Below are 72,089 nucleotides of genomic sequence, written 5' to 3' on the forward strand. Positions count from 1 at the left end.
CATGGCTGCAAGGAACAGCTCCTATGGTTGCAACAGGATTGTACAGCCTTTGTTATTTGTTTACAGAAAAAAAATGTTCAGTTTCCACAGTTCCAGTATCTAGTGGCAGAAGTGGATTAAAGCTCAAGTAGCAAGAAAACAGTGAGGGCTACTGGCAATTAGTGCCATAAGCCCTGGACACAGCCTTCGCTCTGGCTGGCCTAGGACCAGGTGTGCAGCAAGATGACCCCTCAGCTGTTCATTTGTGTGGTTAAACTGAATTTGCACCTGTGATACAGAATCCCAGGAACCACAAGACTCCCAGTTAAGCACATTTGTTCCTTTGTACACAAAGGGACACTGTCAAGAGGCAAGCAGTGTTCAAAGCTCTTAGTCTGGGCAGGGCTGAACAACTTCAGGCCTGCACTCAGCACCTGGCATATCAGTTCAAACAACAAGTGCTCACTTTGAACATAAACCACAGGCCAGCCGGACTGCAGGGTGGGCTGGCAGGTCAGAAATTGAACAGGAACTTACAACTAAAAATACTTTCTATTTTCTTTGTACACTACTAAGCATCATGTAGTTACCAGGAATTCAACTAAAGTGAGTCCTCATGCTTCTCAGCTGCTTTGTCATTATGTCACATTCACAGAAGCAGAGACATCACCAAGAATCAGGGAGGCTGTGCCCAGGATGGGATTAACCCTTTTGTGATCAGTTTGGAAATACTCTGCAGCAGTTGTGTGAAACTTGGAACAGCTTCTCTGCAACTGTTTATATTCTGGGTGCAAGCACCCACACCACAGCTCCGTACAACTACTAGAGCACTCCAGAGATCAGGAATTGTCCAGAAAAAGAGCATTTTAGCAAGCTTGTGACAAAACCCACAAGTATGAAGCTCACTCCACCATGCCATAGACTGCATTCCAGTTCTCAGCATGTACAACAGTACGTGCATGTCACATTGCAGTCATACCCACAAGATGGTGTTTTTGGAAAACAGTTTATTTGAGAATTACACAATAGTTTAAATTCTCCAAAATACATCTTACTAGATCCCTACAAAAGAAATCTAAATAGGTACAACGATACCAAATTAAATTTGTTGCAACAGTTATTAAATATTTACTTCCACTAATATATACATACAAAATGCCACACAATGAGCTGTTTACCCTTGGAATGTGTGCTGCCTTCCAGCAGTTATGCTCCATCTCCTCCAGTTCCACAACACGAAGACCCAATATTAACACTTTGTACATCCTTTATTATAGGCAAAAAATAAAGAGTTTGTTTTTGTTGGGGCTTTTGGGGGAGGGGTTAACAGAAATTAACCCTCTGCCATCTCACAGCTGTGGTAGTTTGTCTACTGGGGTATCAAACTTGAAGTCTGCTGGGAAAAGATCTGGAGCTCGAGGATAGATCAGCCTGTATGACTGTCTAATCGTAACATCAGCCACACCAGCAATATCACCAATTTCTACAACAGAAAGTAGAGAAGTGATTAGTTTGTACTTTTGCCATTTGTATTCAAGAAACCAGCAAGCATAACTTATCAAGAGGCACTGGGCAATTGCAACTGTCCCAAAAGCCTGGCAGAAATAGTTTTAACTGTGGTGACTAATATTTTGGACATCTATGTCTTTCTTATGTGCCACAGTTCAACTTAACCAATAAATCATGGAATAACAAATTTCAATTTGGCAGAGGGCTAAGAGTATAAAAGTGATGAGAAAAATCTACTGCAAACTCTACAAATCATCATCTGGATCTTAATTTTTATGCTTTGATTAAATATAAGCAAAAGCAAGCAAAAAACACTCATAAACCCGTATCTCTGGTTAAAAATTAAATACATTCACCTTAAAATGCACCAACAACGCAGAGGCACAGAGCACTGTCTAACAAGCTGGGGGAACACTTGTTTGAGATGCACAAGAAGTTAAATTTATTCAAGAGCTAGTCAAGGGAGGAATTTAAACCTCAAACTGCAGAGAGCCTTCAGCATTGTCTGAAAACACTGGAGCAGTGTGGAGCCATGGTGCCCATGGCAGGTAACTGTATTTTAACAATCACTCTTCAGAGATGCAATCCAGGAGCTCCTAACCAGCAAGGATGAAGGTACTGAGTGTCCTGGGCTCCAGGTCACTCACAGGCCCAGCAAAGCCCCACCAGGATGGAAGCTCCAGGAACATAAGCAGTTACAAATACAGAACAAAACACTGCAACCTGACAGATAAAGCTTCTCTTTATCCAAAAGGGACTGACCATTAAGAAATAGTTACATTTCAACACTTCTGATCTGGACTGGACAACCCAGTGGAGCACTCGGATCCATTTCTCACATCAAGTTCTAAACCCCCGGCAGCCTTTGCAAACTTCTTCACCCAAGCGCTGCTGACCTGGAGGCCTCATTCCCTTGAGCCCCAGGGGCTGATCCATGCTGCTCTGCGGCAGAATCTGAACCCTCAACTTACTGCCTCCTCAACCTAGCAGCAGGGGATCTGCCCCAGCTGATCCACAACAAACCTTGCCATCCCACACCTTCCATCTTTACCACAGGCTCATGGTAAATCAAGGACCATGTACTTATACTAATGCAGGTGATTCCCTGGCTGCAGAAATTATTGAAGATTCAATGTAATCCAAAAGCCCAAGTGCTCTCTGCAACTGCCCCAAAGTTTGTGTTGGGAGTATTTTAGAGCAGCAAAATGAACACACAAAAATACTAGCATAGGTGAACTTAATTATTATGCCCATTTGAATGCACTGGTGCACTGCATTAAAGAATCCAGCTCCTAACGCCAAAAAATGAACTCAGTTTACACTGAGTGTAGCCAATTAGTCCATGTTCATTTTGGGGACTGGGAGATTCTGGTTTGGTTCCTGCAGCACGCAGTTAGAATGGGGCTTATCACTGTTTGCACAGACCTCACCCAAGTTTTACAGTAACACTGATTTTTCTTTCAATAAGAAAGACATAGCAAACTAAAAACAAACCAAAAAAAACACCAAAACAAGTCAAGTTTTACCTTTTTGTGTCCTTTTCTCTGAAGAAGCCTGTGATGCCATGTAAATAGCTGCAGCTGCTACAGAGATAGGGCTTCTCCCAGGAACCAAATCTAATTCCACAGCTTTACGGGCAATATGTGTTGCTGCCATTTGCACTTGTTTGGGAAGACCCAGATTAGAACAGAATCGTGACATGAAGTCTCCAGTTGTAATCAAATCAACACTGGTTTCCAGAGCTTTCAAAATCAGTTTAAAACACCGGCCTATTTCTTTCTTTGAAATCCTGGATACTGCACATATTTCTGAAAAAAAGTGTACATTAAATATTAGGCTTCACAGTATTTGCTGCCCCCAAAATAATCAAACTTGATTCTCAATATATTAAGTCCCACAGAGAAGCCCACTTTTCTGAAGGCCACCATCACTAAATAAGCTCCAACCATTTGTGATACTTCTGTCTGTGCACACTTATCATAAGGTACTAATTAATAGCTCACTCAGTAAGGGAAATTTGGTATTCAATGCTAGAGCTGCATCTCTGTTTAGAAAAAGTTGCACAAATTTATTACAGAACTGCTGGTTCAAATTCAGTTAAATTCAGTTACAACACTCTCCACCATCCTCTGATCAAAGAAATGCCTTTTAAGTTTCATCAGCACTCAAAATAACTTTTGAATGCTTAAACCTCCATGCCCAAGAGCCTACTACACAGATAAAACAAATTTCCACAGACCCTTCTACCCTCCCCTCAAAGGTGAGCTACAGCTGAGAACAACCAATTTGACAAAATCCAGGAATAAGAAAACCAACCTCCTACAGTGACAAAAACTAAACCTTTCCTTGATAGCAAAATTGAATCTGTATCACTGAAAACTTACCTTTAAATGTTCTTGGAACGCCCTCTTGCCTACAGGCTATGTAGAGACAAGCAGAAGCAATAGCATCATTACTTCTCCCCTTCAGGCTCTTTTGCTCATACACTTGCTTGAATAAATTATTTGTTCGATCCTTCAACGCAAGAAGATGAAATTTAATTAACTCTAGGCCATTTAATTAGCAGCAATATCAAAAATTCATGTGCTCATTATATTATGCTAACTAAGTCAATGCCAGAACAATTTAAGGAAGAGAGACATGAACTTACAACTATATTTCTGGGGAGGTTGATTCTGTCTGCCATGTTTGTAATTTCTTTAAAAGCATTCATCATCGCACGATCAGAGCTGCTCATAGTTCTGCGATTTTGGTACTTTGAATTCCCAAATTCATCAAAACTTGCTGCACCTGTGCCCTGAAAAGAAAAATTTGCATCATCAATAACACAAGCAACTTCCTGCTCACTGCCAGAATAAACATCTTCCAGCTCTATACATTTTAATTCAAGGCATCAGTTCCAACAGTTGTCCAAATAAACATCACCAAAACTCATTCAATCCAGCATTGTTCCACACAACAGGTTCTACACTTTGCACCGGTCTCAAATCCTGACTTGCTTCCCAGAGACCACAGATTACACAGGGCCTTTTCTTCCCTCATGTAACAACAGTTACAGAGTCAAAAAGAAAAAGATAACATTAGCCAACATGTGCGTGTCAATACTCCCGTCCCCAGTGCTGAGGTCCAGGATGATAGCCTATGCAAGTCTTGTGCATCCTTTGGGCTGCATCTGTGGCAGACAGCTGAGTCAGAAAAACAGTTTTATGGTCAGCTGGAGACCAGTGGTTACAGTGATAACCATCATAGTGAAGGCATGGGCAAAGAGAACACAGAAACCAATGAGCCAGTCAAACCCAACTTGACCCTGTGCCTGTTAGAGGCTGCAAGCCTTAATCACAAAATGGAAATATCTGTGTATTTTAACTTTGTGGGAAAATCATAGGCCTCTTAAAAGAAAAGCTTGAGGTTTACAGAGATTTACAAGCCTTGAACCCAACCTGGCAACTTCAAAACAAGCTTCCAAGGTACAATTTTGTTTTACCTTAAAACTGATACTTTTATGAAGTATGCAAATTTGCCCAACCAAGACCATCTAAAATATTAAAGGTTTCCAATTTGCCAGGAGTCCAAAACAACTCTTAACTAAATAATGCCATGTCAGTTAGTGATAGCTGATGACATGTCATGTAAGTTCAGAAGAACATCTGTAATTTATATTGTCTACATACATGTTTGCTGTCACAGTATGCAAGGGGCCCCAAGTTCTTTCAAGCAGAAACTACTACTTCACAATTCCATCATGTGTAGAAACCTGGATTTCCTGAATTTCTGAGCCTTTATTCCTTGCTGGTACCTTCAAACAATTTACCTGGGATGCAGAATCCAACTTCCACTACAGACAGATTTGGTCATCTGAACGAGCCACTACAGACACCAAGTACCCACTGTCATTTTGCCAAAACCAGTGAACAACATAAAGCAGGCCTTGATCTGTGACTGACTGATAACCTGGCAAAGCTCTTGCACACAGAGGTCTCAAATTGAATACCCAGCAATGGATCAAGATGTCCAGGCTGTACAAAGTGGGGTAAAGACACAGTGAACAAAGGACAGAACACGCCCTGGCATCAACAACTTCTTCTGAGCTGCCCAGTTTCTTCATTCCTGACTCATGTTTTTTGGGAATTGCCCTTCTATTTTAACACGGGCTCTATAATCTCTCAGGTGCACTTCTGCATGTAATACATGTTCTCTGACTGACAGTTGTAACACTCACTTGTGACCATTCACTTACTCTGTTCCCCTTCCCATGGCCAAGGCCTCAATGACACCCCACTTGCAGCAGCCCCAGTGGATTCCTCCCTGCTGAGACACCATCAGTGGTGCTCACAAACCTTGTTCACTGTGGCAACTGAGGACTTGGCACAGAACCCTGCTCACAAGTCTCCTTAGCTCCAACAGGTCTCTGCAACAGATTCCAGAACCATTCCTGGTTTTTTCCTACTACTTCAAACATACTTTAATACAAAATAAGCACCCAGAAGTGATACTGGCACCAACACAGCAGAGAGCTGCTGCAAAGACAATATTACTTCCTTGGCTGGATGAACACCTCCAACTATTCAAAGGTTCCCAGTAAGATGAAAAGGTAAACAAAGAGCAAGAGCAAAGCACAACAAACTTCAGGCCACACAGAGCAATACTAGGCCTTCCATTCAAAAATTATGCCAGAACTTCCCTTGGCCCAAAGCATACAGGAGTCTCAGGTCAAAAGGCTCCTTGCTGACCACCAGTCATACCTGTTCTCTGCAGTGTTACATTTGTGTTTATCACAGCCTCCTAGACCAGTGCTATGCACAAATGCATACAGGAACTGCAAGAGCTCAAACTCTCGTAAATGCCAGAAGAGTGAGCACAAACAACAGCAACCCCCAGGTCCCTGTCTAGTCAGGCCTCATATCAGAGGCTACTCTGTCCTGGAGCCAGCAAGGATTCCTCTTCACCACAGGGATTCTCCCTCATCCACTGGTTAAGGAGAACCAAAAAAAAAAAAAACACACCACCCCACATCTATTAGGTGCTGTGGAGATAAAATAGACAAGAATTTACCCTGCTGATGTGAGCCCTCTTCCAGAGCCATGCCAAATACAAAACTCACAACTATAAAAGGGGTGGAAAACACTCTTCCACCTCAATTGCTTGCTTACATAAACCACAGAAATTCTCCCTGCATTAGTTATTTAAATGCACCATTTACTTCCCTTCTGGAGCTTTGAGGGACAATGCTTTGTTGATTCCAGCCCTTGACAACCATGTTAGGAGTCCCTTTCCTTTCATGGAAAAGGACAGAAGCCACACAGTTTTAACTGAAATGAAATCGACTTTATGAATCATGTGGTTTACTGTTATGGCTTTTGAGTTAGTAGTTCTACCTGTCTGGCTTTCAAACAGAAAAGAAGCCTCATGGATACAATCCCGGAAACAGCCTTCAACGTAGCTAAAGTGAAAAAATGCAGCCAAGTAAACGCTGACAATCTCTGCAGGGGCTCAGTGGAAATCATGTTTACAGTGTGGCATTCAAGAGCTTTGTACCCCAGTATTTCCCCACAGTAGCAGAAAGTGTAAGAATGACCATTATCATTCACATCACTAATCTGTGGTTAACACAGCACCAAGGCGTGCCCCTAGATCCAGCAGTCTTCTTGTCCAGTACAACCTCTCATATGAATCAGTCTGATGGATCCTTTCTGCTTTTTCAATCATCAGCCTGATATCCTCTCATTGCTTATCAATATAGCACTTCCAGACTCAGGCCATGCAGTTTAACAACAGCCAGCTTCCTTTCACACATATCTGATCAAAGGATAGGAATTCTATGCCAAGAGACCGCATTAGATCTTTGTTCAACCAATATATATTCTCTTGGAGTTGCAGTTACTACAAAAAAGGAATCAATTAACTAGTGAAGGTGACAAAAGACATTTTCCACAAGACAGGAAACAAAATTTTGTTTGCTTTTTTTACTGATAGAAAAGAGTTCCCTGCATCAAATCAAAACTAAAACCTGCTCAGTTATTTTTCTTTCATTTTATGTTAGAATTTTAGAGATAACTATAACATTCTGGCAATCAAGTCACAATTAACGTGACACTTCACCATGCCTCCAATTGATCTGCACTGTAATCAGATCAACTGCAGCACATGGCATCTAATTTCAGAGTTACAGTTCTGTGCCAGTATCCTGAAGATCTGCCTGTGGAATTCAAACCACTTCCACCACTGCCAACTATGCTATTCACCCTCCTCTTCACAGGCAAATTAATGTTTGTTCCAATGCAGGCTGCTTCTGCTACCTCAGCCGAGTTCCTTAAGCATTAAAACCAATTAGGAATTAATCCCCTTGCAGGGGCAGAGCAGCCTCAGCTGCTAACACTCAGACCACACCCCTGGCAGGAAGGGGCCCCACAGCAGCACCTCCTGCCTTCCCAGAGGAAGGAGACAAACCACTCTGTGAAGCAGAACTGACCCTCTTCCTCTACTGTTACAAAGCAATACTGTCGTAACTGGTTGAGACTCCATTTCCCCCTACCTTCCCAGGAGTTTACAACAGATCTAACATGACATGCCATGAGAATTATCAGTGTCCTTCTCTTTTGGATTTCCAACAAGACAGGTCATGTTTTAGGATTTTTTCTGGTGGGGATGTTTTTGTCAGGGTGGAGCAGGTCAGATGTAAGGCTTTATTACCTGCAGTCCTACCTCAAGCAGAATGAAATAGCCCTGGTCCTGTCCCATTATGACAAGCTAAAGCCATCTTCAGCACACAAATGTGGGGTCCACTCCAGGCCATTCAACAAACTGCTGTTAACTGGGAAAACAATAAACTTACCTTGCTTCATTCTCTAGAATTCACAAAGGTTGTTCTGTACTCTGTCAGATGCTACTTACCCTTTTCAAAACTACATTAATTTCTCCCTTGTTCAACTACTGTGTATATCTAGGTCAATCCACACCCCAGCCTACCACCAGCAAGGACTTTCAGATGACTGCTTGAGATATGAACTACTACTGCATTAGTTAATTTTGCTGCAAAATTCATGCCATTTCTGCACTGACAGGCAATTTCTTCAGCATCTTCTGATAAAAGCCACTCACTTCCTTCCAAATATTTTTTTAAAGAAAAGTATCCCCAATACAGAGCTCACATGAATGAGCCAACATCCCAAGAGCTCCTGCTTACTAGCAAGATAAACACAGGAACTCTCATGCAGAAAACATCCTGGTTTGTCAAAGGGACTCTCAATTTCTCATGGAAAATAATGCACCTCTTCTGCAATTCCTCCCTGTGCAAATGACATATCCCCAGTAGGGCTGACTGCCCTCTACCTTCCCCAACACAACCCAGGCAGTTCCAGTACTTTTTACTCAGTTCTCATGGCTTCAATCATGCCACACCAACACTCCCACAGCTTGTCTTTATGGAATGGCACTCTGCTACAGCAAGTTTGGCCAGGCCTATTCTGGGATGTTCTGGTTCACAACAAAACTTTCATTAGTTGAACATCCATCTCTGAAAGCTTTTCATGGGCAAACAAACTTTTCATAGAAGTTTCAGAGCTCAGGTCATTCTACTGACCGAATCAAACTGAGCTCCCAGAAGCAAACCTTGTATTTACACAGCCCAGAGAGAGAAACAGTGTGAACCTGGAGCAAGCAGTCCATTTCTCCATCTGTCTATAAAGGTATAGATCTTTATCAAAGCTGACCAAATCAGCAGTGGAAGTCCAAGCCCTCTGAACTACCATCTTTCTGATCCTATATAGGTGGCATTAGAATTCCAGTGACTTCTTCTGCACTACTTCACAGAGCCACTTTGCAATGCCGGTGTTTTAATGGAGCAGTGAAGAATTTGTTTGCCTGAATGTACTCCAAAAGCCAACTAAAATCCTAAAATGTGATAGGCAGCAATGCTTGGGAGTTATCCAAAACACAAACATCTACTCAAGACAATTCCTCAAGTTTCCTTTTCACTGATGGTGAAAATTAGCTGCCCATCAGTATCCACTTGTTGACTTCCTCACTTTGAAGAATTCCTGGATGAAAAGTATGCTGCCCACTGCCCTATACACACATTTAGGCATTTCATCCTAGCAATATCACTGGAACAAAAACTTTTGAGAAAACATTTAAAGCAGCAAAATGCTTTTAGTCAGCAATGGCACCCCTTTTCATGAAACAGTCAGGAAATCCAAAAAAATTAATTTGGATCTTGCAGTAAAAAATGAAGAAAGTACAACAATTAAAACTTACCTGGGTCCCTACTTTGTTAAAGGGAATGCATTTGTGTGACTAGGCCTACTTGCTCCCAGGAGAAACAGCAGGATATGATCACACCACAAAATTTCAAGCCAAGTATAGACTGAATACTTTCCTCTGGGGCACTCACACCATGAAAGAATTCTACATTTAGTGCTTTAACATTAATTCGAAGAACATGTACAACATGAGATCTCCAGGTCTCCAATACAACTCTGATACAGATTTTACTACCAAAAAAATGGCAGCACTAGCTATCAATACCAACACTAATTTCAGAAACACCTCAAATACACTTGCTAAGTCAACATACTTATTTTAAAATTGCAACATCAGCTTTCCTATTTATATCAAAGGGTAGCAAGTAACCCCACAGCACTGCAAATCTTTTGGGTTTTTTGCAAAGGTTGGCCCTTTCCTTCTATCCCTAGGAAAGGGCCACATTTTTATACACTATTGAAACATGAAAGGTCAGTTCAGGCAAAAATCTTAAAAAATACATGTGCTGTATAGTTTCTCTATGGATGTACAATCTGGTACTTGACATAAAAACACAAAGTAAAATTGAGTATTTGCAGTGTTACCTTGCCAATCATTGTACTCAAGTCACCATCACTCAGCAAAGGATTCTGGGTGTCCCCGACTCGAGACGGGTCTTTGGTGGCTTTGTCATTGCTGAACGTTCTCCACTCTGACCCCACGTCTATGACCCGGTCACCTGAGGACACAGAGCAACACAGAGTCTGCAGTTACACAGTGATTTAAAATACTGCGTGAAACATTGAGCCAGGCACCTGAGCTCTGCACTGTGAGGAGGCAGTCTGCTGGCATTCCCAGACAACAGTAACTACCACGACAATGAACCAGAATGTTCAGTTAAAGCAATGGGGGAAAAAATGCAACTAGAGCTGCAGAGAAGTCATAAATAACTAAACAAATGCATCCAGAGCACAGGAACTGTCACCTTTATGGATTACAGTTATCCATGAATGACATCGTGGCACTTCCAATACACAAAAGGAATCAAGATCTCGATTTCCAGCTGCAGCCAGGACTGCCTGTGGCTTGGTCTCAGTGAGTCACTTGTTGTAACGTAGCAAGTTCTACTGCATTTGCCATGTGATCATCGTGCACATATGAATTATCTACCATGCACAATTCCATTAGGCTATTGTCAATGACTTCTCTTGCATCATTTCCAGGCCCCTTGTACGTTCTAACCCATCATAATGACATTTTCCAGTTCAGTTTTTGTTCTTCAAGACAGTTCTGACCCTGTCCAATTTCACGATGCTTGACAGTATCAATATAAAATACATATACTCTACTACTTCTTAAACACAATCAACCCTTATATAAGTGGAATATTTTCAGTACAGATTCAGAATAAACAGGAAAAACACCATATTTTCTGAATTTTCCTTGCAATCCTCTCAATCTCACATTCACCTAAACCTTTCCTACAGCAACTTATCAGTTTGAGAAATAATTCTCACCAATATCCTGATGCAGGCAAAAGCCCTACAGCAAACAACAGTAGAAACACTGGGGGGGGGGGGGGAGAAACACAAAAGAAAACACAAACCCCAGCCCCAAACCCAGCACAGTTCATGGTATTCACAGATCTGATAAAAGCTACATCTCAAAGGTGCTGCCTCCAGAGCAATACTACAGAATTTTTAAGAACACATGAACAGAAGAACACAAAAGGAACACTAAGAGAAGTGTTCTGCAGTAAAGCAGAATACAGTTCTGTGCAAGATGCCAGAAGAAACTTCAAAATAATTGATACCCTTCTTAGCTAAACCTGAGAAAAAATTCACCACCTTTATCAATGTTTAAGTTTGTTGGGAGAGAAATGTCTGCAAAAAAAAGTAGCACTGTGACTGCATATTTTCCAGTATGGAAATCTTAGAATTAAATCACAAAGGCTGATTTAACCTGGTGAAAACACAGGCAGAAAAAAGCTCTTTGCAAACAATGGTAATACAAGATCCAAAGCTGCAGAAAATGCAGAAGGTGTGGACAGAGTGATGCAACTGCAGAATTCCCCGAGGGTGACAAGGGGAATCTATTCCGACAGAATAACTCAATTTTTAACATAACATTATGCAAGGAGACTGCCTGAAATTGAAAGCTCTGAATGAACCAAAAGAAATCACTGCAACAAAAAAAGAATAACTTTAGGTGAAAGGTGTTCTCATCAAGAACTGTCAGACCTGCTCATAACTATGGCTCCACCTTTATTTACTGCTCTAATAAGAAACAAGAGGAAGAAGAAAAAAACCCAACACCAACCATGAAAAACTACAAGGTTACAGATAGAATGGATCTGTGCTGCCTTTTACTCTTTTTGCTACAAAGGTCAACCCCCACACCCTTGGCAAGCTTAAATTTGCAGACAGTGTGCTCCTCTGACTCCTGGACTCTCTGTAAACATTTGATTCAGTAATGCTCCTTCTATGGCCTAGGAGTAACTTTACTTTTAGACAAACCCCCAATACTGTTTACAGCATCTAAAAAAAGCAAAATGTACTTAAAATTCTGGCATGGTATAAATAGAACACTGAGTACAGAGCAATGATGTAATATTTTTCCACACAAGTGGGAATGACCTAAATGACTCACTCAGGGATCTGCCTCTTGTGAGTTATGAACCATTCCTGCTCTAACAAAAAAGTTCTATATCACTGCCTGCTTTGAGAAACACGAGACTGAGACTACTGTTTCAGAGTGAGAAAAGATTAAGTAGAACAAATCACTGAATATAAAGCATTTCTGTAATTAAGATGCAGTAGGTAAGTATCTTCATTTTGCCAAGAAATGTGCTACCGCAGAAAAGAAGTTTTTCCGTATACTGTCAGTGTCATTAAAAATATACAGAAGTCCCAGGCAGCACATTCCATCTTTCAAAAGGCTTCTAGAAAAGTGTGACACAAGCTAGAAGTATTAATGAAAATGGAACAAGTAAGCCCACAGGTTTCCATACATGGAAAACATATTCAGCTACAAGCATGATTAGTTGGATTATCCCATTCATCAAGAAACAAAAACAAGAAACAAAATGTGGCATTTATTATCTTTAATTCTTCAACACATAAAAATCACTTTGGAACTGGGATATTAGTACAGATGCAATTAAGCCCCTCCCTAAGTGGTCAAAGCAAAGCTTTAAAATACAAAACTTAAGTCTTACAAAAAGCAGTGTAAGAAAGCCTTGAAAACTGTTCACAAGTTAAGAATTCAAGTTCTAGACTGAATTTGCTAGGTCATACCCTACTGACTGCCTTTCCTAAACAAGTTGGAATATGGGTCCAACAAAAACGAGAATAAAGAAGCTCCCAATAAGTACACTATACAGTTGTCTCTGCTTTCTCACACTATTATATTGGTTTGCGCAACCCCATAAAACTGCAATCAGGATGGGAGTGCCCACATATTCCTTGGCTATCTCCTTTTGATGCAGTCCTTTCAAACAGAAGGGCTTCACTAGATACAGTTACATTAGATACTCCTTTATTTGATTTTTTTCTCTGACAGATGAGTTCATCTCCTCAGCTTCCTCCTCTGAAGTACATACAAAAACAACAGCCAACAGGAAAAATCCCTGTGAAATGCATCTCCAGCCTGATATCCCAAAGCATTTTTCTGAACAGACAAATTCTTCTCCATTGCTCCATTTCTTTTCATAAACTGTTCTTCCAGTATTCAATTTCTCTTTAAAATACAATCTAACAGACAGGTTCCAGTGCAAACACACATTGCCAATTTCCCTGATTCAGGTTACTCATCATCTGAAAAGCTCATTTAGTAAAATGCAGAAGTGCTACTCAGAACAGAAAGGCTCAGGCCAAGGTTACTTCTCTTCACAACTGACATATGCAAAGAGCATGTGCTACAAAAATGCAAGAGCAAACTCAGATCAGACTCAAAAACTAAACCAGAATTTTGAGCAGTTTTAAAACTTAGCTTGAAACATCTACACATCAAAATCTATGTATGTTTACTCCTCCCCTAAAAATGAAGTGATTTATCACAGAAAAATATTTTCAATCAACAAGTCCTGAGTTTTCAGTTACATATTTGCAGAGAAATAATACCAGCCATTTTAATGTTGCACTCCACTTGCAATAACTCATAAAAACATATGTATTTTTTCTCCTTCTGCATTTGCATTATCTGTTATAAGAAGATAGCTTAAAACTGGATATGTGTAACCAAAACAAGAAATATGATGACATTCATGAGCAACGTAATCTTCCATACCCAGTCTGGAAACAGTTCTGAGAAGGCCTCTTCTTAAGTTCTTTTCAGAGGAGCTCTAATGTGAGCTGGTCGTTGCATTAAGTTCTGCATATTACTACCTAATATTTTAATTTTACCATAAATATAGTATTAAAAGTTCACTTGCACTCGGAACTCCCAAAATACCTACTGTTAGTAGAGAATGCTTCATCCTCACAGTTACTTAAGGAATCTGCTGCCATCTAGTGAGAACACATATTATACTTTTAATTAAAAGCATTTTGCAATGCCACATTTAAATATATGTGTATACATACAGGATTACACTTGAGTTTCAGTCAGCTCCTCATTAAGCAGAGTAATGAGGTGCTGTGACAAACTACAGTGAAAAATCTAAGGAGCAGACTACAAGCTGGGGAGAATCCCAGAGACATAAAACTGCACAGAGCCAGGCTGAACAGAGTCAGATGAAACTTCAGCTCTCAGCCTCTCCTAACTCCTAAATCACTTTTGCAACCTTCTGCTGGACTTGCTCCAGCAAGTCTCTCTCTTCCTGGCATGGAGAAGCCCAGAGCTAGACACAGAACACATTCCTACTCCAAATTCTATTTATTAGCTTACATACTGCCCCATACAGTAGCACACAACCTTTTTTACTACTTTTCAACTTTAGAACTTCTGTCAAGGACCAGATGTATTAAATGTTACCAAAGAATAAACTCATGGAATAGGGAACAAAGAAATTAACACAATTTCACAGTCACCATTTTTTCCACAAAATTTCCAGCCTTTAGTAAGACATTAGAATTCTTTGTAAAAGTTACCTTGTTTTCAATGAATTGTCACCACCACAAATTCATCATCAGAACCAGCAACACCAGTCTATTTACAAGACAGTTAAAATAACTAAAGCAGGCTTTCAGATGCTAAACAAAACATTAAAACCCCACAAGCAAACAAAAAAAGCCACAGATGATTTTAACTAGTTGCCAGACATCAGCAGCATCACACCAGTACCAAAAGGCAACTATGGATTGAAACAGACAGTACAGCACCGCAGGCAAATGACTGCTACAAGAACAAAGGCTTAGCAGCTCCTGCATATCAAAATGGTGACAAATCTAAAAGGACTTACAGGCTTCCTAAGCCATCAGCTTGCATAATAATTTTGGAGGAAGCAAATGAGAGTAGAAATATTAAATGATCAGGTGGATAAGTCTGGTCAGCTGAAATTACACCCCCCCCAGAACTTAAGGCCTTTAAGAGATTAACTGCTCAAATACTTGTGAAGGATGCTCCACACTACAGACTCTCAATTAAAAATATTCTGCCTGATCTACCCTACACCACAAAATCTCAGACTTTTTCCATCAGAGGAGTTCAGGCTGTTTCTAGCCCATATTTGCCTAATCACCTTGTCAGCCTGCTAAGGAAGCAAGTTAAGAATCACTCCCCAAACAGGATGATTCAAACTCTTACTAGAAGAATCTAGTACTTCACCTAATGGAAGCATTAGTGGCCCTCAAATGCCTTAGGCTGCCAGCCAAAAACCCACTAACTAGAAAGCCTCCTCCACCCTCCAGGAAATTTCATGCTAAGAGCAGTGCTTATTACAAAGCCTGACAAAAGATGCTAACTTTTAACATCTAAAGTCTCTTTCCACGCTTATAAGCATTATTGCCAAACACCTAGATGCAGCACCCCTTTGCCTTTAAAGCTGAAAAGGGCTGGAATTAAAACAGACTATCTGAAATGCTGGCTGAGAAAGGCAAATAGGTTACTTTCTTCTTATTATAAATTTCCTGTATAAAGATCTGTGAATGTTCATGCAAGAGCCAACTATCCAGAATGTCTTCAAGCATCAGTATCCTTTATAATTACCTTTCCCCTGAATGCAAAGTCTTTTTGCAGGAACCGACTTTTGTCAGACACCTTTTTGTAGTCTAGATACCAAGCATGTAAAGGTTGCTAATACACATCCATATCTAAAGATTTTTGCCTACTTTTTTAAGCAATACTTTGAATTAAGAACTCATATTATACTTTTAAAGACTGATGATACTTGCAGAAAGGAGTAAACCTGAACATATACCCAAATATGAAAAGATTTTTCCCTATGGATGTAACCGCCCTCTACTGGATCTAATTCAGAAGTACTTATGCACCTTCCCCACTTACTGGATACTACAAACAGCTGAAAAAAAAAAAAAGTTTCTTTGGTTTTCAGAAAAAACAAGCAGCTACATAGAAGCAAGCAATCTTATTCCCAATGACAGACATCCCAAATAACGAACTGACCATTTGAGAGGCAACTGTGAAACCCTTTCCTACTTGCTTATTATACTGCCAAGAAAAACCAAACCTGTAGTATAGTCAAATCTTGCCTATTTCCCCATGGATGACACTTGAATTTACAATGCACTATTTCAGTCTCAAACTTGTCAGAATTATCAGCCAAACAAATCCTCAGACAGATTTTTCTAACAGCCTTACTGCTGACCACAGGTCATTGAATATTTTTCCCTAAAATTCTTCAACTGAACACACAGGTATACAGAGAACAAGGAATAAATTTCTGAATATTTGTCTTAATCTGATTCAAAGCTTTAACAAGTTGATACATGTCTGAGGCTCCCCATCAGCTGCAGACAGGCTGCCCAAAACAGAGCTATACAAGAGCACTGCTCCTCTCAGCCACAGCTGCCTACTGAAGCAGACAGAGCTAACCAGCTAGAGAAAAATCACATATTGCACACTGAAAATAAATTCCTCACTGCTTAACTCCTGTACAAAGACAACATTGAATGAAGTTTTCTATTCAGAAGTTTCAAGAACGTCTTAGAAAGGTATTCCTAACCTGAGATACTACACAGCAGGACATGCCACCACACTTGTTCTTAGCCTCCTCTGAAATTCACATCACCGCTTGCTGCATCAGGAAAATTCAGTGCTTTGTCTTCTACTTTCACTCTGCTTTCTTCAGTCCCTTCTGGCATATCAACTGATTCCCAGCCTTTTTACTGCCAATAAGGTAGTAGGCAAAATATTTGCCTGTCAAGAAAGAGGATTTACTAGTCCTGTTCTTGAACAACATGCTTTCCCCCCCCGTTCCAGCTCTGCCTGGAAAATAAGATATGGTGAACATTTGAAATGAACACAGAGCTAAACCTTAAGAACTCTGTCCATGAGCTCTCCCACCAGCCCATGAACCTTTACTGTAGCACATAGTTTAGAATGACTGGAGGAAGGCAGGGATAATAAAACACAATTCTTGTCACAGCAGATAAACCTGGACAGAGTTTTAAAGTCTCAAATGCATGTCAATCCAGTCTAATACCAAAATTCCATGGATAATTGTAATTTAGGCCTCCAAGTACCTTGCAAGCAAAAAACCATTAGCAGAAGGAAAACTTAACAAGTTGGAAATAATTGTCAGGAAAAGACAGAACACAAACTAATTAAAAAAAATGTAATAATGAAAAGGCAGAGGAGAGGTTTTAGTAGAATGAAGCAGTTATTTTGAAACAATAATACACTCAACATTCAGTCATAAGGACATTACAAGATTAAATTATTTTAATACTGCACAGCAAAACATCAGTTTATTTAGAACACATGGAAAATACTGTGCAAAAAAGTCCAGCATACTAGATTTAACTTAAATCTAAGAATAGACTAAGACTAAGAATAAAACCTCTAAGCAGAAAACAAGTCAGATTTTTTTTATCATTCTGAAAAATCCCTTTAGAAAGTAGTACATGTAACATACAGCTCTGTCTAAAATACAGAATTCACTTGATAAAGAGATCACCTCCTCCTTGTCCTGGCCTCCTGCTCTCCCCAAAATTTTCCATTGCTTTACCCTTTCAATTGCAGGCCTTATAAATGCAGTATCATTTATAGTAATACTCATTTAACTTCCTATTCTCAGAAAATTGATTACAAGCTTGAAAACCATCTATGCACCAGCTATTTTATCCTACAACACAGTTCTACATATAATATTACACTCTTTCCATAAATAAGCCATTTCAGTATTTTACCATAGCAAGCAAGAAAAACATCAAGTGCAAATACTTAGTTAAGTCAAAGACTATCAGCTGTCTACAGCTAAACTGCAACCACACACACAAAAAAAAAAAAAAAAAAATCAGTGAAGTCACACCAGTATGTAATTTATAGAGTAAAGTAAGAGCAGAAATTCAGCATTTACCATTTACACCAGCAGTGCTCTGCAGACACTAAAAATCAGTATTTTTCAATAAACCTGTAGCACTTCTTTGGGTACACAGTATATTGATTTTTGCACTGGGGGGGTTAACGGCTCTAAATTATCCCCTTCACTGAAAGATCTCAGTAGCTTTTAGTCCATTCCAAAATATATTTTCAGTGGGCTCTACTCACATGTGATCATGACGCATTCAAGCCCTGAAATGAAACTTTTCTATGTAAAAACAGGAAATGACATCATTACTCTTTAAGGGGAATGTGTCTCATGGAATCTGCAACAAATACAGAAAAGCTGCATTTGGAACACATGAAAACTAAATTTTGTCTTCACTCCTTTAAAATATCCCTGTGTCACAAGCATGCCCACAAAACAGGCATCAAGGATTGAGTCTGGTTTACGCCTTCTCTAAATTTCTTTCAGACCAGGTGAGAAAGTATTTAGTGCTCACTTCCCTCTGCTCATGTGCTCTTCAATTACTTATGGCCATCCTATCTATTTGTTTCCAAATTACCTGCTGGATACCTTAGCTAAGGAACTGGGCACAAAGGTAAGCTAAATAGCTGAAGGAATGCAACACACAATGAGAACTATCAGCACAATGCTGTTAAAGCCTTTTGGTGACAAATCCACAGAAATGTTTACCTAAAAAACATTTTTTATCCTCCCAGTAATGCTGGCAGTAAACTGCACTGAGACAATTACAAACATGTATTAAAAACTCAATTCAGAAACAGCTTCTATTAATATTCTAATGATGCTGCTCACTGAAAATGCTAACATTTTGAACTAAAGAATTCACCAATGATATTAGTTCAGAAAAACAAGAGGATAAACTCTTCAGGCAAGAATTCCTTGTGACTAGGTAACAGAAGGTACACGAAGTGACACTTCTGGCAAATACCAAGTTCCAAAAAATTACATTTATGAAGAAAAAGCTTTTCCTCTTCTCCCAACACCAGATCTAAAAAGTTATGACCAAGATGGGCTTTTCTGCTCAATCTCTATGACACGCATGTAAAAAGCTAAACATGCACCAAACTATTTTTAAGCAGTAACTTAGAAGCTGAGTATCATATTTCAGCAGGAAATACTGCTACAGATATTTGAATTTTTAAGCAGCAAATTTATTCTGATTCATTGACCTTTATCACAATTTATGCAATTTAAACCAGCCCTTTTTAACAAAGCAATTATAACCATTCCTTTAGAGATTTTAAATGGTTTCGTAATTTTAATGGAAACTAGTACTCAAGTTTAAACATTTTAACACTTTAACAATTTATGTTGAAGTTTGCTTTTGCATAAAGATGCATTTTAGTTGCTTGGCTAAATTAGTACTACCTTCACCACAAATTCCTTAACTTTCAGCTTTTTATGAAATTTTCTAAATTCAGCAAGGCAAAACAAAGCCACCAGGAAACAGTGATATAAACAGTTTGAAATATTTAGCACCACTGAATGAATCACCCAAACATGCATCCTCAAGGAGGATTTTTTTCACATAATGGGCTAAAAAAAATTAACAGAAAACAATGAAGCTTTAAGGATCATCACAATACAAGCATGGCAAGTTTCCTATGATAAAAGCAATAAAGACAGTAAGGTGCATGTAAGATGCTCATCCTAGAAAAGATACATAAAAACATATATGCAGCAGGTTCTGTTACAAGTTCCTCTTTCTCATTTAAGAAAAAGACCATGCCTACCAGGCCTTTCATTTTAAATATTCCATTATACTCAGAAATACAGTTTAGTCTGTAGAACTTGCTGCTACACAAACAAAGTAAAAGAGCTCCACAAAATTCCAGGGGGAAAACTTAGGATAGTCTTAAAAGCTTTGGGAGAAATGATTTACAAACACACATGCTGGCATATCCATATAAAGACAAATATATAAGATTTATATATATATAATATATATGTAAATACATAAGATAAATATATATCCATATAAAGATAAATCCTTCAGGACAGAATATAATCTCTAGCTACGAGGAAACTGAGGTTCATTGGCATTAGGTTTTGTGTTGTGTTGCGCTTTTTTTCCTTGTAAGCAAGTTATTTCACAGAGCTTTTATAACATCTCTTATACTTTCCTGAATTAAAGAAGAGTCATGATTAAAGACAGAATACTGAACTGGACAGCACAGTACTCTAATTCATAATATATCACACTTAAAATTTTCAGTCTTTAAAGAGAGTTTGACCCTTTTCATAGTGTAACACATTACCAGAAGACAGGCTATTCAAAACAGTAAGCTTTCAGCAAACAGACAATCACAAAAAACCCTAAGCCCCAGACAAAAAAAAAACACCCCATCAAATCTACCACCCACACCTGGGCATCAAGAGGGCACAAACCTACACACATCATTTAGGTTACATGGTAACTTCTGAAAAATATCAATAACTACTTACCTACTACTAGCCCACATTCAGAACAAATCATATCACCAGCTCTGTAATCCTCCACTAAAATGGAATCTGGATGATTTGGGCAAGTCACCCTCGGAAGTACATCCAAACTAGGAAACAAACAAGAAGCATTCATTACTATTAAACAAGCAGGCTGCATATCAAAAGCAAAAGAGTTCCTTGCTGAGATGAACATTTCACTAACACAGCATTTAATGATTTAAATTATGGAATTTAACTTGATTACCTGAGCTGCACTTTTTATTCAAATGCTGTAACATTACCTTTGACAATCAACTCTTCAGATCAACTTCAATTCCAATTCTCTTGTAATGTGTCTTGTACCAAAATCACTTCAAATCAAAACTTCAAATATCTGCATAACAGACTTGATTAAATGCTGTGTAACTCACAAACTACTGCTAAATGAAGCTTCCCAAGAAGTTAGTGGCAATTTATTCATCCCAAATGAGCATTTTCACTCCTTCTGCTCGGAACAGAATTATTTACCAGGTCCTTAACTCAGGAAGTAATGCATGTACAAAATGTATGTTTAGAAAATTCCCAATTCAAACACTGGCTTACTTTAAAGTAGTTGAAGAATAAATTCAATTTTAAATTAGGCAATTAATAGTAAGATCTTAACAAAAAATAATCAGTTCATAAGGCAATTACATGACAAGAAGTTCTAATTACAGGGATCTCTCACACCCATGGATCTTCAAGAATTACAGCTTCCCATAAAGCATTAGCATTATTTAATAAAACAGCTCTTAGTTACTTACTGAAGTAACAACCAATTGTTTCTAACCAAGCATTTTAAAACAAATACTTCATATTAACAACTGATCAGTAATTCTACTAAAACAAATTATTTCAAAATTGGAGTACAAAGGATTTACAATTGGGGTCCATGTATTCCATAAAGTTGTTTTGCTCAAGCTGAAAAGCACAAGAGTACAGAAGTTGATCCCAAAAAATTTATCATGTCTACTAACCTCCACCTAATTAAGACAGAAAACAATGTGTGATTCTTTCAACTGTAAAAAATTTCTAAACAGAAATCACTCCGAGTTACCCCATTTTCCACTATTATTTCTGCCATTAGTTCAGCCTAACCTATACTTCCCATCTTAATTTTCATTTTTTGGATATTTCTGATGAGTCTAGAATACAAACAACCCCAACATTTTAATCCACTAACTGTTCACAAAAATGTCTGCAACTTGAAACCAAGACTCAAAATCAACACAACTATTAATATTAAAACCTCCAGAAAGCAGCACAAGATCTTCAGATGTAAACTGTGTTTCAAAGTACTACATTACATTAAAGCTCTTTAAACTACTTCCCTTCTATTCCCAGACAGAAGTTTCTTATGACAACACTGTTGACAAAGCATTATCAATCATCTGACATTTGGCATTACACGAAAGGCAGTGACACATCAACCAAAAGGGAAAAAAAATCCAGACACCTCAAAAAATACCAACAGTGTTGTTTCAGACTTTACCTCCATAAAACATTTCAAGTTTGTCTTCTCATCCCAATTTAACTCGGTTTATTTAGACACATATACTGTACTCCTTGCAATGGGTTCAATTTACTAAGCCACCTACACCAAAGGAAAATACATGGCACCTGTTGTGTAAAGGCCCATCTCAGCAAATAACTCCCGAGTTGCAGCAAGACTACTCGGAAGCACTTCCTAGATCCCAGGACAGGTTTAGCAGGAGTTAGAGAGTCACTCCAGTCTGCTCCGTGGGCCTTTCTGACTAGCAGTATAAACTCAGTACGTCTCCAGGAAAAAAGAATTCAGAGCCTGAAACCCGTCTGGTCACTGACTGGTGCCGGCAGGGATTTAGGGTGGGAGCCTAAAAGCAGTTTCCAGGCCCCGATAAGGTGGAGCCAGGCCAGGGAGCTGCACCCCGGCTCAAGGCGGTGCAGACGGAGGGACGCGGGGTCCGCACCAGGCGGTGCCCAGGGACACGGCGGGACCGGCTCGGTACCGCCTCGGTACCACCTCCGGCCCTCAGGGCACGGCCCGGCCAGGCCAGGCCAGGGGCGCGCTCGGGGGACGAACCGGGCCGCGTCAGGTCGCCGTTCACACCGAGCTATCGCTGACGAGGAGCCCAGCAGTCGGGGCATAAATCCCCCGAAAACCTCGGCGTCTCCTCGTAGCGCTGCCCAGCAATAGCGACACGAAGGCGGCGAGCTCGGCCCCTTAGAGGCCGCTCAGCCGGGGGCCGCCCGGCCTGGCCCGCACGCACAGGCGTGGGCGCCCTGAGGCCCGGCCACTCACCGCCCCATGAAAGGCCCCGACAGGACACCGGAGAGAGGCCGGTGCGCCGTGAGAGCCGTGCTAAAACGGCGGCACTGGGGCCGGGCAAGGGCGGCGGTGGCCGCCGGTCAGTCCCCGGGCGGCAGTGGGGGGGCGACGCGGCCATCTTCTATCTGTGCCCGGGCGGGAGCGGTGGCGGAGCCGCTCCCGCTCCTCCCTCGTGCCCCCGCGCCCAGGCCGCCCCCGTACCGGCTGGTGGACGCCATCTCAGCGGCGCTGCGGCACTGCCCGAGACAGCGCGGCCGAGCGGCCCCTGCCGTTAAATCGCGAGAGCGGCGGGCGGGGCCGCACAGCGCTCCTACGGATGCCGCGAGGGGGCGGGGCACGGGCGGGGCCGCCCCTCGCTGGCGCCGGCGCACGGCGGGCTCCTATGGCCGAGGGACAGGGGCAGGAACCTTCCCGCGGCCCAGGCCCACGGAGCGCTGCGCAAAGCCCGCCGGGCCGGCCCGGGCCCGCGGAGCGCTGCGCAAAGCCCGCCGGGCCGGCCCGGGCCGTGGCTCCGGTTCAGCTGCTCTTGCGTACGCTCCAGCAGTTTCGTGAATTCCCACAGGAGACGAGCGTGAGCAAAACTGCCCCAAGTTTTTGCACAGAAGTATATGGGGCACAACACGTTCTTGGCTCTGAAACTAAGCAGGGACCAACACCCAGAAAAAAAGTTCAGTTCTTCCTTCCTGCTAGAGTTGTGGTTTGGCACTGGGCTGACGAGAAGAACCGAGGGCTCCCCTCGGCAGGACCGCAGGTGCCGGGCCGGCTGTGACTCGGAGCCCTGGGCAGACAGCTGTGCTCAGACGCTCGGCCTGACTGCAGCTGACATAAAGCCCCTGCGTTGTGTGGGCGTCCCTTGTTAAGCCGCACGCCTGCATGGTGTGATCAGCTCCCTTTCTGTCCCTCCCGCTCGCATTCGCCTTGGCAGAGAGCGTCGGCCCACAGAGGAGGAGGAGAAACCACAAAAACTGTTTTTTGCAAGACCGAAGCCCTTCAGCACTGGACTCGCGTCCTGGCTTTCACTACTCAAGACTTTAGCTGTATGCAAATTAGTCTGTAGAATGAGCAGCAACAACCGGTTTTCGAGCTCAAGCTATAAAACAGTGGAAAACAAATTTATTCTTTCAGAATGAGCCAACCCTCACTGAAAGTGAAGGATAAACAGAACAAGAGGCCCTACATATTTTGGAAAATGCCATTATTTCAGTGCTTCAAAGTGATCACTGTTGAAGTCTCTCAACAGTTATAAATTTGCCACCTATTTCTTAATCAGATACACGGGACTTTTCACACCAGTTAAGTCCATGTCTCCACTATATAAGAAGAATATTTTTCAATTTACTAGCTCAAAGGAAGAAATTCCATGAGGTTGGAAAGTTCTCTAATGCGTGCACCAACTGAGTCAAAATAATTATCGCACAACCTCCAAATACTTCTCTACCAACTGCAGTACTGTTTGCTGGTTGATAATGGGCAAGTTTAAACTTGACAGCAAATTCCTTAGGATAAAAAAAAAAACAGGAACCTTTTGGAATACAAGAAAGCTAAACTAATAGAAAATAGAGATGCTGAGATAGAAATTTAAAACCTTTTTTCCACTTGCAATAATCTTTTTCAGAAATGCTCAGTAAACCCAAAAGAAGAAAGAGTAACAAAAAAACAAATCACTGTAAATGTTGGTGTGAATACAGCACACAATACTAAATTTCCCCATAACCTCTGAAATATGTATGGACTGCAGCAGATATGCCTGATCACCACAATGAGTCCCTTCAAGTTTTCCAGTTTTGTCTTGGTTTCTCCTGCCATTCTGTTCTACAAAAAAGATGTTCTGTTGGCAATCAATGTCAGCCTTCCTAACCCTATTCTCACTAACTTAAAACTGAAAGAATTTCATTTTCACCACAGAAGGACAGTAATTTTCAGAAGTGTTGCAAAAATACAGTAGAAGATATATCATGAATTCTTTATTCCTTGTCTGCAGCAATTTTTCAAACAGCAGACAAAAGGTTGACACGGCAGATGGAAGTATCACTGTTGACACTGTCAACAGATCATTTTAATAATACACCAAGTTTACCTTGCTGTCCCCAGCTGTTCTCTCCCATCACTGTAATCAAACAATAATCCTATTATAAAACTTGCTTCATTGGTCAATCTGGAGTTTCTTAAAATTTCACACCAAGTTTCTCACACTGGTTACTGTCAGTAATAAAAGTGTGTAATTAAACTGCAGTTCTTACTTTGCTAATATTACCAGCATCATTTCAACAGTAACACAAAGGGATATTCAGATTACTTTGCAAACACTATGAACAGTACATTAATGAAAACAAATCACTGGTCTCTATGTCTAAAGGGCCTTTGTAATGGTCTGTTGATTTATCATGCAGTTCAATAGCCTGTTGCAATCTCTTAGTTCCTGCAACACCACAACTCCCCAGTGCAACTTGCATAAACAGATTTTAAACTCCTTGTAAAATAGAGTATAGGTTTCATAGAAATTTAGTGTCTAAAAAATAGTTTATCTTGGAATTTAATGTAGGAATTTTCAAATTAATTCTGAAATTTCAGCTAAGTAAATCTAATCACTGAATTGACTTTTCTACACAAAGACTACACACAACTTTCAAAATACCAGCCAACCATCTTCTGGTGAGATTTGGGGAATGGCTGTGCAAGACAGCTACAAAAACTATGGAAGTCCCAGCTACTGGACTCCCAAAAACCCAAGACCAAGAAGTATTAATGAAAAAATCTAGCAGCTCTTCTCCCAGCACAGGTTCTATACCTTATTTTAGGTCCTGGCCATGGTCACAGTCTAATAGAATTCCGTTTCAAGTCCAGCTGTGTGATCACAGAATGAGTAAAACACTGGCAAAACAGGTTATTGAATTTTTTCAGGCTTTGCACCATAAGAGCTGTCTCATTGTTTAAGCCCAGCTGGCAACAAGCAGCCCTTAGCTGCTCACTCACCCACCATCCCAGACTGGTGAAATGGGAAGAAGAATCAAAAGTAAAACATGTAGGTTGAGACAAAAACAGTTTAAGAATTGAAACAAAGTAAAAAGGAAAAACAATAGTAAATATTTAATGATTAACAGAAAAGATTTTAAAAAGAAAAACAAGTCATGCACAATAGAGTTGCTCACCATCCACTGACTGATGCCAGAGCCCATTCTTGAAGGCCGATCGGCTCCCCCTTCCCGCTGACTCCCCAGCTGATGCACTGGGCATGATATTTGAGGGTGTGAATATCCCTTTGGCTAGTTCAGGTCACTTGTCCAGCTATTTTCCCTCACAGCTTTTTTAAATTTTTTTGCTCCTCCTCACTGAGACACAAAGCAGGAGACACAAAGAAGTCCTTGATTTAGGATAAATGCAACTTAGCAACAACCAAAACATCAGTGTGTTATCAACATTATTGCCATACTGAATCCAAAACACAGCACTGTGCCAGGTACTGAGGATAAAATTAACTCTATCCCATCTGAAACCAGGACAGCCTGTGAGAAGAACACAGAAAGATCATAGAGGACAAAGTACACAGCCTTAAAAAGTCACCTTCCTGGTTTGCTTCTGCTAGTGGGAAACCTATCCACAGATGAAAAGATTGCGGAAAGAAGTGAAAAAGGAGGCAGCTGGCAAGGAATTCTCCATATTGACTTATTTTGAAACAAGTCTTTTATCTACTGTGCTATAAACCAAGCTAGTTGAGCTCCACAGAACAGCATTAGGCCCACCTCCATGGCCCCCCTAGATCCGAAGAGTCTGAAGTAAGTTTGCTGTGACATTGCCAGTGTTGTAACATGGAAAGAAAAAGAATGATACAAATAATTATGTCACTGTACCTCTGATTGTAAAGGAGCCTCTAAAGCAAAGTCTTCTATATTTTGCTTTGTAGATTCATCCATGCAACAAATACAAGGCAGACATAAGTAAATACAATTCCTATTCAAGATGCCACTTTTATAATTGTATTCAGGACTGAATACTTTCAGAACACCCACATGACTATTGTGGGAAATAAAATAGTAATTACGTTACTTAGCACTTTTCACTTTATTTAAACTGATGCAATTTCTGCAGAGTAGGTAGGCAGGTAGAAAATCATTGCAATTATCTAATATGAGCCATGGGTCTTAATCCTCCTCTACTGCAGGTTATTTGGTTTCGCAAACTAAGATGTTTCTACGTCTATCTCTAGTTCCCATACTATTTCATACCAAAACCATCTCCCCCTTTTTACTTGTAAGCTTTAAAATACCTATATAATTTATTTTACACACAGTCCTATAAATCTTTTCTTTCAGTTAAAAAAATTAATTCCATTGGGGTTTCTTTATGAGAAAAGCAATTTATTTTTAAAAGACTGAAAATAACTTCTCAGTTGCTTCACACATATTTCAGTAAATCATTGTTTTAACTCCTCAGCAGGTAGCAGCAAAAAGTTATTTACAATGTCATATTAATTCTGTACTGATTAAGTTTTTTTTTCTTAAATTTCCAATTAAAAACTCTGTACTATTAGGTAGTTATACCATATGGAAGAGTTAATAAGAAAAATCAGCCTGTCTGTTTATTCCAGTTCTTCAGGATCACTTCAGCTGCATCTAGTGTGCTGTCTTTCTGCAAAACAAAGAACAACACTATTACCGTAAGTATGGAGTTCCTGAAAGAGTCAGTCATGATTATATCATCTCAAATCAGTATTTGGTTGTTTCAGTTACATCCTGTAAATATCTTTTCAGCCAGTTTTTCATTGACAGTTTTTAGGTACAAATCTGGACTATACAAAGAATTCAATGCTGATTCCTTGAAAATATTTATTAGATATAATTAAAAGATGTCATCTCAGCATTCATATTATCCCATTTAATGAAAGACATACTTACATAAATTCATGGCATTAATGTAGTGATGTAACTTAGCAGCTCTGGTTTGGAGACATGCTAGCACACTTTCTTAATCCCTGTGAGTACAGTTGGGATTTTTTAATCTCCTTGCAACCTTGTTATGCTAGGAAGACTTAAATATAATCACCCCAAACTGTGTAGCTTGGCTCCAGCCTGGTGAATCATAAAGGCAGTCGAACTTGAAAGGACTCATGCTGTTTATCAGCCACAGGTACAACAAGTAACTTCATCCTGGTTGTTCCTGGCTCAGTTTATACCATAGATTTACACCTCATCCAAAGAAGTAAATTACACAAGGAGAAACTCCCCTTCTTGACTGTTTCAGGCTAAGGCTCTGATCTTTACACAGAACAGTTCAGGATTTGCACATGTTCCATTTTGCTGACTCTGTTACAGAACAACTGGGAAACATCTCAGGGCTTTGGGCTTATCAAAGTTTATGTACCTGTCCTCAAAGTCTTTCAGCCTTTCAAGAACAGGAGGACTCAACAGGAGGAAGAATATGTGCAAAGAAGGTGCTCACAGAATGGCAAAAATTACTCAATTCACAAAAAACATATTTTCTTTTGTAATTTGGAGCTCATGTGAAACTGTGTATTCTCAGGCAAGAGAAGTAAAATTGAAGGTGAGCTCTTCACTGTTTTTGCTGTTGGACATGAATGGGCGTGGGGCACACACTCTGCTATACAGGTCTGCTCTGGATTATGGGTATCACATTAATTGATAGCTTACTTGTCTCAATAATTTTCACTGTCACCACTGGTCAAGAATGTTTTTAAAAATCAATACAATAAGCTTAAAATCTCTACCCATCCAGCTGTTTTCTGCAAGTTGCCCTTCTTAGCCATGCCACCCACACTGATGGTGTGAAGTGCCTCAGCAAAAAGACAATTGGTGATACTTTGTGCTGAATTTTACACCAAACTAACTTTATGTTCCTAAAAGCTTTCAATACAAGAGACCCTGGGAAAAATGTAACAGTCAGTCTGTTGCAGATTCCTGTTCTGCATTCATTTTCAGGACACAAGTTTACCTTAATGAAACAAAAACGTATGTATTTTTCAAACTCTTTCTTTGTCTCAGGACCACAGAATGCTGAAAGAGGAATTGCTGACAGCTTCTGAAACATAAAACAGAAAGAGCATTTGCTTATTTAAATGTGTACAAAAAATCTGGTTTAAGCATGATGATTTTAATAATTTGTTTCTAGAACTCTCCCTCCCAACACATGAAGAAAAGACAAGGTTCAGTTTTATATGCACTAGCTAGGCTTTATTACATTCAAATTACTTTCTTAGGTAAAATATTTCAAAAGTACTTTTTACTTTGTTAGTACAACTAATGTTAGTACAACCAACATTTCAGCATGCTGAAAGAAAAGCTGGGATGTAGCACAAATCTACAACATACGTTTTCAACAGACTTAGCAATATTTTAGTCACACCATTATGAGAAACACCAAATAATATTTTGAATGGAGCATCTCTACTATATTATTTAATAAATACAGTTGCACTTCTCTTGCTTTCAACAGAACAGCGTTTCTAAAACTAGAGTATGATTAAGACATCTTACCTTAGATGCTATCATCCATTTGACAAATTTATAATCATAAGGTTGTTTCTCATCTACATCAGAGAGATCCACATCTAAATGTAAAACAAATATGTTGTAATATTTCCTAGACTCCAATGGAAAGACATTAATTAACAGCATTTTATTACAGTTAATACTTAAGCATGAACATATATGTTTTAATATATAATTTTAAAATTATACTGTAAGAAGTAAAATAGGCCAACAGATTGAACCTTTCCCTTCTGATCTGAGCACTTGCTTTCCATCAAAAGCAAATTCAGATGCAGCTTGGAAGAAAACCACGTAATACCCCAAGAAGTCCTGAAGTCTGGGCTATGGAGGGTAATGAAGAGTGCATTTATTGCATGGATAGCAATAATCCCTGAAAATGCAGCTTTCTCATCTGTGAAGCCAGGGTACCTAAAACTTCCTGACACATGATTAAACTGTGATACCCTGTGTTTGAACACTGCTGTCTGAATGACAAATGCCATTTAGATGCGTTAGTGAAAAAATGTGGAACTAAAAAAAACCTTCCCCTGTGGGAATTCTTCCTCTGAAGCTACCACAACCTGAATTTTCAAAAAGTTTGTAAATTTACAGTGTTTAGAGATCAGAATGCTTCAAGGCTTTAAAGTGTGATGTCAGATTAGGAAAAACAAAGAAACAAAGAAAAAAGGACCAGAAAGAGGAAAATACAAATGGTATGAACTCAGGATATTATCCAGGTGCTTGGCTCTCAAACATTATCATAATTATACACATTTTGAAAATAGGAATGTTTACCTACCTCCTTTATCCTCTCTGAAAAGTTGTCAAAGCTTTGCATAACACGGACAACAAGTTAGGATCACAAATGCTTTGCTGAAGCTCATTAAATCTACCTTACCAGCTAAGGTGAAACTTAAAATTTCAATCCCAGTTAGTACTCCTGACATTATGCACGCATATGTGCGCATATGAGATGAGAATATAGTTTAAAATCAAAGCTGCATTTTCTGATTAGCCAAATTTACTTTCCACACATTCTTTAATAAACTTTACACTGACTTAGTGTGGAAACATCAACAATCATGAAGTATCCTCCATCTGGAATGACAGGCTTTAGTCCAGCCTCTCTCAGTAGCTGAGCCATCCGATCACGCTTGCTTTCCAGCTCTCGAGACAGGGAGTAGAAGTAGCAGTCTGGGTCATCCATGCGCCTGTAGTCTATCCAAAATGCTTGTGCCAAAGCCTCCTGGAAACAAGGTGCTCATTAACACTAACATTAACACTCAGTAAACTCACAGACACTCACACTTCCTGCTGGAATCACATGAATTTTTGTTCAGTCCTGGCCCCTTATTAACGAAATCACCACACAAATGACACAAGCTACGTCCGTAATCTGTTTGTTACTTTGTGCTGTGACAACACTCAAAACACCCCCAATCTTTTGCTAGGCACTAAACATGTATAGAAGTCAGAGTTCTTGACACAAGGGTTTACAATCTGAACTGAAGTTCAATTTAATGGTTTGATAATAATGTACCATAGAATACTAGACACTAGTAGACAGAATTTTCATTTATATTTGCTAGGAAACCATTAAGATTGTCATCTTTTATGCAAGAAGTAGTTCATAGGTGAAAGATGAAAGAATCTGCAAGACTGATTTTTTTTACATGTCTGGTGAGCTGATCAAATTTGTCTGCTCTTTTTACACCCTAAAATATGTATTTTGACAACTAAAAAATCATTGTTGTGATTATTGTTTTATTACATGAGGCCAACAGCTGTCTTACACCAGAAAACAATCTCCTTTTGTCCCATCTTTACTTACCTGTAATGGAGTTGGGCAAGTATATAGTGTATTTTGGTGAACAACTTGCAAATGCTTAATCAGATACTCAGGACCAATGGACCAACCAAGCTAAGGGAGGAAAGCATGCATATATTATACTTATGGGTAGTGGTGTTACTAAAAGATAACAAAAACTAAAAATCAGCCAATGTTTTGAGTTTTTCTATTTTAAGGATTTGTTTTGATAAATTATTAAGAAAAATATGGTTTACACAAAGCTTACACCTTTAAAAATGGTAAAATTGAGACAACAATTATAGTTTCTCTTATGCCTATCTCTCATAGGATACTGAGCAAATTCCTAACTCTTCATATAACAAGGGTTAGAAATCAAACTGGACATTTATTAGGAATATTATTTCTAATTGGTTTAGAACCTTTCCATCTCTTAAACTCCTGGGTCAAAGCCAGTTTAAAGATAAAACAAAAGCTCACTACTGAATCATATATGCTGTGGATCAGTTTGAACATAGATGACAAAGAAGAACTTAAGTGCCAATTTTTTTTTCACTTTCTCATATATATTTAAAAGTCAAGATGGAAAGCTGGGAAGCTAAAACATCATAATATCCATGTTTTCTCCAAGAATCTTTACTGATTTTGAACAAATCATACTGTGGTGGTTTTTTTAGTAATTTATGTTCACAAGAGTTTATCAATTAAGAGACAAGAAGATAATTAAGACATGGATGTTAAAGAGAAGTAATTTCTCCAACTGAATGGTATTGCCACATTTTGGAGACATGAAGATTTGCCAGAAACTTTCAGAACACAGGTCATAAAAACAGAGGCCTTTTCAGAGTAATAAATGCATTCTGTTATTTATATAACTTAAATCATTTATATTGATTCTTCTTACCTTCCAGCCAGTTACACTGTATGTTTTCCCAGCACTTCCTATAGTTACTGTTCTTTCCCACATACCTGGCAACGTAGCTGTAACATAAAATAAAATTAATTTGGTACAGGTGCACTCACATATATTCATTGCAGCATTTTAAACAAACAATGAGAATATTCTGAAATTACAGCAATTGTTACAAATGGGAAAGGATATACAGACCAGTGCTTTTTAGCATGAAAGGAAGGTAAGGATTAATGAAAGGAGAAAGAAGAGACAGAAAATAAGAGGTACAGTTTGAAAACAACATTAACTCACTGCAACCTTTACTAGAATTGTCCAGTTCAGTGTCACTGGCTGTCTCAGACATCAGATAAAGAAAATAATTACTAAGACTTCTTAGTACTTACTACTATCTCACCCAAAAAAAAGTATCACTGCATTTTATAAATTATGTAGAGGTTATTATGGAAACACAAGAGTTAATAAATAGGGAAGTAACACACTCAATTTTATTGTATTATTTTTGTAGACTTAAACGTAATAAGGAATATGAGAAACTTAAGTAAAAAAAGAGCAGAGCCTGTTTCTTTCACTGAAATAATGTTATTGTTTACAGTGTTACCCTGAAAGTTCTAGAGTATTTTTAACACTAAAGTTAGAGATGATATCATAGGATCTGATGGAGAATCTGTACCTAAACCTAGTTGACTAACTTTCTGGCCTTTGATTTGCATTTTCTTTATACAATATTTTTACATTTTATGCTAAATTACAGAATGCCTTTTGTTCAACTGGAAATGTTTTGGTTTGAAGCATTCAGGTGCTGATGGCAGTGGAGTAACTGCATCTTAAGAATTCACCACCTGCCCATAAGACAAAGTGTAGCTGACGATGTGTTTGGACCTGCTGCTGTTGAAAACAAAAAGGGATTATCATTATCTTACACCACACACAGAGATTTTGATTCTGAAGACAGCCTTGCATGAAATGCTAAGGCCATGAAACACCTGCTAAAGGCCATGTAGAAATCTTTAATCTAACTGACTTCACTTTGCAACTGGGACACATGTTCAGTTACTGTTAGGTAACCTGTTAGGATGCAGTGACTCAGATTACTACCACATTAATGTACACAAAATGTTCTCCTTCTTCCATGTCTGAAGGTCTCCGAGACAGTATCACTATCGAGTCAACCACAACAGCCATGGAATTAGGTCACCCTCAAAACAGACTCACAGCCTATGCATGGCCAATGCACTCAGTGTACTGCAGCTGGATGATCAGCAACTGTGCAGCTGACCTAACAGGTATTGCAAGGTCATTTAGATGTCATTTTCTTCCTATTATTCATTAAAATCAATTTTCACAATCATATCTCTCCCACCAATGGATTTTCTTGTCATTTTACAAATATGGAATTGAAGCCTAGAAGCAAAGTTACTCAGCATTCAACCAATGGCAGAGCCAGGAAAAAAGGTAAGTCTTTTCATGTCTAATTTATACTTAAGTGTCTTGATTTCATTTGTTTAATCTTAACTATATGCCTCTATTGCACACAACTGAAATGATGTACTTATCAGTCAATACAATGGTAAGTACATCAGAACAGGGAGTTCATGCAGGATGCGACCATCAGAAACAAAATATCTGTACACATGAGAAGGAAGTTTTGGACTTTTCAAACACATCAGCAGAGCCCACCAGACTAGAAACTTTCACAGAAATACATAGCTGTAGCATTATAGAACTGGCAAAGGAGTTCAGTAACCTGCACTAGGTTAAATTGTTTTAAGGCAGTGGGAGTGACTCCATTAACTTAACTGAATCTTGGATCAAATAAAACAAGGAGATCAGGAACTTGGCATCATTATTTGTTTTTCTGGTTTGTTCTTGCAATGGTACTTTACCCCTTACTACCTGAAGATTTAACAGGCTTTCATATTGCACTTGCAGAACTTACTTCACTGAATTCAATGTCCAGCATTTAACCCTGTCTCTGTCCTTCAGAACAACATGCACTATCTCCACAATGACCTTAATACTATTTTTTTTATATAATTTGTGAAGCAAAAGTAATTGTGTTCCTCATCATCCATTTCCCTCTTTGATTATCTCTACAAAGCTTTGAGAAGGAAGTTCTAGTTCCTATTCCTTCTATTAGTTCTTCAGCAAAGCACTGTCTAATATACATACAGTAACAGCAGCTATACGTGTCATGGCCAACAAAGTAACTGAATAAGGGTGGCAAATTCATATGATCATACCTGACTTAAAAGCATCAGTCCCACTGGTTTCTATGGATATCTGTTCCAAGGTCACTTAAGAGCTTTGGAAATTCTATTTGGAAATTAATCTTTAAAATATTTTCTAGAAAAGAGGGGCTTTCCTCCTTAGAGCCTAAACATTGAAAAATTTCAAAGCTTGAAGTTTGAGCTTCTTCCAGCAAGCATTATCCTGGGGATGCATTCCACAACCACTTCTAATATGCCACAAAAAATCAGTACCTATTTTAATGTGTTTATTCCCTTTATACACCAGCCATTCATATACTTCATCACTGATGCACAGAGTGTCATGTTTAATACAGAGATCAGCTATTACTTGGAGCTCTTCTCGGGTGAAAACCTGGGATACAGAAAAAGTAAAGAAAAATGCATTAATCACAGTATTTAAGGCATTCTTTGAAATTAAAGTGGTGTTAAAACAGGACTCTTACCTTGCCTATTGGGTTGTGTGGGGTATTCAAAATAATTGCCTTTGTTTTGGAATTAAATTTATTTGCAAGTTCAACAGGATCTAAGACCCAATCAGCACTAGATGCAGAGTTTCCATCATTTTTCTAAAAAAACCACAAAAACCAAAACCACAATAAATTTATACATTATTTTCACACATGTTGCAGCCTAAAGAGAGCTGCTCAACTCATCACCCTCAAACACTTTCATAACCATATGTCACAACCTATCCAATCTGTCTTGCTGACCTGAGAGAAGATAGTTCTAAGAACAAGTCAACTATTATGACAGTGGATGTCCTCTCTGTCTTAAAGTCCCTGCAGGAATTGGTTTCCAGGATCTTGTTACACACATGCTGATTATTACAGTGTGTAATGCAGAAAGCCCAGTCACATGGCAGGAGAGTTTACAGCCTTGCCAGACAGTAGAGCATGTGCTTGCGTGACTGAGAACACTCATCGCCACTGGGGATTCAAGGTTTTTTCTTCCTCCTAATGAAAATGGCCAAAGAGTTAAAAATCTGCACTACTCAGTCTCTGGAGTTTATATACTACACAATACAAGTATCCCTGAGGTATTACAAATGGTTAAGAAAGAAGTTTGGGCCAGTTGGTACAGAGAACACAGAGCATGGCCACATCTGCAATGACTGAGAGAGGGCCAGACCGAAAACAAGGGTGTGAAACAGAAAACACTTGGAGGTGCCTTGTCATTCAAAACACCCCTAGAAGGTGGGCATCCAGAGGAAGAGTCTCACCTACTCCCACTGCAGTCCTGGAGGTTTTGTCACTCTGTGTTGTTCTGATTTCATGGATTACAACAGTCCTGCCCAAAGAGCCCCTCAGCCCTTTGCCATGCAAGGCTGCCAGTTGCACAAGGCACAGCTGGCATACAGAAACAACAATCCTTGCAAGCTGTGGGCATAATGGCGGCGCTACCAATTTAACATTTAACCCAGAGCCTATTTAACAATAAAGGAAAGAGTAATTCTTGTATGTATAGCAAATACGTCAGCTACGTAATCAGGCCTTATTTAGCAAGCATATTTTGAAAAAGAAACTGTATTCTGTCACTTTAGGAATTGCTGTAGGGATTAGGGAACCAAATTATTTGAAAACCAGCTGACAGAGAAATCACACTGATACATGGATCCCCCTTCCATAATTTGCACTGAAAACTGAAGAAAGCAGTTTTAATCAGCTCTCAGAATGCAAATTAAAGCAAATAAGAAACATTGCATCTTCTGTAACACTAATAAAATATTCTCTTTTGGATTATTGTTGTCTCCAACTTGCACTATAGCAATATATCTGATTTTAATGTAATTTGATATTATGAAAAACAATACAGAAAAGCATCATATAGGTTTTCATCAAAATATGGATGAGAAACTTTATATAATTAGTAATTTTTAAAAGATTACTCACAAATCTTAGTGGGATAAAAACAGGCTTTGCACCCGCCATCTTTACCATTGGCTCATAACAGTCATAAAATGGCTCTATTATTATTACCTGAAATGACAATCATCAGTATCAGAAACAAAGAGTTTACCGTGCATGATACCATCACATTTCTACATTTACCTTGATGCCATAACTTGATAATGTTTCTGGCACTCCAGGTTTAATGTTATAACATTGCAGAATATTCCTCCTTTCAGAGTACAACACAATAACGCCCTCAGGCTAAGTATGATAAGCACTACTCCTTTTTGACAACACACAGAGGCTGTTTTTCTATAGTTACCACATCGCAACTATTGAGTTATAATAAGAAGAATGTTTGAGTCCTACACACAGATTTGAAGGTAAGATGCAAAGATGAGAAATAGTAATGGCAAATTACTGAACCACAGCAGAGATGCTCAAATTATGGCCATGAGATTGCAAGATTTCCAAATATCTAGAAATCTCAGAAGAACAGTTAAGTCCTCAAATTTTATCAGACAAAAATTCTCAGGCAAAGAAAGAGGACAAACTCAAGAAGAACTGCACAGAGGCTAGACAAGAGGAAAAAAAAAAAAAAAAAAAACACCCACCCCAAAACAAAAAACCCACCAAAAGTAAAGGCTAATAGAACGATTCCAAACAAAAGAGAAGTGACTATCAGAGCAACAGAAAAGCAAGATGAGAATACAATATACAAGTGAAACAAATAAAACACTGAAAGCAAAATACATGACAACACAAAAAGATAGAAATATTCCTGTAAAGTGACTTTTAATATCACTGTCAAAAAGGCAGACATCAGTAATAGTGAAGAGCTGAGTCACTGCTAGTACAGTAAACTAACAAGCTTTTCTGCTACCTATCCTGCCACCATGCAACAGCCCAAAACAGAACCTGACACACAATGGTTACCCAAACACCAACAATTCTTTGTGCCACCCTTAACTGTCTGTTGCAGACAACAGCCCACAAGTTTTCTCAAATAAAAAATCAGTGTGTACTGTGTATCCTAACAATAACAGTGATAAAGAAACTGCCTCAGATCATCCTAAGTGTGAAAAAGATGTTTTTAAGTTGATGAATGATAGGAAGACATCCAAAGGACAGTCTCCTAATCATGGCTTCTGAAAGCCAGATGTAAATAAGTCAGATGTACATCATAAGTCAAATGTACAACTGTAAAAAATCAAACCAATGGGGACAGAAAGAAGCCCTAACATTAACTCATATTTAGAAGTAGACAGATGAGAAAAAGAGAAAGATTCTCATGTCTCTGAGTATGCATGAATATTTCCAGTAAAAACTTACTTCATCTCCCTCTTCAATTAGTGCCTGTATTGTACTAAAGAGAGATCCATAAGCTCCCACAGTCACCAGGATATCAGTGAGAGGATCAATCTTTCTTCCACAAACCTTCTCATAGACTTGAGACAAGGCTTTCACCAGTGATGGATGACCCTGTTCAAAACAAACAAGCAAAAAAAAGTAACTGATTGGAGCGTTCCTGACAATGTATAAAGCCTGTGTTTGGGCTTTTTTCCACATGTATCAAACTGTTACATTTTGAAATAGAAAAATACAACATTAGCCCTCAGTGTTAATGGCTGTTAACGATTAGCAGGGTTTAAACTTTTTGCACACTAGGAAAGAAAAATGTTTCCAATTTATTTGTATCTACTAGGAAATTATTTTTCTGTCTGATGCTTTTTAATTTCTTTCATATTATCACATCTTGGAGTAGGTCCAGAAAGCTTATAGCAGAGCTAGGACAAGAGACAGAAGGAGAGACGGGAATACTCTGACACCAATTCACCCTCACCTTTTGAGTCTCTTTCAGCTCCTTCTGTTTCCTTCCTTATCTTTCAACTAAAAGTATTTTGGCAAAGAAAATATTTTTATTGTGTTTATATATTGCTGATAAATAGCACTTGTGATCAAAATATTTATTCATATAGTCACATCCCAAATCTCAGAGTACCATTCACGATTTGTGATCAACTTAATTTGGGACACAAGGCTATGATCTATAGATAAAACTAATTTAAAGTCAATTTTTTCCCTGTGGCACATTTTCCACTGAACTTGGGATCCTGGAGTTCCACAATACTTACAAAGCCTCGGGTGTACTGGTTCAGTCTGTCAACTGCTGCTACCTTTGCCAGCTCTTCTTTAACATAGCTGGGAGGGGATATATCAGGAAGACCTTGACCGAGATTAACAATTGAGGGATCTGCTGCCACTTTGGTAAACTCAACCCTGGAGGGAAAAAACATCTTTAAGTTAACATACCAGATTAAATTATCTTTTTATTCATTAGCATAAAAGGCAAAATAAAAGTACTTTAGTTTGCCAAGTTTGCAGCAGTGGGAACAGGTTTAAGTAGAATGCTGACAGGGAGAGCTGAGGGCTGAAATAATGTAAGCGACCACAGCGGTCAAAGGACAAAAGGTTGATGTTCTGCATCCACAGAATAACTTCTCTGCCAAAAGTCTGCTCACATGTGCAGATACACAAACACACAGTTACTCTGGATACAACAGAAATTGAATACCAGGCACAGTAAATATCTTAAAGGTTAAATTCAGTCAAATGAAAGTGTCATCTTCCCCACATAGCATCACAGTTCTGTCAAAAATTAATACAAACTGCTAAAAATTAGCTTAAGGCCGAATAATCAAAACACCTTGTGTATATGTACACACAACTAATGCAACACATACATACAACTAAGGTAAGCCCAAAATAGTCTTTTTCACCAACTATGAAAATTCCATATTTATGAGTGATGGCTATATTGCTTTAAGGCAAATTTAATACCTAGAAAAAGATGTATTAAAAATAATGAGCTAAATTATAAAACAAGAATAATGGCTTTTAAAAAAATCTGACTTGTTTGGTAAACACAAATCAGGTGTAATTGAAATACATTACTCAACAGAATTAACATTTAAATTTGAAAATCAGCTCTACTACCATGCCCATGAGTTATACTTGTCTTACATGGTTTAATAGATGAAGAGAAGCCCAAGCCTAATATTGAAAGTTCAAAAATAACAATTAATCATACATTCAATTGAATTTAATTCGCTGCTTCTAAACAGGTGCCAAATATATTCCAGCAGAGAAAGCAACTGCCATGTACCTTATTACTGGCAATAATTATCTTTTTAGAAAGAAAATACATCAGCCAAGGACATTTTCTGAAATTTGCAGATCTTTTCCTCTTACTTACCACACATTGCTATCAAGGCCTTCAATTCGTCTTGTATTTTTGTGTCTGAAGGGCATTGTCTGCAAGATCAAAATATACAGACAGAAGGGTTTTGTTAAGAAAGACAAAGTATGATACTGTTGGATTCTGCATGAAAACCCCCATTCAGGCTTTCTCAAATATACCACTGCCAGCTGAATTCGGTAGTTACACAAAATTATAGACATGTTCCTTCATTAAAGCTTCCATAATAGCTTGAATTCAAACTAACAAGAAAACACACAAAAACATCTGAAATTCTCATTCATCATTATCTAAATCCACTAAACTTTCAGCAAGGATGGAGGAGGGGCAAAATTTAGCTCAACAGCTTTAAAAGATGACCTTAAAAGAAAAAAAAAAAATGAGTGTACATACTTTCTCTTTCTTTTTTTGCGATGTGCTAACAGCTTAAAGACTACGCTATTTCTAGTCCAATTCCTGCTCAATACAGTTTGGAAAGTATGCATTTGCAGTGTGATTTTATTTGTTAAATTCTTGGTTAGAAAGAAAATAGCAAAGACATTTTCTATTTTAATTCAGATTTTGTAAGCTTTAAAGTATCTACCTTAGAGCACAGCAAAACCACATAAGAATGTGTTTTTTAATGTATATTCAGACCTTAAATTAAGGTATTGGAAAACTTCTTTTAAATAGGTTTTTAATGACTATTCTATATGGAGGCAGAAAAAACCCTGTCGATAGTTGTGATATTTTTAAGCTAAAAATGGAAAGGAAGTTAGGAAAAAGAAACCCAAATTTATTTCTATGTGCAAACAAGAAAGGTGCAAGTTCATATCTATCTTTGCAAACTAGCTTCATTCCAGAAAACAAATTACATAGAAATTATATAGCCCCTCAGCACTCCAGACACTCCTGTTTCTTTAAGTCAAGCTACCGATTTTTAGTTACTTTTACCACCGTCAGTTATTGTTATTATCAGAAAGATTCAAAAACCATATTCTAGCCACCATACTCTGAGATGATAATGTCTGCATTACCATCACACTCAAGTTTCAACTTTGAATGCACAGAAATGACTCCTAGTAGATACAGTATGCAGCAGGTCCATGCTTGCACTCAACCTGACTGTAATGAAGCCATCTTGTATGTTGTGATATGAAGAATGGGAAGCTATGAAATTAAAAAGAATCTTCTCTGCTCCTATGTCTTCTCAACAGATCTGATTCTGACCTCATCTGTGCGACACAAACACCAGAGGACTCAAACACAGAACCCCTTTTAGTTGTTCTCAGGAAGAAAACCTTTAAGATAACTAGACAGGTCAAATCAGATTTCGTAACTCAGAAGAAGAGGGAGTTAAGGAAGAGTCCTGTAATTTGTATTGCATTTATTTAAAAACGCACATATTGTTTAGATTAATCCAATTTTACAGCATATGTTCTGGCAAATATGATTAATGTTTGGCTGTACTTTAAAAATACAAACAATACAGGTAATACTTACACTAAGACATGCACACACAAGTCTTTTTTTACATCCTAGACTACTTCTTGTAGAGGAAGGAATAAGACTCACCTTGAATCTTGCTAATTAACAATGAGAATTCTGTATGCTGACATGAGTAAATTTGTTCCATGCATTGCCTCTCCTTAAATTGTTTCAATTTGCTAAAAGCTTATCAACTTCAGGACTTTTATAATTACAATAATATAAATCTTAACTGCATTGAGTAACCTCCCCTAGCTAAAAATGTATTGACAACAAAATAAGCCTTCACCTTACTGTTCCATACTATCTAAGTTTAAATATTTATCAATTTCAATCTTTCTCTTTCTTTCTTTCTTTCTTGTGTCTTGGAACCAGTTTTAAAACAGAATAGCAGGACTTGCATTAGTTTTCAGGTTTTCACAGATTCAGATTACAGTGAGGTTCAGGTCAACCTTACTACTTTGAGGAAGCCAACTAACTGAGATTTTAAAATTAAACCTCCATTGGTCTTCTTTTTTCCCACAAGGTAATGACAAATCTTAAGACTCTTTTTTCTTTCAGCCCAGTTATGTCATCACCTGATAATCTCCAGTCCAATTCTAGGTGCAAGGCTAGGATTTCCAGGAGTCAGAGATGGGTGCTAAGCAAGAGAGCAAGGTCTTCATCAAACTCTAAATGACCTCCTACTCTCCCTAACACTTCCTAACAAGGGAGGTACCTGATGGAAAGCCAGGTGCTGCTTGTATTTATCTTTTTTCTTAGTTCCGAGAAACTTGTAATGAAATTGAATGTTAATAAGTTTAATAATGTTGGAAGCAAACACTCTGACATGGTACATAAAGAAATTGTAGAATACACCATCAAGGGCTACAACTTAAGCCAAGATTTTAAGAAAATTAAAAAACAACCAGTATTAAATCTGAGGACATTTAATGTGAATACTCAACTCAATTAAATAGAACAGAAATACATAGAAAATACATATGAATACATATGAAAAACTGACTCAGGCAAAAGAAAATAGAAAATACATATGAAAAACTGACTCAGGCAAAAGCTGACCTACAAAGTGGCTTGCACACTAAAAAAGCTTCTCATATGGGCAAAATATGTTACAACTTTCCAGTATAATGATTCAAGCATCTGTTTTGAAGGATCTGTCATGTGCCTTAGTTGACCCAATTTGTTGACTAGATGAACTGGGAACAAAATTTACATTCCAGTGTTCTATAGGAAATGCAGTGTCACCTCCTGCTGCCTGCCATGTTGCAAAACTGTTTTCTCTCAACATAACTGGAAGACTTAAAATGAAGCTACACAACCTTATAAGCAGGTCAGCTAGGAAATTGAGAAGATTCTATATAAAATTAAGGTACTTATAGACCACTTGTATAACAGGGGACATCAAGAAGCAACATTACTGTCATATCGTTAAAGGAAAACTGAGATTAAAATAAACAAATTTTCTTACCAAAAGGCTGTGATAAAGCTGAGATTGAACCTGTCTCCTGTATCTCAAGCTTCTCTCTAAAAGCTAGGCAATCCTTCTGGTGTGATATGTGCTAGGTGTGACTTTAAAGAATGAAAGGCATACATAAAGCAATAATCACCAAATTCTGTTACGCTAGTGCGGTTAATAGTTGACTGATTCAAAGACCTTATTTTGTTCTTGATAGTTAATGGTTTTATCTCTAGCAAGAAATAAAACACAGCTAAGGCATATATATTTGCAACACTGCAAAATTAGTGCATCTCTAAAACATTGCATGAGTGTTCTCTATGGAGCTGAAGGAATACTTACTGCAGAGGTGGAATGTTTGATGGATCTGGAAAGCAAATCTGTTCTTAGCTGGCATGTTCTAATGCCACGGCAACAGAAGTTTCGTGAAGCAAGAAACATGCCTGCATAATAAATAAGTGACCTGAAAAACCTTACAGATTCTAGGAAGGAGTTCCTACACATCACTAAGCAATTTTAAAATAAGATCCTCTCCTCTTCCCCCCAGTGATTTTGTGTCAAGTGAGTGCTACTAAATCATCACCTTGTCATAGTTGTAAGCACAGGGGTTAAAACTCTCTAATTGACAGGGCTGAAAAATGTTTCTGAGTGTCATCTTATAAAGCAAGATTTCCTTTATTTGACAACATTGATCTTCTATCTTTTGAATAACAGCTAAGACTAAATGCAATTCATGCTTCAAAGTCTCTGTTAGAATTCTTGTGAAAATGTGTTTGTGTAAAAAAGTTGCTATTAAAATTGCTAATATAGAATGGAAAATGAGCCAAATTTTTTAGAAGTTACACATCTTTAAAACTGGTTGCCATTTCCACGTGTTTCAAATCAGGTGCACTGAAATCAGGATATTTAAGATGACCAGGCACACTGGAGAGGGAGGCCTATGAACTTTATGTAACTAGTTTTGTCACAGCGACTTGGCAAATGTTAAATATCTCCCACAACTGAAAAGAGCTAGAAAAGACACTTCGTGTAGAGTTACACAGATCATTCACAGACTGGAAAAAATTCATCCCATTAATTAATAACTATCAAAAGAGAGGTAAGAACTGGTACTTCAGGCAACTATTTCCAGTAGATACTTCAAAACATACATATTAGATTACATTGCCACAATGACTGGAATCTGTTAGAAACATGTAACTCACAAATCTAATGTCAGAGACACAGTAGCCAGAGCAGTATAATTATCAGATTTGTTTTCCATAGTATTCTCATTAAAGGGTATACAACTCCTGTTTCCCTCTGACTTTGCTGCCTAGGAAGGGGAAGAGGAAAAAAAACAACACTATTTGTATTAGGAACAAACAAATACTGTTGCCTCTTGAAATGATACTGTGCGGGCCTCATGAACAGAAAGAAAAAAGGTAAATCAATAGCTCCATAAAATATGATGTTTTCATTAAGAAGAATGCTTTTAATTCAACAGGAAAATGTCCTTTACACTTATTAACTAATAGAAAAGGCCAATCAAAGATGCCTCAATGCATAAGTTTTAAAAGTATGCTGATTTTTCCTTTCTCTCACTCCAGTGCTACAAACTGAGTCTCACTTCTGAAATTAGGGTCTTTCTCACACAGTACTGAGTTGTGACTATCTCAGAATATCACCATAATCCCATTGCATTTAGCAATCTGCAATCAAACAATTGATGTTCATTTACAAGAAGAACCTCTGCTAGTTTGAGAACTAGCAAAAGTAAGCAGCGAGTAAATCTTTGACACTAGCAGATACTCTGAAAGACACAGAAGAAATACATGTGTTTTAGAAAGACTTGAAAATCTATTTTAAGTGATTTCTAATAATACCACTTAGCATATTCAAGGTTATCTTTGAGAATAGCTATCCAAAATCAAAAATATTATGAAGGTCTCTATTTCTCCCCTTGTTTAAGGTTACAGAAACTACGTGTGTAATATACTGATGCTGTCTTAAAACATGACCATGACATTGGTGCTATTCCCCAGGGTCAGACCAAAGACAGCATAGCTCTTGCAGCCCACTGTGAACACTTGCAGTAGTTAGTGCAGAGAGACAAACGTGCATATCATTGCCTGTTTCATTTTGTATTGAGAAATAGAAAAATTAAACAAAAAACATGCAAGCCTTACATGCAGAACTAACTTGCAAGTAAGAAAAATTATCAACAGTTGTAAATATTTCCATCATTAGTGCCATGGTGCACTGAAAAACAGAGCCATTGTTTGACATGAGGCAATCACACAAAACCACCACACTGCAGGAGCAGCAGCAGACCTGTGTAACTGTGGCGTGGTCAATCTCTGCAAGTAAAATACCTGAAGTAAAAATTATATCCACCTTTAGTACCACAGAAATGTAGAAACTGTGAAAACTTTATGAGGAACATAAAGGAAACGACTTTGCTGAAGAGCCTCAGTAAGAAAGGGCACTGACATGTCACACTTCTCCCACTGTTTCTGGATTTGTGACACTTTTCCAGTGAAAACTTAACAGCATTTGTTCAGACTCAAGAGACAAGACTACTGGCCATTAAATGAAAAAGCCTCCTATAAAGTACTTTTATGGCTTCTTTTATTTCTAAAAATGCCTCTTTTCTCATCTGTAACTCTGAGTACCTCAATGTAAGCTACTCTAGAAAGTACAGGGAGAGGTCTCCTTAATATAACCAGATACTTTCCCACAGACTGAGCTAAAAAAAAAAGGAAAACAAGATAAAAGAAAAAAAAAAGCAAGGCCTACTCTTTTTTCCCAAACACACACATTTCCGCTATAATTTTATATGACATGTTAAGACATACCACAGGCTCAAGAGAATTATTTCCTGTTACTTTTACAATGAACACATTCTCAATTATTACCCCTGTATGTGTTTTAGCACAACCAAGTATGTGTAAGGCATAACAATGAGATGGTTTCTATTATCCTAAGCTAAGTTTTTTATCATTGGGATACAATGTTTCTTCCAGATCAGGGAAGTTACACAATGTCAGGCAGCTAGAGAAGTACTGCAAACCCCATTTCAACTCTCTCCAAAATTTGTAAGGTTCTTCAAACACAGAAAATGCACTGATCTTCATGAGGGAATTAAAAGGTAATATTAATTTCTTTCTAAGTCGTATTAATGTTCCTTTTTTTCAGTCCTGGAGTCAGACATCAGCATTTTGGCCAAGAGTCATGTCTGTTAAACACAGAAATTAAATTAGGAATTCTTTTCATCTCATTCTAATTCTCAGTGCTTTGAAGCATTCATGCAGTCAGTACTCCTGGAACTCAGGCTTGCATATCCGGAGAAAACAGGAAAATTAACATGTTAGAGGAAAAGGGATAACAAATGACTACTCCTACAGCTTTCTATATTTTTAGGGGAGTGAGAAGCAAGCAAGGCTACCAGAAAGGTTAGTGCAGCAAATGTTTAGTGGGATTGGCAGGAAGAGACATTCTGGTTGCTAATTGGGTTGAAACACAGGTTCACCCTTAAACTAGACTGGAAGATACAGTTGGACTTGGTCATGGGAAATAGATGAATACATCTGTGTGCTAACAATCATTTAGTTCATGCTGTACTTTGTAACTGTTCCAGCACAGATACAATCTCTGAGTTGTAGGCTCTTCTGCTCCCTTCAGCTGCCCAACCTCCTGGTCATACAGTACCCTGATGTTGGGATGCTACTGACCCTCTGGGGCATTTATAAAAAGTTACAATTTTGAAATAAATTGGTTTTTCTCCTTTGAAACAAAAGGCCATACGCTGCTGCTCCTTCATTTTTGAACTTCAGTTATTCCATCTCTAAAAAACCATGTCACAGAGCTTGAATGACACTTGGCCAGACCCCTTAAGCTGCTTCATTTTTTGAAGCAACAAATAGTCTCATTTTGCTGTGGAGCCTCAGTGACAAACATTACTAGAAACACTGAAAGTCTGTCTGTCACCACAGTAATGTCATAATGTAAATATATTCCCTGCTACATTTGTGTTGGGCTCAATAGTTTTAGGATATGCAAACCTGGAAAATGTTACACCTCAGCTAAATGCTGTCAAGTCTTTGAAGGACTGTCTCTTCTTGACTAGAGGATGGAAGCCTTGGAGAAAGAGAAGGTGTAATCTTACCAGCGGAGGCCTCTCCAGGACCTTTTTTCCTACCGTCTATATGTAATAAATGGCTTTTGAGCCAAGAGAACTGTTGCCAAAATCACTGTACTCAGGGAAGATGGGCAAGGACACTGAGCTAATAACCTGCTGTATGAGATTTATCACAGTAGTCAACATTTTGTCATTTCTGCTTCCATAATCTACAAAGAACGGAGCAGAGATTCTCTGTGTGCAGAGGAGTAAATTTTACCATGCGGAGTAAGGAGCGGGATGATGTTGTCGGTTTTTTATTCTTTTTTTGCCCCCTCGCACTGCAGCTCCGCCATGCAGCCGCTGTGTTGCGCTCACGCTCCCACCCACACGTGTTTCCAGCCCGGGGCCGGGGAGGCCGGAACCCGCGGGCACCACCGCCGCCGGGGCTCCCCGGGCCCGGCCCGGCCGCTCTGCGGGACAACAGCGCGGCCACCCCGAGCTCGGCCTGCAGCCGCCTCCCCGCCGCCGCCCGGCACACAGCGGCCCCGAGGGCAGCGCCGCGCCCCGGCCGGGGCCGCCACACTCGGGGCCACACTCCCGGCCACAGTCACCGCCACAGTCACCGCCACACTCGCCGCCACAGTCACGGCCACAGTCACCGCCACAGTCGCCGCCACAGTCGCCGCCACAGTCACCGCCACACTCACGGCCAAACTCACCGCCACACTCACCGCCACACTCACCGCCACACTCGCGGCCACACTCACCGCCACACTCGGGGCCACACGCACTCACGGCCACACTCACCGCCACACTCGGGGCCACACGCACTCACGGCCACACTCACCGCCACACTCACCGCCACACTCACGGCCACACTCACGGCCACACTCACCGCCACACTCACCGCCACACTCACCGCCACACTCGGGGCCACACGCACTCACGGCCACACTCACCGCCACACTCACCGCCACACTCACCGCCACACGCACTCACGGCCACACTCACGGCCACACTCACCGCCTCCGCCGCGATCGCTCCCACGGGGCGGGGCCGGGCCGCCCGTCCCGCCGCTCTGAGGGGCGGAGAGCGCCCGTCCTGTTCCTCCAGTCCGGGAACGGGATAGAGCCCGTCCCTACCGTTCCTCCAGTCCGGGAACGGGATAGAGCCCGTCCCTACCGTTCCTCCAGTCCGGGGGCCGGAGAGAGCCCGTCCCTCCCGTTCCTCCAGTCCGGGGGCCGGAGAGAGCCCGTCCCTCCTGTTCCTCCAGTCCGGGGGCCGGAGAGAGCCCGTCCCTCCTGTTCCTCCAGTCCGGGAGCGGGATAGAGCCCGTCCTGTTCCTGCGGCCGGGGGCCGAGGAGCCCGTGCCGCCCGCCCGGCCGTGCGGGTGTGGAGCTGCCGAGGGCGGGAGGGCTGCGCGCACTGCGGCGCAGCGACGGGGCACAACTAGGGCTTTGAAATGTCTCTCCCCTGTACCAAGTTGCGGTGGATTTTTTTTTTTTTTCTGTCAGAACTTGAATTACGCTATTTTTCCTTATCTCTTCGTGCCCGACTATATCTTGTTATGGAGCTACACACGCACATGTACGTAGCATCTCTCAGGTATCCTATAACTTGGCGCTCTGTTGGGAAAAACTGAGCTAACTGGTTGCCTTTCCCGGGCTTTGGCCTTTCTACAGGGAATAAAGTGTCAAAATCGTAAAGAATTATCTCATGCCTAAGTTAACCACTTATAAGGCAAAAAGTGAGATTTTCCAGGTTTCTTAAAGTATTCCATAAACTCATGGAATCTGCATTTTTAAGGTTCTGCCTCACAATCAGAACAGAGACTTACTCAATTTGTAAATGAAAAAGTTCCCTTTAATGAACTCCTCATCATCACCAAATTTGATTATTCAGTTAGAAATATGTATATATATTTGAAATGCCTTTGCAGCCTACTTTTCGTCTTATAAATCTTTACAAAACCGGTTTGTTTTAATATCAATACCATTGTACTGATGTACACCATTGTACATCATTGTTTAAGAGAAAGACCATACAACTCCAAGTAATTTTTTTATGTGAAGTCCCATTGTGGTTCTGCGGAGATAAAAGAACCCACAAATCAGATTTTACAAGGGCCTGGCATGACATTGGTCAAATACATTTCTTGTTCAGCAATGTTCAATAATACAGAAAAATATTTTTGAAAGAACTGTACAAACCAGTGAGAAAATACTTTCTATAGCAAGTCTTCATTGTTTCCTTTTAGTCTGGATACTAGAAAGATCTCTGATGTGTCAGTAAGAATCACAAAGATAAAGATTATGGGCTGAATGCTGATATGAAATGGAATAGATACTCTATTTGCATATCATTACCATATTTATTGTGTCATGTATATAATCATTGTGCATATTCATAGAAAATGAAAGAGTAAGAGCTGATTGAAGAGAACCAATTTCATAGAACAAACTAGAACACTCTACTTGTATGTAGAAATACTCTGACAAGGCCAGAACAAAACAGCAAAAGCAAGAAACAACTCCCAGCAATTACTTTAGATCCTAGATAAGACACACAAAGAATTTAACACTTTATTTCTTTTTCTTTGTAATGCTTCTTGAGAATTCTGATGCTCTCAAAACGCAGTCCTCTGGCAGAGAGGACATCTACAACATGCATTGGAGAGCAGCAGATCCCAACCTGTGTTGTGTCATGAGGAGCCTCAAAAAGGGGAAAAAAGAAACTTTAGCCGACCATTGGCCTTTTGTTCCATTGATGCACGTATTTTTCAGAGACTTGTGCACACAGCAGATGTCATGGGGTAATCCATGAACTGTGATATTTCCCAGGCTTCTGTATCATCCTGTCTGCTCTAGGCCCGTGATACAGACAGCTGAAGGGATGTTGGTGAGATTCTCCTGATTCATCCTCAGAGAATGAAACAAGCACTGTTTGAGTTCTTTCCCTAAGTGATGCTCAGTGTTTAGCAGATCAGCAGAGATAGTCAAGAATACAGGAGGTTTGGAATCTTGTCTGCTCCAACTGGCACTGGTGTTTCCTCTCTTGCAAGACTGTGACACTTGTTCATGGAACAGAATCTTTTGAATATGTGAGTTAATAAGATCCACTGCAGTTTAACTAATGTGGCAAAGACAGTAGTGCCTGTTCTTTTAGTTACAATTCTGTAGCCTCTGGTGCAACAGTTTTGGTTTAAATTTCCACTGAAATAATATGAAAAACATACAAGAGGGTCAACCTATGCCATAATCAAAGTCTTCTGTAGTAGTGGACAACTGTGAATCTTGTAGTTGCTACCTATGTGCAATAGCAATTTTTCAAATTCTTTCCCCCAAAATGACAATTTCTTTTTACTGTGATGGTATTTTGTGCTTTAAGCAGGAAATCCTCACTTTGCCTATCAGTCAGATTGTCTTGAAGGAGACTGTCTCATCAGTGTTGGAGAAACTGAGTAAACAGTCCAGCCTTCCTACACTTTGAGCAGTGTGAAGCTCCAAAACTTCTGTTTCAAAGATCACTAACTTAAAAAAATTTTACCAGTTCTGGCACAGCAGGGAAAACAGGAACACTGAGCCTAATGATTAAATACGTTGTCTGATGAATGTAGCATTCAATAGTTTTCATGAAGTTAAATCAGTCCTGAAACCCAGAGCTTGACTAAAGTAATGAATTTAGGTGGAGTGAGGCATTTGTTTTTTAGATCTATCTTTCATACATAAAAATAATATCTATTCCTATATTTTTAAAGTAACTTTGCCATCACCAGAGTTTAACTTTTCTGACCTTTTTTAAGCACCCCAAGTATCTTGAAGTGAGGTTCAGTTTAGAAGCATCTTGCTCATTTTGTAAGGGCTTAATAATGCCTCTTCAATTTTTTATAAAATCTACCAAGGCAGCTTAACATATTCTCATTCATTAAAAGTAAGAATTAGTGCATTTTTAGTCTGATTTCTTTTCCTATAATTCAGCTCTATTTTTTTTTAATAGGAAAGGAGGTCAGAAGTTTCTTCATTTCACAACTGATTAGTGAGGCAGTTCAATTGAAAAGGACAAAATTACTTGGCAGCATTTGGGTGCCCAAGCACACTATTAACAGTCCATAAAAAATCAGCTGACTTCAGCTGTATTTTGTCCATCAGAGTTTTCTACCCTAGCTGCAGTAGATAAGACTGTAATAAACCTGTATTTTGGTCAAATCAAAGTAGAGATGAAAACCATAAAATTTAAATCAGCTTTCCCTTAGCATATAGCAAATATTTTCCAAAGTGGTATTATACAAGTCATAAAAATAAAACTTTATATGTGGCAGTTCCAAAAGGCAAGTATCTTTTGTAATTTCCTTTTTCTATTAATTTAAGGCCTGAAAGATTTTTTTTTTTTGTCAACAAGAAAAAACCATTTAATTACTGATAGGACCAACAACTCTTTGTCACAGACTTGTTTACTAACAAGAAATGGACAAAACCCTATTTTTCTCATTACAAAATCAACTGGATAGCAGATGAGATAATGTATTTGTTCACAATTCCTCTTCTCAGTGTCTTCCTCTATTCCTTTGCTCCCTCAGAATTGCAGAGCTATGCTTTTCAAGTTCTGCTTTTCAAGCAAAAGCACAGAAAGGCGAGCTGGTGTCTGCAGCAGCTGTGCCCTGTACTCATGCCTGTGCAGCAGGTCAGGCAGGACACCCACACACCTCTCAGCCATGGACCATTTGGAGTCTCTCGGGTGGGAGGGACCATCCTTACCCCCAGCCCATGGCCCTGCTGCCACTTCACAGCCTGCCACATTGTGGCTGCAAGCCCTGCTCAAGGAGTGTGAATCTTGTCTTTTGCAAATCCTTATTGAAGAGATGTTCTGAGGAATTCGTGTGCCTTCTTGAAAATAATGCACAATAATACAGCTGAAGAAGTACAGCCCAAATATCACACAAGCCCAGCTTTTTTCCTGAAGGCTGAGTTCTGCCAGTATCTGGATTGGAGAAGAGGATGTGAGACTCTGCTCCCACACTGTGTGAGTAACACTGGATTGCATAAGGGAAGTCTAGGAAGCTGGAAATACTTCGATGAGAGTTTCCCATATTACTCAGAGTATAGAGTATTAAACAAATGCATAGGACTTTTCAGTCATTTGGGGTGAGCTGTATGACTCATGTCTGACTACATTGTTTTGTGATTAAACATTCCAAATATGTGCCAAGGAACTCCCCATAACAGGTTGTGCTGTAAGCATTTATTTTGATTCTCACTAAAAAATAATGAGTTTTTCTTTTCTTTCCTGTTAGGCTGCACTGGTACAATTTGCTTATCAGATAGTAGTTACTGTATAAGCTTGGCACTGTTTTAAAAAAGGCATCATGGCCAATTAATGTGATCCTGGAATTCACATTATACTTGCATTATTGCCTCTAAAGATCTAATCTTAGAAGGTGCTGAGAGGACTCAAATTTTAAATGACCTCATACATTTTTAATGAAAGTATGAGAAAGAAAGTTGAATGCAACTGCAGAGTAAAGCAGGTGTTGGAGAGCTCTAGCATTTCTTAGCAGTATCCACAAACAATTAATTTATTTAGATATGATTCATACCACCAATGCTGATCTTATATTGTGTCTCTGTATCTTTGACTTCTTTATATAAGTAAATATTTTTATGTTGTGAGTGAAAAATTGTGAAAAAATTAGCTTTTTTTCCCTCTGTAGAATCATGCTGTTAATAATAATGAAAGAGGGTATGACAATGGATGCATTTTCTGACAAATTCGAGAGGTACCTTCCTTGTATTTGAATTGAGGTAAAGATACTTTAGTATAACAGACCTTGTCTTATTTTTCCCATGCTCTCTAGAAAACATAAAGCAAGTTTCTGTTGAGATGTAGTAGAGACATTTTTTTCTTATGGGTTCCTCAAGTTAGCAGAAGGTGATCCTGTGACATTTTTTCTGGCAGGGGACTCAAATAGTAAAGAATTGATGTGTACACTCTCTCAAGGGATATTGGGAATATTTTTTTCAGATAAATCACTGACCAACCTCAAAATACACATTCAGAAAGAAGACTGAAGGGAATGGGGAGAAGATCCAGATTGAATGTGTGTTGAAGGACAAATAATTTGCCTTTGGTCTTCTGATCTAACAGCTTCCCTGAGGATCCTAAACTGCAAGGTGAGGAGCAGATACTGGTTTTTCTTAAGGGCAAATTAAATGGGAAAGAGCCTATACAGGTTGATCTCAAATTGAGTGTTTCAAAATGATGCAAAGTGAAACCTTGTAACCAAAAGTGTTTAACTGATCCATTAGTTTGGGTCACCCCGAAGTGAGGAGCAACATTACACATAAACCAGCCTGCAGATCTGAGGCAGCAGCAACTTCTGATGAAAAATTAGCTGGAGACTATAATGAGCAACAAGAGAAAATTTGAAGGGAGTGACTCTCTTGAGCTTTCCCAGTTGAAATCAGGGCTGCATGTCTGAGGCCTAACAAATAAAGGAACAGTGATGACATAAAACAACACAGTCAGGAGTTCCCTCCTGGAGGACTTATAATTTCTAGCAAGCATAAAGTTGGCCTCATGAAAAGCTCTGAATTCAGGAGTTTGCAAGAGTGCTGAGCAAACAGAAGCGGGCATTAATGAAATATTTACTAGGTGTAAATTTCTCACCCCTGTGCAAGGTGAATGAAATGTAAAAAATAAGATAGCATAAGTGTAAGAGGCCTAGGACAGTTGAGAGAAACCAGGATCTATATAAGAATACAGTGAAGTGTATTTCTGCAGAAAATTATGTGATGTAGTGCTTCAAGTGCTATATTCTTAATTGTCTTTTTAAAGACTTGTACTTGCAATACTAGAATTGTACAGTGGAGTCAAAGCATTTGTGAGCAATAGGAGTGAATGGTATTTGAATCCCAAAGCACTAATTTTGTTTTTAATTATTATTTGTTAGTATTCTAGCTAGACACACAGCAATTATTAGTAATTCAGAATTAAGTGTCAAATGTGAGCTGATAATGCCTGTAGGGCTACTAGAGCCAACAAACATTTATTTTGTGTTGAAATGTCTTGGAAGACAAATACTCATCTTATGCTGTCTGCTTGGAGTCCACCTTAGAAGTTCCTTGGAAAGTCTCAGACAGAGACTTTACAATTAATCAACAAGATGCAAGAATCAGCAGGAGGAAAGAATGCAATAGCATTCACATGACACAGAGTATCCCATTCTTCAGCATTAAAAAAACAAGGCAATGACTGGAAAACCACCTGCTTAGAAAAGCATTGCTTATGCCACTTTATGCTCTTGAGTTTGCTTTATTTCCTTTCCCTTTTGTTGTTACTCAGAATGCCTTCTTAATCCTGACATTCTGGTTTCTTTATTCAAGCCCTTTATTTCCTCTCCAAACTCTTTGAAAACTTTTTTTTTTTTCATGGGAAATACTTCTCATATGATATTTTCTAAGTAGACCTTCTGTGTGCTAAGCACAGGCTTTGTTTGGAGCACAGATCAAGAACCACCTAGCTGTTACCTGCTTTAAAATGGTGGCTTATTCCAATTAACCTCAGTATGGCTTTCAGCACTCTTACCTGTTCTACCTTTCAACACTGAGTACCACCTTGATCCAGTCTTTTGACATTTCTTCTGTGGAACAGGAGAAGTCTCTGTCTGTCTGCCTTTTCAAAGTAAATTTCCCTAATGGGGAATTTTGTTTTAGAATTGTATCTGTATTTTCTACTCCCCTTCTTCTATCTTCCGCTTATTCATCTTCTTCCCCTGTTTTGAAGTCCACTAAAAGCCTTCATTCAGCAGAGTATGTGAACAGAATCTTTGTTCAGTAAAATGCTTAATTATGTTTTTTGGTGGTGTTCTTACAAGTGAGTTAGGAGCACATGCAGTACTGCACTGGGACCAGTTCCTGTCCTTGTGAAGGGCAAGAATTAAGCATAGTCTTACTCATGTATCTCTGCAGTTCTCTCTCCCTTTCCTTTTAACACTCACCCTCAGCTGAGGACATTATGCCAGCCACTGAGTGACTTGAAGGCAAGACAGCTATATCTGAAAACAGTAGCTTCCATCAACCCCCCTGTAAAATGTCATACTCTGGTTATTGCAAGCAGTTTGGAGCAGATGGCTAGGTAGGAAGTGTGGCACTCAATTAAAATTCACTGTAGCACCATCTTGGTTTTCATGGAGTCACAAGAGGTGTATGCAATTCTTCTTCTTAACTGTTCTTCTTCTTCTTCTTTTTTTTTTTTTTTTTTTTTTTTTTTTTTTTTTTTTTTTTTTTTTTTCCTTCCCTGAAGGGCCCTATATATTTACACACTGTAAAGAAAGAAATACCCGATGATTAGGGTAAAAGGTGTTTTTAGATATTGTTCTAGTTTCATCTGGTGTAAAGCTGTCAGAGTTTTGGAGGGAAATAAACATCAGACCCTGAGACTCCAAATTTTCACATTATCTATGGCTTTGAGATACTCCTGTCTTGAGAAGGAAGTATATTGATATTTCTGTCCAGTTGATACTGGAGGAAATTTTTATGATTCTCCTATTCATCTGATGATATATTTTGAGCTTTGCTAGTTTAATAATGTCCCGCGCAGTCTGGGAGGAGCAGGGGTCTTGCTGGAGCGAGAGGCGGAGGATGAGCGCAGGTCCCTCCAGGCCGGCCGAGCTGTGAGTGCCCACAGATCCGGCAGAGGGAAGTGTTGTTCTAAAATACCCACCCCTGCAGGAGAGCCTTTGTTGGTCACTGCGAGCCCCGTTATTGCATCAGGAATCGATGACCTGGAGCGTATGAACATGTGATTTGTAAATTGTCAGTAGAAGACAAAGAAGCTTTAGCAAAGGCCAGAAAGAGCGAGTGAGATAATAATCAGGATGTGCCAGGGAATTAAATTAAATTATACTAATAGCTATGAAGCTTACATATTTTTTATTCTCTTAAGGAGAATAAATGGTAGTATGGAGTTTTAGGAGTTAAACTGTTGTGATCCGCTTGTTCATTCTTCACCTAAATATGCAGCTGTAGCCTTTCGTACCAAAACACAGGATTGTGAGAATCAGATAGCCAGAAATGTACTTGGTGATCACAAGGCAAGTTGTCATAGGGTGCTTTATTTACAGAACTGGCTCAGCTACAGATACTGCTGCCAGCATAATCACCGATCAAGATGCTGCAGCTCCTGCAAGTCCAAGCACTGCTGGAGGATTAAAAGACATGAGTAATATCATCTCTGTAATATTAAAAAGAATTTTCAATAGAAAATATTTCAAAGTAAAATTTTGACTGTATTACCTTTTTAAATATACAGCACTTTACTATATAGCTTTCCCTTTCTTACTTCATGAGATTTCTCAAAATTGAACAAGTGAAGGGGTTGAAGCAGATACTCTGGATACGCAATAGTCACACTGAGCATAACATTTGAAATCATTATTTTATATATATATATATATTCAAAGTTGTGCTTGTGTCATCTAAATGGCAAGTTTAAAAAGATCAGGGGATGCCACGATGTGTGAAAGGAAGATCGACTTTCACAGTATTGTCGAGCTGCTGTTTTTCAGCATCTTTTTTTTTTTTTTCAGCATAAATGGCTGTCACAAACAAACAGAAAGGGTGTTGGAGCTTGAACATCTTCCAGATAATGTTGCTTGAAAAAGACTGGAAGAAATTAATTCTGAAATAATTGTCACTAAACTAACCTTAAAGATGAGCTTGATCTGCTAGGTATACAGTGAGTAGCTGCACTGCTAAAACAGTGTTGCTTTTGAGTAAGATGTTAACAAAATATTTCCTTTGCTCAGACATTGGTGTGGTGTGACTGATGAGTTGAGCACTCCCTTTGTGCTTCCCAAGGAGCTACCCAGTATCAGACTAAAGAACTAAACCCAGATAATTGTGTTGCAATCTCCTGCTCAAGCAATTATGAACCTTATGAACATTAACTTCCGTGTTCTGACTTAATTCAACACTTTGATTCTTAGCACAAATTGTTCTTGGTTTTATAATTTAGTCAAACATTAACTTGTCTTCCTAGCATATTATTGGAAAAAAAAAAAAAAAAAGAAAAAAAAAAAAAGAAAAAAAAGAAAAAAAAAGGCAGATTCTGGGGACAGACTTTTCATTTTTGAGTTGGTAGAAAGCAAGATTATAAAATGAGATGTACTTTTATTTATTTTGCTCATGGACAGGGGAAATAGTCCCAGCAAAACAGATTAAATAATTCCTCAGGGAAACCCTAATAGAGCAGAAAATTTGTCTCGATGATACCGCCAGCTAAGGAGATGGCAGGTCATGAGACAAAAGGGAATTGGTCTCCTGGGAAGAGGCTGGCCTGCTCTTTGCTGTTTGCCAAACCTTACCAACGATTCTTGGAGCGGTGATTGCAGACAATGCCACGATGTTGACATCTTTGTGGTGACAGTTGCTGTTTCTCTGAGGTTAGATTGCTATCAAGGTGCATCACTCTAAGTAGAAACTATCAGCCTAAAACAAATACATTCCCTGCTAGGCTACAACCGTGACTGCAAACTAGAAAAACAAACGGGGTTTTTTTGTGGTGGCTTTTTTATTTTATTTTTTTTATTATTTTTTTTCCCCACAACACACCTTTTCATTGGTATTTCTACATGTTTCGATTAAAAAGTGAGGTTCTCTTTTGCTTTAATTAGTTTCACTTTTGGCTCCGGTGCAATGCTTCTGCTTCCTCAAATGTATGGTGTATTTTAATGTCTCTACATTGAAACTAACACAGCTAGATAAATGTGTACTGAATACACATTTGAAAACTGTGAATACAATATGAAAATTGTTAACTTTCGCAAAATTTAGTGTCTTTGTCATTTAAAAAGAAGGTCGTTTTGTACAGCTGCAGAGAAAAGGATTTTTGTGTTTCATGAAGGAAAAGCAGTATTTTGAAAAGAGCCCTTTTCTCACGAAATTGATGACTGGATAGAGAATACACATTACCATAGCAGAGCCCGTGTAAGGAGTGTAATTATACTGTAAAGAGAGCTTAGACTAAGTCCTTGCAATGGCGTTACTAATACTGAAAATATGTCAGGACGATTACTTGAATAGAGTGAACTGGTTGCACGACTAAGAGGAGGGAGGCAGAGCCCATTTGTCCCAGTTTTTGTAGAAATCTAGGTAGGAATCAAAATTTTCCTTCAGGCTTTCATGCCTTTGCCCAGCAGAACCGGCCTCTTCAGACATCGGGAGAAGGGAGCTGCACTGCTCACTGGGGAAAGAGGAGGTGAAGTAGGAAAGTCAAACGAATCACCACTTTTTAAAAACGTTGTGTTTATTTGTGAGCTTTATAATATCGGTATCAGGTTTTCAGTGGAACTCAGAGCCACAGAGGAGTGTGGCCGCACAGACTTTTGGCCGTTCCTGTCAGAAAGGGCGGTGGGCGCTGGGTGTCCCCGGCCCCGGAGGGGACCCCCGGTGCTGCAGGGCATGGGCAGCGGCGGGAGCTCATCCGATCCCCAGCATCCCCAGCATCGCCAGCATCCCCAGCCCGCTCCTTCCGCTCGTCCCCAGCGGGGATCAGGGCCGCTCCGGCATCCGCACCCCGCCCCAGCCGAAGCCTCCGTGGCGATTAAATTGCATTTCGCCAGTGCCACCGTCTCTATTTTTATTTCCTAACGGCCTGCGACAATGGCTTTCTCACTTCCTCCACCTCTTCCGACGGCTCGGGTTATTTAAACGCCGGTACAGACGGGAGTGGGAGGGGTCGCTGCGTGCGGGCCGGCACGGCGGCAGCGCCGCACCGAGAGGCAGGGGCTGTGCCGCGGCGGCAGGAGCTCCCCGCGCTGGCGGCAGGGGCGGTCCGGCGCTCCGCAGGTGAGCGGCGGGGCCGGGCGGGGCCGGGCGGGGGCCGGGCGCGGCGCTTTTGTCCGCCGCAGCTCCCCGCCCCCGGCCCGTCGGCGGCGCCGCGGGCCGCGCCCATTGGCTGCGCGGGCGGTCACGTGGCCGCGGCGGGCCCGCCCCAGACGCGCCGGTTGCAGCCGGTGCCTCGCGCTGCGCCGCCGGCTGCCGCGCGGACGGAGCGCGCCGACCCAGCGCCGCTGCGCGGGCGGGCCGGGGGCGGCGGCGGCGGCAGGTAAGGGACGGCCGGCTGCCGCCGACAGGTGCCCCGCGGCCCGGCCTGCGGGGGAGGCACGGGCGGAAGGAGGGGGAGCGGCGCGGAGCGGGGCTTTCCGAGGGCAGCTCTCGCAGTCCCCGCTTTTCCCGTGGTTGTCCCTCCGCCGTCGGAGCGGGAGGGCGCTGCCGACCCGCGGGGTGCCCGGCGCCCCTCGTCGGGCGGCCCGGTGAGCCTGCGCGGCGGCCGCTCCTTCCCTCGGCGGGGCCCGGCGGCGGGGCCGCTCACCTGCCGCGGGCCGGCCCGGCAGAGGGGCAGCGGGCGCGGGGCGCCGGGCGGGGCTGTGGCCGCCCCGGGGCCCGCGGGCGGAGCCGGGCCAAAACCGCTCCGTGGTTTGCGTAACCGACATCTGCGCGTGTCCTCGAGTGACCCGGGCGCTACGGGTCGCCTGGGGCCGCCTTCCTCCGGCCGGGCAGCAGCCGCCACCTTCGGCCTCCGCCGTGCGGGCGGCACCTGCCCTCGGGCAAGTGGCGGGCGGGAGCCAAGGGCCAGCCTCCCGCAAGGGAGAGAGGAGTTCGCTCAGTGTTGAGGCCTGACAGTTCTGCGTGTGGAACAAGAACGGTCCTATCTATGGCTGTCTTCCTTTCTGCTGTCTGGCCCATGCGTTTCTCGCCCCAGCTGGTCCGGGGTCTTGTGGCAGACTCTCTGCTCCCTGCCTGAGTTGTGCAAGTGGCGTCAGGCTGACTTTGTGCCCGGCTGCTCAGGGGTGAAACTGGGGCAGCTTCCTGGCTTTGGGTCAGAATTTGGCCGTAGTGAATGCTGCGGTTGACCAGTTACGTATGAGTGATTAAAGTGGACTTCTGTAACGGCTAATTTTATATTAAGAACGTAATTAAGTATGCTGATAAGGTAAACTGTGTTTGACTTGGTCCCTAGTGTGGTCATTTAAAGCTATACCTGTGAGGTAGTCCTAGATCAAGCTAGAGGCTATGTGGTTTCTCATGGCTTCAAGTATTCATGCTTTATGTTTGTTGACTCCCAGCTTGCTTTGTCTGTTTGCTGAAAGGATAAGGTAAGGCATCAATTACTGTCGGTGTTCTGGAATTTTTTCTTAAGTACTTTCCTAGCAGGGAAGGCAGCAGATTAGGCCTTACTGATGTGTCTTGTTTGAACTTAAACTTTCAAGAGAGCAGTGACGGAAAGCCCTTTTGGTTTAAATAGTGAAATCTTAGACTAGTTGTAGAATTAATTAAGTTTTGTCCATCTATATTGTACATGTTTTCTTCTGTATCCATGTAGCTCAGATGACAGTATGGGGAGTAGAAGAGGCAACTTTTGTTCAGTATCTGTGGCCCTGAGCAGCGCAAAGGACATTAAATGAAATGAGAATAATTATAGCAGGGAACCAGTAGTTAATATATAATACAGGGGGGATTTTTTCAAGTTTTTCCTGAGCGTTTAAAGCATTCTGTTGTAGCCAGATAACAAATGTTTATCCGAGAGTTTTATATTAGTATATATATTATTACATTCCACTGAATTTTACATTCACGTAATGCAATTGACTTATAACTTCAGTCAGATTCATGTAACTTGTGGAAATTGCACAATATTAACTTGCTAGTATCCTTACACTTTTGAGAGGAGGGAGTTGCTGGTCTGGCTTGTATTTGTTTCCTCTTTCCGGAAACCATGATTTTTATAGGGAGAAAATTGCCTTTTGTTTATTGCAAGTTACCAATACAGCTGTTATTTGAAGTTAATGAAAACACGTTGAATAATTTTTAGAGAGGGACCAACAGTGCTAAAGAAACATCCATCAGAATTTCAGCATTGTAAAATGAACCTTGTAGAGCAGTATGTCACTGTCAAATAAATATTTTTCTAAGGGGTCTCTGAAGGGGAATGGAGGAGGAAATCTTGTCTTGCTGTAGCTGCTGCTGTGCCTACTCTGCCTGGTGCGCTACAGGTAGCAAAAGAGACTGTGGCTCTAATAATACTACTTCAGCTTACAATACCTACTGCTAAAGCCATAAAGCTTTACTCAGCTAGGATTAGAAATGGATGTTTCATGTGACTAAGGGGATAAGGTGTGGTTTACATGGGTCTTTGTGCTGCCTATCTAAACGTTTCACGCTGCTCTCTGTATTCTAAGCGCTAACCTGTGGGCTGTGTTTATCCTTAGGCATCCTTGTAACGGCTGTTCAAGCTGTTGTCTTGTAAATAATGTTGTTCTGCCAGTTGCTTTTGCAGTTACTCTTTTTAAAGATAACTTAGCAGTCTGTGCTGTGGTTATAAAGCTCTTTGGTTCAGATATCACAGGTAGCCATGTAGAAGGTTGAGAAATGTAAATGGAATTAATATTCTAATATTTATGCATGCTGGCTTCAATGTTTAAGTGGTGTAGGTTATATAATTCTAGTTAGAGTTTTACCAGAACTTGGTGAGTGAGCTTCAGTTTATTGTACTTATGCTTGGGTTTGAGGATCATTTTCCCCAAGAGTTGTTAGTCTGCTAAAAATTAGTTCTGGATTTAATTTTTAGCTGGTTGAAATCAAATTGTAATTCACTATTGAACTAAAGGGTCATAATACTTATGAATAGTTTCCCCAGCTATTTGAATTAAACTTACTGATATTGAAAGGCTGTGCTTTGTGGTGGTGTAGTACCTTGGCAGGAAGGCAGATGATGCAGCTCTCAGTAAAGCTGTTATAAATGCAGTTCAAGGTACAGTGCTGACATACTCTCTCCTGATCTACACCCAAGAGGATTCTAGGGTCTTTCAGCAATCAGAAGCAAATTGTGGAGAAACTGTAATGGACTATTTTCAATTTAATTCTCATTGGTGTTGTTCTGTTTCGTAACAATGTATTTGCACACACTGAAATAAATTATGTGACTGCATTTCCATCATAAGGGCTCAGCCTCCAAGTACGTTTGGATGCTGTAAACTGGAATGCAATTTCTTATACTGAAATTGAGAATTTGACTGAGACACTAAAGGGATTAAAAATGCTGGTAAAGGGGTCCAGTGATACCAATAAAAATATCGTAGTAACAGAATCTGGTTGCTACTAATTGTGAGTAGAATTTAGACATTGTTACAAACACTTTGTTTCTTTGTGAGATAGTAGTTTGAATTGTGATTTTAGTTAGCAAAGTTTCGGTCTTGTGGAACAACAGCTACAAAGTCGTGGTCATGTAGTTTGCTCAGGCTTAATTAAAGGTGACATTGATTTTTAAAACTCTTATTTCCCCAAAAATAAGAAAACCCCAGAAAAATGTAACCCCTTATTTCCCAGAGATTATTGCCTTAGTTTTCTGGGGAAAATACCAGTATTCCATGAGTAGTTTAGGTTGTGAAATATTTATTTATATGCTTTCTGGTAGCTAAATAATTCATCGGCATCCGAATACGAGGATCTGCTGAGCTGAAATTTAATAATAGCACATTGTGATTTTAATGCTAAAGTATTAGTCCTTTGAACTAATTTTTCCATCTGAATGAAAGCAAACTCTTGGTGTGCATTTCTTATGTAGTCCAAAGTATTTGAAGAAGAGAGGGAATTTGAACATTTTTAACTAAAAACTGTTTGTTTCTAGCCTGTGTATTAATTATTCACAAGATAAACTTTATTTTCCAACCTGTTCAAATGCAAGTGTGAAATTGATTGTTGCTTTTCCAGTGTCTTTTCCAAGTAAACACTTTTTATTGAACATTAACATTGTAGTCAGTGTCACCGCAAAATCAGTATTTAAACAAACTTGGGGAAATTATTGCTTAATTGAAGTGAGATGGGATATGTCAATACTCAAGTGCTTTCCCAAACAGGAGTTAAAAGCAGTGTCTGCTTTGCTTCAAATTATTATTTACTTTCTTATAAATATGAGGCTAGACATTTTTTACTTCAAAGTTCTTAATTGATTCAGGTGATGATAAAACCTTGACTCTTGTTTTTGTAGTTCTTAGACTTGGCTTTCTACCAAAGTGTGTTTCTGATAATGGCTGCTATCTGAAAAACCTTGCCAGCTGTTGGGTCTCTTCAGACAGTCAAGAAAAGAAATTTTATGCAGTTGGAGACTTGCACAGCACACTTGGGTTTGATGGAAGTACAACGCATGAACAAAGGTCCTAAACTAACTTTGTGTTTGTTCAGGAAACAAAGCAGGATTACTGTGGATTTACTGTAGAATTCAAGGCTGATCACTTGTTTGTGGTTCTGAAACTTTGCATTGTTCTAGGAGATGCTTCTGATAGGCACAACACTGCTTTCAGCTCTCCTGATGGCACACATGTGTGCAGATCTGAACTGTACGGTTGTGTTTGGGCATGCAGTTTGTACATACACAACCACACAGTGTGTGCGATTTGAAATTTGTCTTTCCGTCTGTTCACTTTATTAAAAGAAGAGAGGATGTAGCTGGTTGCTTTGTCCAATTAGTAAATACAAAATGCAGAGTAATATGAATAGGAAGATACTTAAGAGACTGAGGGGGTTGTGTAGCCAGATTGCACACTGCTGAAGGATTAGTAAAACTTGTTCAATTTCCATTTCAGGCAGGCTTCTATTTGACTCCAGTCTCAATTTTTTCCTTTTTTTTACTTTAGGTGGGGATATTCTTTCAAAAGATAATAAGATGGGTTTCAGGAGAGCTGGCATACAAAAAGAGTCCCTGAATTTGCATCAGATATCAATTGGAAATTTATCTGTTCTCATTATTCTATTTTAGCTGTTTAGATCAAACATCTAGAATCAATTGTTTCAGTTTTTCAGGCTGGCATCCACGAGTAACTGTCTTTCCTCTTAAACAGGATGAAAAACTGCTGCTTCTGAAAGGAGCTATAAGCCACTACTGAAAATCCAAATCACCTTTCTGATGTCAGAACTAATAGAGTGAAATCAGATGTGTTTCTGCATTGCTGCCCTGATAATTATATTTTCCTAGATGCAATTAAGTTCTTGTCTGTGGAAGTAATAATATTCCCTTCTGGAAAGTTCTCCATTCATCTCATGCAGCATCAGGAAAACTTAAAACTAAAAGATTATTTTTTGACCATTCTTAAATCTTGTAGCTATATTTGTACATGGTAATCATTATCTTGGAGAAACAGAATACATTTGGTATCTATTTTTTGTGACCTCAGTTGCTGTTTCTGTTCTCGACATCTGCTATGCTGAGAGAATGCTGCTTGGTCTTAGCAGTCTGTAAATGTTGAAAAAACTTTCGTATCCTTTTTTTGGCCAAATGTTGAAATTTTAAGTTATGGTACTAGGTAGGCATTCATATTTTAGAAACATCAGAATTATTCTAGCTAGGATGGGGACTACAAATTAATATTTCTGAGATTGGTCAAAGGTGATAACTGTCTGACCACTATTAGGAAAAGGAATAGCATGTATTTTCCACCTCTCAGAACCAAACAGAAGCTTAGTACAATCCAAAATAGCTAAATACCTAGTAAGAAATTATTAATGTATAGTGTTCCTCATTTGAATAATTTTTAGAGAACAGCAGAAACATTACCACGTTTTTTCAGTTGGGAAGTTTCAGTTGGAAAGAAATAAAATTACTTGCATGAAGCAATCCAGCTGTTAGAAGTAAATTATTAACGAGGTTAGGTATGGGTATTGTATTGGATAACAATGTCTGAGCTGGGAAATTCATGTGGTACAGAGGTTTTGAATAATGATAACCACTGGATTCCAGTATTCTGCTCTCTGCAGAAGTGGTATGAAAAATGTTGGCACCTTTTATCTTTGTCTAAATGCAGTGTGGTTGAATTCCTTATTCCTTTATTTAGAAGTAGCAAATCAGAATATCAAGGTGCTTTTGTTTATACCTGAGTACATATGATATTGCAATACCAGGTAGCAAATTATGTTAATAGCCTAGTTATAGCAACATGATATCTTGATGATGACAACATTGACCCAAATGCTTATCTGATTTCTTAAGTAGGATTTGTAGTCAGTGTACTTTATTCAGCTGTGACAGCAGCACTCTTGAGCACTCAGAGGTGCTTCAGGTTTGTGGACATATCCCTAAGTTCTTCCTTCTGAAAATATTCTCTTATTTCAGACTGGTTTCCAGTAAAGTTACTAAAGTTGTCTTGGCTGTTTCAAATGTTTTTGGCCATTTATGGTTTTCTTGAGGACACTGAAAAGGGAAAAAGGGGTATAAGCAATTCCTTGCCTTTTCCCAAGGAAAGAGGGTCTCTTGTTATATAATTCTAACTGCTTTGTGCTGCTGGGTCCTAGGTACTTTTGCTGCTCTTGAAGACTGAAGATAATAAGCTATACTATAAATAAAGGATCTTCTTGTAAAAAATCTAATAGCATTAAAGTTACGAATATTCTCTACTGTTCTCTCTTTGCTTTCTCTTTGCTTTGCTTTCTGATGTCCTGAATTGACATCATCTCTCTCTGACTTAGAGAAACTAGAGAGATAAAAATTAAAATTCTTTTGTAATACATTTATCTTGGTACGCAAAATAAAATAGATACCACTGATACTCGTTCAGAATGCTGGAGGGATGCTGCTGATACCACTGTCTTATGGTTACGTAGTCATATTTCCCAGCATGAGAAAGACCCAAAAACATGGTTACAAGAATAAAAAGGTATAACAAGCAAGCTTGAAAAATCTTATTTCATGCACTTGGAAGGTGTCTGACTCTGTGTTAGTACTGGGATGAAGGACTTGATGTACTGTTGTGTAAGATGGTTTCTGGGAGAGCTACCAAAGGTGCAGTTTAAAGATCTAGGCTGGAACTGATGAGGTTGCTTTTGGTGTCATCTTGCTTGTTTAGGAAAGAACCGGTGAAGAACCAGAGACTTCTCATATTTAATGTTCCAAAATTGCTCCAAGATTTCTTTGGAACTTGGAAGTAAAGACTGTAGTATCTTTAGAACTGAGTTACTGACTTTAAAACCTAATTGGGAGATGGGGGAACAACAAAGGAGGCCTGCTCTTCTAGATATCACTTGGGAGTGTAACCTGTGCCAGTTCCCTGGTATCTTCCTTGACACATTTGGGCTGGAATGCTTGACAGCATGGCATGCCTGCAGTCATCTCTGGGAGAGAGTTGTCTCTTGTGGTTTAAATTAGCATTAGCTGAGCACTGACGGACTATGTGCTTCTATCCTAGGAAGGCAGATACATTTCCAATACAATTCTCTCCCCTTCTCTCCATCCCTCCCTATATTCTCATTCTTCTTTCTCTTATGCTAGAAAGCCCCTTCCTTTACTCTACTTTCTTAAGTCATCATTCCTTTGAGCATTGTTAGTATTGCAGTTATGATTCTGGTTTTGTTTTCTTCTTCTAATTGAGATGATAAGGTTCTTTAGACATCCAGGTTAGGTTTCTATGGGGATGGTGTCCTTTTTTGCTGCAAGTATTTTCTTGGGTATTAGTGAAAGACAGCCTTTGCTGCTCTGAGAGCTACATCATTGGTGGCATATTCCTCCAATAATTTAATTTTCATAGTGGAATATGTGAAATATACAGCTGCTTGAAGAAATGTAAATTAATAGAGCAAATAAGAGTGCTAGAGTTTGCAATGAACACAAATACAATATGCTATTAATTAAATATTGGAATGAAACAAGGTAAGCATCTATTGTATGAGCAATACAAAGGACTCTCTTCTGGACAGATGCTTACATTGATATTTATTGTAGTCAGTATTTTAGAGGCTGATATGGCTCAAGTTTTAAGTTATAATCTTAATTTATATATTTTAAAAATACATATCTGAGTTTGGAAATAGTACTGAGATAGTAAAGCTGTACAAAACATTGCTTACTAGAAATGCTCAGATTTCATTTGGAGTCCAGATTCTGCTTGGTTCATTAGAAAGCACCATGGCTACAAATGAAGTGATAGGTTCTGGACAAGTAGACAGCTTGTTCTCAAAGAGATCAGTCATTATTGATGCAATTACATGAAAACAAAGCTGGTCTACCTTTCATTTTACTGTATTTTTTTTACCATTAGAAGTCTTATCTATTTAACTTTGTAACATACTTGTTCAGAAACTAAAGTTCGTACCTACTTCCAAATTTTTCTACATTTTATTTTGTAGGGGGTTTGTTTAAACTGTTTCTTACCTGTCTCTGGTTTTCAGCTTGGGTTTAAACTGGATCTTTTTCTCACTAGTACAGGACTTTCTAGGAATAGGTTGTGACCTGTTTCAGCTAGAACACGATCCTTAATTTGAGGAGAGGGTTGGAGAAAGTGCTTTTACTAGTTAAAATATTTATATCCAAATGTGAATTTGTATTTGAAATTGCTCTGAGGGCTAGACTAGAATGAAAAAAAAAGCACACTTAACATAACTTTTAAATGTAAATCTTATAATGCAACTTCATTACAGAGTTTAATCTTCACAATAGTTGACTTGGTTTTACCCTCCCATCTGCTATGGAGAGTTAAGCTCAAATAATTTCATGCAGTTGGACAGACCTAACTGGTGTGATCCACCGAACTGTTGTGGCTCACAGGTATGTCATTTTAGGCAACTAGAATGTTTGAATGTGGTCCCTCTCCCCAGCGAGTGTTTGAACAGTGACATATTTTACAACCAAAGTTTACCTCTTGACTGGCCTTCCTTGAGTAGAGAAAAGGCTCAATGTCAGTGATATTTAATGAGAATATGGCTCAAGGAAGGCAGTGGTCTTTCTGGGGGGCTACAGGCACAGGAAGGAAATGCATGATGTAACATATCTAATCCCGCACAATCAGGTTTCAAGAATAAGTCTTGTGCTTGTAAAGCAAATCAAATTGGAGTAAAGCATATTTTCAATTTAGATTAGACTGCAACTTTATAAAGACTATATAAAGTTGGGTGGTTTTTTTTTTTGCATTAAGTGTACCAGAGAGAGAAAGAAGGGTGAAACTGCCTTTAAGTTGTTTTTTTTTTTTTTTTTTTTTTCCACCTAAGGCCTTTTGTGTTCAACCTGGAAATGTTCAAGCTTTTAGGTAGTTGAGAAAGCTGAGATATACTTGCCATGTTCTACTCTTGTTTTTTGCAGGTTCATGAAGTGAGGTAATAGTTGCTTGACTTCTTAAAGATTTTTTAATCAACTTATGGGCTATGCAATTAATTCTGAAAAAGTAGCAGAGAAGGGCAAATCTTGTTAAATACAAATGTTAGAGTAGCCTAACCCACTAAATTTTAAACTATGTTTTCAATTTTTTCCCCAGAAATTACTTTGCTCTATAGACTCATGTAAGCCTTCCCCAGAGAGCAAGGACTGATTCTTAAGCAGCATAAAACTTTGTTGTTGCTGTTCTACACCTTACATTCAGCTGTCTTGAGAGCCAGGAGTGTTTAAGAAAGGCAAGGTACACGTGGTTGAGATTGTCTGTAGTTGTAATTTCTGAGTATTTGAAAGGACTTTTGGTCTTTGATTATTTGAGAGGTTGATAGAGCAAACTTGTAATGTTGTTAATGTAGCGTTGAAGATCCAGTGCTTGAGGAATATGCTGTTTATTGTAGAGTGTGGGAATATTTTTGGATTTGTTTTAAATATAAAAGGATAATTACTTACACATGTTTAATTGTCACCTGTGATCATCTTCAGAAGGAACTGGAAAGAAGCTTTCTCTAATCTTGTTTGGGTTGTTCAGCATTCAATGGAATACAGATTCAAAACCACAATCCCTATCAAAGAGGTCCTACAATTGAATCTGTATATACACACAGGTGACCAAAGTCATTCTGAATTCTAAATCTGAAAGAATCACTGCTTTAAAAAGGGAGAGGCACTCATGGCATCAGCACTCTTGCAGTACCTCGCTGTTTGTTCACAGAATACTTGAGAAAGGAAACAGTGATATGCCCGTAAAAGGAGAAGTTTTTGCCAGGAAAGATCTGGTTTGGGTGATGAATGTGTGTATGGGTAAAGTTTGTTTATTTTTGTTCCTTTGAGAATTTTCATGAGGATTTATTTGCAAGGTTCAGGCTGTGCATGTGAAACCATAAGCAGGTACCAGGAATCTCTTAGAAGAGTCTCAAAACTGCCTATGAAGCAAAACCAATGATGTGTTATCAAACCTAATTTTCCATTCAAAACTTGAGAAGAAAAAGTGATATATTTAGACTAGCTAAAAGCTAAGTTGGTACTGTAGTTCAAGAATGACTTTTGATAGAAAAGTGATAAAACAGATACATTACTTAGTATGTCAGCATCTCCTTATATAGGTTGGGAAGCAACTGCAAGAGTCTAAAGAGACTGCCTGAAAACTTGGTGGGTGTGTTTCTTTGAGGGGGAGGGGAAAAAAAGCAAGACAGGGGCCTGGGAATACCTTTTAAATAGTTGTATAAATCTATTTTGATTAAATTAGTATGTCGAATCACCAGATGAATACCCTTTAGGGAGCACAAGCAAGGCAATTGCCTTGCTCCAAAGACATCCCTTACTAAACGTGCCTAAAATTCTGTAAGCAATGGCCAAATGACAGAGTAATGCAATGCCAAGTACCCTTTTGGCAGCTGGGGATGGTGGTGGGTGTCTGATAGTTACAGATGCTATTTTTCAAAATGAGAGCCTTTTATTCACCTTCTGGATATGTTTCTGTTGTTCTGATGTAATAGGTCTTAAACTAAAAATTACCTCTATCAGTGATCTTTATTACTTTATTTTTCTGGCCTGTGTCTCTCTATTGGTCTGGAGTGACTCTCCTGAAGTCATCATTTTGCCTGGGGCTAAGCTTCATTCTCTCTTCTTCTGAGAAAAAATTCCAATTGAGTTAGGCCACTTTGAAAAGCTTTTATGGCTTTGATATGGGTTGAAAGCTGCTGGAGATGAGGTTTATCAAATCCATTACAGTTCAGGATTATTCTATTTGATTAGTCCCTCTTGGCATACAGCTGGGATTTGAAAGAAAAATGTCTTCAGCAAAATTATCATCAATAATTCATGTGTTTATGTTACAATTGTATATTTGCCTACAGGAAGCTTTATTTCATAAACATAAACCTGTAATGGATACACGTTCTTCACTGGAAGACTTCAAAAAGTAGCAATTCACCAGACCAGATTTCAAGTATTTAAAAACTTAATATTGTGACATTTGCTTTCTGCTAGAAAGTGTTGTAAAACCACAGCAAGAATGTAGTCTTTGTTCTGGAATCTCTGATGGAGACTAACAGCTTTCAATCACGAGGCAGAGAGGTAACAAAGCACTTTACAGAAAAAGACCTCACAAAGTTTCATGGGTCAGACTCACCTTGAGTTCTCAATCTGCATAAAAACAAAACAATTTTTGTTAGCATTATGTCATTGGTTGAAAAAGGTGCATTGAGTGATGCATACTCTCAAGTATACCAATATCATTTTCACAGAATTGGCTTAAGTTTCATTTACTGTTCTCCTTTTTGTAAATTTTAAGGAAAATACTTTATCAAAGAGTATTAACTGTTTTATTGTACTCTGAATTTTGTCCTTTTTACTGAACAGGTATGCCTTATTCCCCGAGAATGTTCCAGTAAGCATTTAGTTACACGATTCATCTTAAAATGTTGGTCCCCAATGAGGTTTACACATTTGTCAGGAAAAGGATTGCTCCCATCCTCATGTTCATTAGACCTTTCACACACTCTTAAACTCTCAGCCAATTTAGTGATAATTTTGACTTTGCAAGTGTTTTTCTTTATTAAAAAATTGCTATTTTTACCTTTTGATTGTACTTTGTTGCCTCATTCAATACATTAATATCTTAGTGTACTCTTTACAACTTTAACAGAGGTCCCAGGTCTTTCATTTTTATAACAAAGTTCAAGCAAAAAGAATTGACTGGTTTTAACTTGAGTTTGGAAATGAAAAAAAGTTTTTGATTTTCTTCTGTTCACATTGAAATCAAGCATGTTTGGCTTGAGTCAAGATGTGATCCAGGTATTCTTTGCTGAATGAAAGCTTTAATTTGAATGGATTTAGTATCTCTTCATGCTTTTATACCAACAAATTTATATTCAAACCACAAGAATTACATCAAAAGGACTCATTTTAAAGGCATTTGAGATGTACTTTTGCAAGTTGGAGTAATTGAAGAAACTGCTGTATTTCAGCTGTGTGGAGGATCTCAGCTGCAGAACTTGTAACTTTATGCATATGCAAAAACAGTTGAGCTTAAATGGCTTTTAGTAATGAGAGAAGCCATTACTTTCTCTCTACTTTAGGAAAAGCAACTTTCAGATAGTGAACAGGTAAATAATTTGAAGGGGGTGGCGTCTTGTAGATCCTTAGATCTTTAACTCATAGATGTTGGCTCTTCGAAATGCTGTTGTGGAAGGGGTAATGAGCTGCTGTTCTAATACTCACAGTTTTTGGAGTCGATTTTTTTCACAATCTTATGACAGTTTATTTTCATTACAGGAGTGTATTGTAACCATCCAGTCCTTCTTCAGCTGCTTTCCCTCAGGTGGGCCTGGTAAGTTTTTGTATTCTATTATAAATAGCTTTGTCATTGCAAGGAGGGTTAATTTATTTCTGGTCATTCTTTCCACTTGAATATGGAATAAGAATCAGGTTCAGCTATTGTTTGACTTTTTATAACAGTTTGTCAGCTCTGTTTAAAACTGAAATGTACAATGCCAATATACTATAAACAAGAGCCAGGGGGTGGCCAAGAAGGCCAGTGGCATCCTGGTCTGTATCAAAAACAGTGTGGCCAAGGGGACCGGGGCAGTTCCCTGTGCTCAGCACTGATGAGGTCACACCTTGAGTGCTGTGTTCACTTCTGGGTCCCTCACTACAAGAAAAAGACATTGAGGGGCTGGAGTGAGCCTAGCTCCTGGGTCTGGAGCACAGGTTCTGTGAAGAGCAACTGAGGGAGCTAGAGGTGCTCAGCCTGGAGAAAAGGAGGATCAGAGGGGAACTTAGCAGTCTGTACAACTGCCTGAAAGGAGAGTATAGCCAGGTGGGGGTCAGTTTCCTAAGTAACAAGTTCATAGTTATTTGGGGGGAAAAAAAAAACTTCCTTGTTGAAATAGGGCTTAGCTATAGGCAGTTTCCCTGGGTGTTGGGGATTTTTGTGTTGATGTGACTGCAAAATTCCGCATGTTGCGTGATCACATATGAGTACATACTGTTCCATTTCATGTAGCTGTAGCAATGCAGAGCTTCATGGAGGCATGAAATCTTTACTCTTTATTTTGGTTAAGCCATTAAATGAGTATACTCAATGTTTTCTCCATTCAGAATGAAGACAAATGTAAAGATGGCATGTCCAAGGAATTTTAAAAGATGTAGACCTCCTGACTGAGCAGTGCTGTGCTTTTTATTCTCTTTAATTAGTAAAGTAAGTATGAGTCAAACCTATGCTTCTTGGAGTTAAATGTGTCATTTTTATATATCAATATTAAATAATAATATGTTGTGCCACCTTAATTTTAATTCTGCCAATATG

At 39.4% G+C, this 72,089-nt stretch overlaps 3 protein-coding genes across 8 annotated transcripts in view; 1 reads left to right on the forward strand and 2 right to left on the reverse strand.

Annotated features, from left to right (window-relative positions):
* Positions 1-1,228: 1,228 nt before the first annotated feature.
* GTF2B (general transcription factor IIB) lies at positions 1,229-23,277 on the reverse strand. Its single transcript, XM_066325169.1, has 7 exons — positions 23,169-23,277; positions 20,642-20,748; positions 10,332-10,465; positions 4,139-4,285; positions 3,873-4,002; positions 3,015-3,296; positions 1,229-1,462 (listed from the first exon to the last, which is right to left on the reverse strand). The coding sequence occupies exons 1-7, from the start codon at positions 23,183-23,185 to the stop codon at positions 1,329-1,331; spliced, it is 951 nt and encodes a 316-aa protein (XP_066181266.1). The 5' UTR covers positions 23,186-23,277; the 3' UTR covers positions 1,229-1,328.
* Positions 23,278-27,009: 3,732 nt separating this feature from the next.
* Positions 27,010-44,841, reverse strand: KYAT3 (kynurenine aminotransferase 3). 5 transcript variants are annotated; one of them, XM_066325171.1, is made up of 14 exons: positions 44,806-44,841; positions 42,835-42,935; positions 39,564-39,622; positions 38,443-38,587; positions 37,640-37,789; positions 36,308-36,394; positions 34,862-34,984; positions 34,650-34,770; positions 32,161-32,237; positions 31,281-31,370; positions 30,509-30,695; positions 29,456-29,529; positions 28,914-29,000; positions 27,010-27,593 (listed from the first exon to the last, which is right to left on the reverse strand). In XM_066325171.1, exons 2-14 carry the CDS (start codon positions 42,931-42,933, stop codon positions 27,531-27,533), a joined length of 1,362 nt encoding a protein of 453 aa, XP_066181268.1. In that variant the 5' UTR covers positions 42,934-42,935; positions 44,806-44,841; the 3' UTR covers positions 27,010-27,530. The 5 variants fall into 5 exon arrangements, with proteins under 5 accessions (XP_066181268.1, XP_066181267.1, XP_066181271.1 ...); XM_066325170.1 differs by lacking the exon at positions 44,806-44,841 and having other exon boundaries at positions 42,835-43,021; XM_066325174.1 differs by lacking the exons at positions 42,835-42,935; positions 44,806-44,841 and adding an exon at positions 42,505-42,525.
* A 13,746-nt stretch (positions 44,842-58,587) lies between these two features.
* The window catches only part of LRRC8B (leucine rich repeat containing 8 VRAC subunit B), a 20,236-nt gene continuing 6,734 nt past the window's right edge, over positions 58,588-72,089 (forward strand). Inside the window, exons 1-3 of one of the 2 annotated variants that reach the window (XM_066325176.1) lie at positions 58,588-58,696; positions 71,057-71,111; positions 71,882-71,981. The gene's annotated coding sequence lies outside the window, so the exon portion shown is untranslated. The remainder of the gene's footprint in view (positions 58,697-71,056; positions 71,112-71,881; positions 71,982-72,089) is intronic. The other variant, XM_066325177.1, reaches the window with a different exon arrangement.

Source organism: Sylvia atricapilla, chromosome 9 (genome assembly GCF_009819655.1).
Source record: "Sylvia atricapilla isolate bSylAtr1 chromosome 9, bSylAtr1.pri, whole genome shotgun sequence".
Taxonomy (NCBI): domain Eukaryota; kingdom Metazoa; phylum Chordata; class Aves; order Passeriformes; family Sylviidae; genus Sylvia; species Sylvia atricapilla.

Excerpts from the sequence above, each read along its gene's own strand:
- GTF2B (XM_066325169.1), bottom strand. Across the intron at positions 10,466-20,641 it reads TGAATGTGGGCTAGTAGTAG|GTGACCGGGTCATAGACGTG; the intron begins GTAAGTAGTTAT and ends CTGTGTCCTCAG. Across the intron at positions 4,003-4,138 it reads ACCTCCCCAGAAATATAGTT|GATCGAACAAATAATTTATT; the intron begins GTAAGTTCATGT and ends CTTGCGTTGAAG.
- KYAT3 (XM_066325170.1), bottom strand. The coding sequence starts at position 42,996 with ATGTGTAGGAACTCCTTCCTAGAATCTGTAAGGTTTTTCAGGTCACTT. Across the intron at positions 34,985-36,307 it reads TTTTTATCCCACTAAGATTT|AAAAATGATGGAAACTCTGC; the intron begins GTGAGTAATCTT and ends TGGTTTTTTTAG. Across the intron at positions 27,594-28,913 it reads TACGTTTTTGTTTCATTAAG|AAAGACAGCACACTAGATGC; the intron begins GTAAACTTGTGT and ends TTTGTTTTGCAG.